General features: G+C 35.4%; 2 protein-coding genes and 2 pseudogenes across 2 annotated transcripts; 2 read left to right on the top strand and 2 right to left on the bottom strand.

The window, feature by feature from the left end:
• The first annotated feature begins 19,295 nt into the window (after nucleotides 1-19,295).
• Nucleotides 19,296-21,690, top strand: LOC116130570 (receptor-like protein 52). The gene is made up of 4 exons (XM_031416288.1): nucleotides 19,296-20,033; nucleotides 20,399-20,589; nucleotides 21,120-21,300; nucleotides 21,466-21,690. The coding sequence occupies exons 1-4, from the start codon at nucleotides 19,296-19,298 to the stop codon at nucleotides 21,688-21,690; spliced, it is 1,335 nt and encodes a 444-aa protein (XP_031272148.1).
• A 1,976-nt stretch (nucleotides 21,691-23,666) lies between these two features.
• Nucleotides 23,667-30,060, bottom strand: LOC116130569 (annotated as a pseudogene).
• A 9,251-nt stretch (nucleotides 30,061-39,311) lies between these two features.
• On the bottom strand, nucleotides 39,312-45,760 carry LOC116130568 (annotated as a pseudogene).
• A 19,720-nt stretch (nucleotides 45,761-65,480) lies between these two features.
• LOC116130613 (protein DETOXIFICATION 51) lies at nucleotides 65,481-67,328 on the top strand. Its single transcript, XM_031416336.1, has one exon. It carries the CDS (start codon nucleotides 65,613-65,615, stop codon nucleotides 67,212-67,214), a length of 1,602 nt encoding a protein of 533 aa, XP_031272196.1. The 5' UTR covers nucleotides 65,481-65,612; the 3' UTR covers nucleotides 67,215-67,328.
• The last annotated feature ends 4,761 nt before the right edge of the window (nucleotides 67,329-72,089 follow it).

The raw sequence follows: 72,089 nt of genomic DNA, 5'->3' as shown, positions 1-72,089 counted from the left end.
GTCTCCATAAGTACTCCAATTTGAAATCTTTGAACATGTGGGGATGTGAGAAAAAATGTTATGACTTTTATGAGCTATAGACCAAAAACATGTGAACACAACTTTGCAATATTTAAGCCACTTTTCTACATTATATTACTTCATCTTCTTTACCATATAAAGGCTCAAGGGAAACCCTAGTTATTATTAGGCAAGTATGTGTTTTTATTCTTACATATTCAAGACCCTTTCATCAAAATTCTTAAAATGTCTTGACCGGGATAGGCAAAGAGACAAGGCACAAATAAGCCTTTCGTACGTTCTGGTGAACGAAATAAAGACAACAACAAGACAAAATTATTAATAATAATAATAATATACACAAAATACACATTTAACTTACATCCGCGGGCAAAGATAAAGAATAATTCATTACAAAAACAGATATACAAAATTTGGTAAAATTGTCAATCCCAAAACCTAATACACCCATATCTTTCACACTCTCACACACTATATTTTTCTCTCTAACTCAATTCTTCTGTCTCTAGTGTTTGTATTGCTTGAGAAATGAGTGTGTTGATTTTGCCCTCAAAATCCACCCATATTATACTGAAAGGAACCATTTCATGTCAAAATTTACCGAACAAAATAGCTAAATTTTTGTTCCAATTTGGTAGCATTAAATGTCTCCATAAGTACTCCAATTTGAAATCTTTGAACATGTGTGAATGTGAGAAAAAATGTTCATGACTTTTATGACTATAGACCAAAAACATGTGAACACAACTTTGCAATATTTAAGCCACTTTTTACATTATATTACTTCATCTTCTTACCAATTAAAGGCTCAAGGGAAACCCTAGTTATATTAGGCAAGTCCATGTGTTTTTTACTTTCTCTACATATTCAAGACCCTTTCATCAAAATTCTTAATGTCTTGACCGGGATAGGCAAATGAGACAAGGCACAAATAAGCCTTTCGTACGTTCTGGATGAACGAAATAAAGACAACAACAAAGAAAAAATATTAATAATAATATAATATACAAAAATACACATTTATTACATCCGCGGGCAAAGATAAAAGAATAATTTCATTAACAAAACAGAATATAAAAAATTGGTAAAATTGTCACTCCCAAAACCTAATACACCCAATATCTTTCACACTCTCACACACTATATTTTTCTCTAACTCAATCTTTCTGTCTCTAGTGTTGTATGCTTGAGAAATGAGTGTGTTGATTTTGCCCTCAAAATCCACCCATATTTATACTGAAGGAAGCCATTTCATGTCAAAATTTACAGGAAACAAAGCTAAAATTGCTTCCAATTTGGTAGCATTAAATGTCTCCATAAGTACTCCAATTTGAAATCTTTGAACAGTGTGTGAATGTGAGAAAAAAGTTCATGACTTTATGAGCTATAGACCAAAAACATGTGAACACAACTTTGCCATATTTAAGCCACTTTTTCACATTATATTACTTCATCTTCTACCAATTAAAGGCTCAAGGGAAACCCTGTTAATAGGCAAGTCATGTGTTTTTACTTTCTCTACATATCATGACCCTTTCATCAAAATTCTTAAAAGTCTTGACCGGGATAGGCAAATGAGACAAGGCACAATAGCCTTTCGTACGTTCGGATGCCTTTTACGGGTCTTGTCTAAAGTGTTTTTCCAAATTTAAGATACAAATTGTCTTTCAATTTGTGGGTATTTTTTTCAAAATTGACAGACTGTCTTTCAAACTTTGTTTAATATTCTTTCCACAAACCTAATATACTCATAGCTATCTCTCATAACTTTTCGGTTAATTATTTTAAAAAGCTTCACAGACTTGTAATAGTACACATTCTAAGTAGAATTTCAATTTTTAATTTAATCTCAAATTGTGAGTACGAAGTAATATAGACTTGTAGAATGTTTAGAGTGTAAATATGCTGCTGATTTAGTAAATAAACTTGAAATCATATACAATGAAAATGCCTTTAGAAACGGAGTAGGCCAGGACAACATTCGCAACTCTCCAAAATGTCAAAATTTACGACGATTTCACAAGCAATCTACTCTCCACCCATCTGTTCCACTGCCACGGCATGCAGGCTCCAACTGTATAATGAAGAACATGCAGCGCTGATGAAAATAAAGCAGCATGGCTAAATCCAACCCATCCATCCATGGACCACACCCACACCCATCACTGCTCCTGGCCTGAAATCACCTGCACCAGGAATTCCATCACCCGACTTACCCTCTACAACACCAGCATCTCCCAGACAGTCCATCCTTCATTTGTGACTTTAAAAATCAAACCCAGCGGACCTGCATTACAACTATATTTCGGGCCTATTTCCAGAGTTCTCTACAACTGTTTTAAGCGTCAGTGTCTAGAACCTCTCTCAGAACTTCTTGTTGGTCCCATTCCTGGTGATATTGATAGCTTGTTCGGCTCTGGTACCTCAGCCTGGGCTCGAATAACTTTTCATTCGAAATTCCTGCAAGCAAGTGTTGGGAACTTAACGGAGCATAAGGTGATATGCCAAATGAGTTGAAAATGGTAAATATGCAGTAGCTTCTTCAACAATCCTGGTCTCTGCGCATGGAGCTCTCGTACACACCTCAAAATCTGCAGTTTTCAACCGTTAAAATCAAGCGAAAGTTCTGGCTACTATGATTCGCTTGAAACTAAGTGCAGTCATTGGGTCTTTTTGTTGGTCTTGGTACTGAATTCATCATGTTCAGAGCTACTGTTATAGTTTTTTTTTCTGATATGGATGGCATATATTCAAGTTACGGGCTCTGTGATGAGTGGACAGTATTAGTTTGTATTTAGTTTCTGATATGGATGGCAATTTTCACTCGACATTCCTGCAAGTCTAGGCTCCAATAATTTTACTACTAATTATTTATAGTTGTATTTAGTTTGTTGGGCTCTTACCTTGTGCTCAGTTCTGGCGTGCGTTCTCTTAAGGAGTCTCATGGCTGCTGCTGTACCGATGGTGAAATATGATGATCGTACGATTTAATTTGTGATAATATTATCTGTCATGTGTATTATATTGATCATGCGACTATTGGGCTCATTACCTTGTGCTCAGTTCTGGGCGTGCGTTCTCTTAAGAGAGTCTCATGGCTGCTGCTGTAACGATGTGAAATATGATGATCGTACGATTTAATTTTGTGATAATATTATCTGTCAGTGTGTATATATTGATCATGCGACTACATTTGATCGTGATTCAATTGAAATTTGTGGCTGTTATATGATCTTGACATATATTAGTTTTCAAAATTCTTAAGTCTGATAAGGGTAGGATATCGTTAACATTCTGAAGTTTTGATAGGGTAGGATATTCCTTAGAATTCTTAAGCCTGTCGGGTAAGCAAATGATGAGAGACAGGTTTTGCTCAACCGTAGTCGATTATTAAAAATTTAGTTTAAGTCTTTCATGCTAGGTGCTCATTTATTCTTGTATAGCGTATTATTAAAAACATGAAAAACTCAAGAGTCAAAAGCTTTATATATATATTTTGTGTGTTAAATTACTTCCAAGAACAACTTAACATGTTATCTCAAACTTTTTATACCCAATCCATATCTTCTAAATATAAGAGGGTTTCTAAAATACTCCTAAAATTAACATTTGAAAATTTTAGAAACCTAAGAAACTAACCCTTTATTTGTTTTAATATTTTGCAAGATGATAAAATAAGAAATTAGAATAAATATTGACGTTTTCTATTTTAATGAAGGTTTTCATAATATACCTGAAAATTGTGTATCAAAATTCTTACGTCTTGACAGGGTAAGAAAATGGTAGGTGGACGAATTTTGCTCAAATCTTTTTCACACTCTCAACAAAACCGTGTTTCACACTCTCAACAAACCGTGTTTCACACTCTGAAGACTGAACAACACATGAAAAAGCCTTTGCTTTCAGTTTTAGAGCGTCTTGCAAGGCGTCTAAAGACAAATTGACCTCATATTATTGCATCACCACTGTATTATCAATGCCAAAACAACATACGCCCTCAACACAAAATGTCAAGTTTACCACGATTTCACTAACAATCTACTTGAACCTTCTCTTCCTCTTCATGGCCATGCAAAATCCAACTGTATAATGAAGAACATGCAGTGCTCATGAAACTAAAGCAAAATTGGAAAAATCCACACCCATCAATCACTGGACCCCATCCAACACCAATCACTGCTCTGGCCTGAAATCACCTGCACTCGCAATTCCATCACACCGACTTTACCTCAACAACACCAGCATCTCCCAAACAGTCCCATCCTTCATTGTGACCTAAAAATCTAACCCTGCGGACCGAATTACAACGATATTTCGGGAGAATTTCCAAGAGTTCTCTACAGCTGTTCTAAGCTTGAGTATCTAGACCTCTCTAAGAACTACTTTGTTGGTCCCATACCTGATGATATTGACAGAGTCCAGCTCCGCACCTCAGTCTAGGCTCAAAACTTTCACTCGACATTCTGCAAGTGTTGGGAACTTAACGGAGCTTCGGGTGCTTCAGCTTTATCGGAATCAGTTCAATGGTTCTTCCACCTGAAATTGGCAGTCTGCACACCTTGAAATATTAGAATTGGCATATAATACAAAATTTGTGCCATCAAAGTTGCCTCAAATTTCTCGCAACTGAGAAAAATGAAGACTTTGTGGATGACGAATAAATTTGATTGGTGAAATCTGAATCTATTGGCAATATGACTGCACTTGAGTGCTCGATATATCACAAAATCGTTTGAGCGGGAAATTCCCAGCGGTGTTTTCATGCTGAAGAATTTAAGATTTTATACTTTACAGAACATGTTGTCGGGGCAGATTCCACAGGTTTTCAGTCATTGAACTTGACTACCATTGATCTCAGAGAACAATTGACTGGGACAAATCCAACTGATTTTGGGAAGCTTGAAATTGTGTCAGGCTTGATTTTGATGTTCAATCAATTATCTGGAGAAATTCCAGAAAGCATTGGGCGGATTCCAACTTGAAAGATGTCAGATTGTTTAAAAACAATTTATCAGGTGCTCTTCCTCTAGACTTTGGTCGATATTCAGCCCTTGAAGATTTCGAGGTTATCCATACAATTTCAGGAAAGCTGCCTGAACACTTATGTGCTGGGGGTAAGTTGGTCGGACTAGTAGCTTTTGATAACAATATAGGGAGAATTACTGAATCTCTTGGGAATTGTAACAGTTTGTTAATGATTAGCATTACAACAATGGTTTTACTGGGAAATTCCTGTGGGGTTATGGACGGCATCAAATTTATCGCATGTGCAGATAAGTGATATAAGTTTACAGGTGAGCTTCCTGAAAATGTCAAGGAATCTCTCCCTTCTTGAGATCAGCAACATATGTTTTCTGGTAAAATTCCGGCTGGAGTGGAGTGTCTGGACGAATCTGCAAAAAAATTAATGCCAGTCATAACCTTTTTAGCGGCACAGTTCCAAGGAATTAACGTGCTCTTCCTGCTAACTATTCTTTGGCTCGATCATAATCAACTCTCTGGCACCCTTCCTGATGTGATCTCATGGAAGAGGCTTACTACTTAAACCTTGGTGGAAATCAGCTCTCTGGAGAAATTCCAGAGGAAATCGGTTCTTTACGTCCTAATGATTGGACTTGTCAGAAAACCAATTTCTGGACAAAATCCCACGTCAACTGGTCTCTTGAGGCTCACCTCCCTCAACCTCTCTTCCAATCATCTCATTGGAGAAATCCCAAGTGAGTTTGAAAATGGGGCATATGCCAGTAGCTTCTTGAACAATCCTGGTCTCTGCGCACGGAGCTTCATTAAAACCTCAAAATCTGCAGTTTTCCACCCAAAAATCAAGAAAAATTTTATCCAAAGAATTCGCGTCATACTAAGTGCAGTCGTTGCCGTCTTTTTGTGCCTTGGTCTTGTTATCCCTCATGTTTGAGCTTACGGCAAGAGAGAAAACAGACTGAATACTAAATGGATATGAGAGACTAAATTCAGCGATTTGAATTTACAGAAAATGATATTCTGACTAAAGTGAAAGAAGAAAACGTGATTGGAGTGGTGGTTCTGGAGAAGTGTACCGTGTTCGTAAATAGTTCGGTGATGTTGTTGCCGTGAAAAGAATTGTAATAACCAAAAGTTAGATCAAAAACAGGAGAAACAATTTTTTAGCAGAAGTTGAGATACTAAGTAATATTAAGCATTCGAACATAGTAAAACTGCTTTGCTTCATTTGCAATGAGAATTTAAAATTTCTGGTGTATGAGTATCTGGAAAATCATAGCTGGATCTTGGCTACATCAAAAGTCATCAGTCTCAATCCTTCTGGCTCTGTCAGTGCATCATCCTGTCCTGGACTGGCCCAGGAGGATACAGATTGCAGTGGGGGCTGCCCAGGAACTGCTACATGCATCATACTGCTCCCCGCCCATCGTCCATCGAGATGTGAAATCAAGCAAATCCTGCTGGATTCGGAGTCAATCAAAAATAGGAGATTTGGTCTAGCAAGACCTTGATGAAGGACGGAGAACTTGCCACAATGTCATCTGTGGCTGGCTATGTGGTTACATTGCTCAGGTGCATGATATGTCTTTCAATATGGAGCTACTCGTTTGTAGATAAAGTGAAATTTCATCCCTTTACATTAAGCAAAAATTCCAGTTGTCATTATAACTATTACTTTTTGTGTTTCTAACATGTAGAGTATGCTTATACAACGAAAGTGAACGAGAAAGACAGACAATTATAGCTTCGGGGTCATCCTTTTGGAACTGACAACAGGAAGAAAATCTAATGGTGATGAGGATACGTGCCTCGCCATTGGGCGTGGCGTTACCTCAAGAAGGTAATCCATAATTGACGCTTTGGATGAGGCGATGAGGAAACATTGCTACTTGGATGAAATGAGTCGAGTATTTAAACTTGGCATCCATTGTACAAGCACGCAACCTTCTGATAGGCCCAACATGAGGACTGTTTTGCAAGTCTTACTCAACTGTCATTCTTATTCCAGAAAGAAGAATGCAGCAAGTAAACACGATACTCCAGTCCTTACAAATTCAGAACAGGAGACGATGTCAAAATGTGATGATTGCTGTGTGAATCTTTAATGTGATTAATGGCTTGATTTTCTGAATAATGAGTTGTGTCAGTTTGGTTCCATGTAGTTAAAGATGTATTCATAAGCTTAGTTACTATTTGTATAATGTCAAGGTCAAGGGTATTTACACCTATGGTGCGTTTGGTTTCGCAGTCATATAAGATTACTCCGGTAATCTCCGTTTAATTTTGGTTTGCAGTGATAAAGATTACTTTGGTAATCTTCGTTTAATTTTCAAGATTCTCTTGTTTGGTTTTCAAGTAATAAAATATTACAGTATCTTTGTTGTAAATAGTATTACTGTTGGTAATAAGGGGATAATCAGATTATCTTGTAGGGGGGGTTATTAAAAAATTATCTAAGTAATCTTTTTTTATACATATTTTGCCCCTAATTAAATATCATCTCAGACACATTGTTTTCAAATGTCTACCAATAACACTACCAAAACCCTTACATTTGAGAATTTAGTTAAAACACCCCAACTACAAAAAAGTTTAAAAGTTAACAAAATATCTCCAACACCCAAGACCACCATCGATTGGCTATTTCCAACCTTCAATCTGGCCGAAAATAGCCAGATCACGACCACATCTTTGGCGTGGGGAAACAGCCTACCAGTGCACGAAAGCAAATCCAACTGATTGTGCGCCATTCCGACGACTGTCAGCAACATCGGTGATGGTGGCTGGTTGACGACAATGGCTTGGGGTAGGTGGGGTGATTTTGCTACAAATTAAAGTTTTGATTCACTCTTTACCTCCAACTAAACATATCAATATAACATAATCATCAATTTATTCAACCTAACAAATCGTTTCTCTAACATTTCAATAATCTTCAAGATTATCTATTTTTCATTAATATAACATTCCAATAATACAACATTCACTAACAAACACACTACTAAAGCCAAGGATTTTCATTTTAGAGGCTTTCAACTTCCGAACACAGTAAGAATTGAAATGAATATTTAATGACTTCTGTAAGCATCCGAGTGATAATTTAACGTTCTTAGTTGAGATATTCATACTTCAACCCTCGCAATACCCAAACAGAAGTTAAAGAGTTTGAAACGATGGATGAAAACTACGTCAGTGATGTAATCTTTTCATGCTCAGCTCAGCTAGAATTAGGACTCAAAAGTTGTAATCACAGCGCTAGCCATAACCTTGATGAACGTACCCTAGTTTGTGAGAAAGGAATTCGGCCGATGGGGTTCCTCATAATCAGTAGGCACAAATGACCAGCAAAAAAGAGTCAGTTCAGACTGTAACATCCACAATCCTCAAATAATTTTTATTACCCTGAAAGGAGAACAAAGAGTTTTGTTGCATGCCTCGAAAGCCCTTGCCCCAAAGGAAAATAGAAAGAAAAATCGTTCTTTAGATTGCACAAAAGTCGAAACAAGCTGCAAATGCCAAAAGTATCCTGTTCAAAGAGAGAATGTTCCGCCAAAAGTAACAACTCAAAAAGAAGAGTTTACATCTCCCATTTATTCTTTAATTGGGGAGAATCATTTATACACTTGTTACCACATAGTTCCCAGCCTTTGGAGAGGAAAAAAAAAAAAAAAAAAAAAAAAAAGGGGGGGAATAAAGCAGAATGACAGGCCACAGCCTGAAGCAGAGCAACGACTGGGTACCCTGATGCACATTCGATCCATTACTCATTATACACGCCATATGACCATAAATTAGGGTGTCTAGCGTGATGGGTGTAAAAAAGCTCAAATAAAGCGCAGAGAGAAAATAAACTGCAAATGTACAAAGTTAAATGTTGAAAATGAATCATCAACACCAAGGTATTGGGAGTGAGAGGCTGCAAGGAGTGCAGCTCCGATGCCAGAAACCGTCATTTGAGTGCTCAATTGTGATGTTCTCAGAGACTTCCTCTCCCAGCATTCCTTGACCGTGCTCTCAGTGAAGCACTGAATTTCGTGTAGTGCTCATACAACCCGCCATCTAAAGCTATACTGACTCTGCTTTCCCCATCTTCACTGTGTCTCTGCCTAATTTCTTCAGGATACCAACAATGCCTGCGGCAGATAAACGGGCACCGCGAGTTGCAACAATGTCACAGAGGGCCACAATAACTTCTCATTTCAGGGAGGTATTGGGTATCTGACACATGAAGAAAACAAAAGAACAATATAGACAAACCCATATTTTCTACTAATATGATTAAGTTCTAAGGTGATCACTGTGCTCTTGGTTATCTTGTTTGAAGCAATATTTTCTTACATAAAAATAAAACAATAAAATAAGTATGGGAAGCTTTCATTGAAACCGAGAGTTTTTAAGTTCTGGCTTATTATCTGATCCAAACAAAAAGTTTTCCAGAGAAGAGAAATATAAAAATAAACCAATAGGCTAGAAAAAAATTTTCTGGGCTTTCGTCCAACATTATTGACAGGTATAATACCTCTAATATATCCTTAATTTTTTCCAACCACTCTCAAATCTGAAGATGGATCATGATGCATTGCAGACATGTCTGGAGTCCTGCATGTTCCATAATAACATGTAACAGCTACAGAAGCACACATATAATGACAAATCAATGGGTGTTACTATTTCTAACAGGAAAAAATTAATTCTACAATGCATATACCTGAATAAAAGACATGCTAAAGATCACGCATTCCTACCAACATGATTAAGCAGTAGCTGAAAATACATTCATTAACAGCACAAATTGAGTAAAATGCAACATTATAATACATTGTAACCTATTTAATTCTAAGAATATATGTTTAATCTAGAATTCTGAATGCCAAGAGGCCATAGAACAAGTTTGTTTGCAGTTAGAGGTTACATATCATGTAGGATGTCTTTCTTATATGGATTGCAGTGGACTTTCTTCATAAAAATTAACAACTTATTATGAAAATGAAAAGACAAGTTTGACTGTTAAGTAACCATTAATTCTAAAAAAATTAGCTTCTAAGAAATGACAACATTAGTTCTAAGCCTGATCAAGTATCCATACTCAGAACTGAATTAATATGGACTCATCAATGCAGATGCTAACATGCACAAACACAAGATAATCCAAATAGAGAGATATAACGACCAAAAGAAGGTATAAATTTGAATAGAAAGAGATATGATAGCAGATAACCCACAAACAAATGGCACACCTCAATATGAATGGAATTTTCAGTTTTGGTGGAACAGTATCACCAAAAAAAGCAGCTTCTTCAGCCATCTGGCACAAAACTCTGCGCACAATTTCTCCCAAATACATACCAGAGATCACTTTTTCAAAATCTGCAAGTAACAGTCACTGATGTTATGAGCCCATCACCACTATATATGCATGATAATCTCAAACCAGAAAAGGAAAGAAAATATAGTACCTGTTCTCCAGGGTTCAAGCTTCGACATCCAATGCTTGATCATATTCTGTTAGCGGAAGGTGCGATGACCGGAAGTTACCCCCACTCCATGTTGATAACCTATAGTATCAACATTCTTTTAGAAACAGAAACATAGTCACCATGAAATGATGATATTAGTTCAAAACACATGAAATGTACAACAAACATTTGAGAAGTACTAAACATTTCCCCTGATTTAGGTAGAAGACCATGCCACTTAGGAATAGAATGTGCTCGTTCTACATATGTGCATTAGTTCCAGTGCCCAAGATTACGGCAGAAACCACCATCTATTTGAGTATCTCCCCAGCTAAGTTCCAATAGTACATTGACCTGATCTCACAGTATGTAAGAAACCCACACAACCAAGGAGAAATTTGAAATAAGAAAAATCTAATGCAATATTATAAAGAACATTACTCAGAGAAGAGAAGAAGCGAAGAACCGAACCAAACTGGACTTACCAAAGCTGCAACACGCATATCAAGACCAGCTCTTTCCATTGCTTAGTTAATTCTCCAACTACATCTTGTCCAACCTACAAGAGCCAGATGGACCACAAAAAATATCTAAGTTCAAATATATATTAGACACATTGAAAAGTTGATAAATTAATTAATACAGCCTAGCAATAGAAACTATATACTATCATATAGCTGATGAAATTGACTGATGCATTTCAGACCAGCAATATCAGGAATCATTGCCACAGATATTAGGAAAAATTGCCTACACCTACGAAACCTTAGCCTATTTCAAACATTCAGGGAATATGTATTAGAAATAAAACAAACAACCATGTAGTATTATTACCCACATACCCAAAAACCTCTCTCTGAAGTTAACCATTAATTGCATGGCTACTACATACATCATGTGAGGCCACTCATCTACTACTTTCATAGGGTCCAAAACTCCCCAGCACAAATAGAAGATTCACATAAACAAAAATAGTTATAGCATTGCAGTGGTGTGAGTTGCCAATGACTGACACATCCTATACACAGGATGACACTATAAGAGCAGTTTAGTAGCACTCTATAATGACATTGTGCTAAAATCATAGAGATGTGTGCATGCGTAGGCACATCATGATATTAATAAAACAGTAAATGCTCAAAATGAATCACCCTCATGATGCAGATAACTGCTTTCACTACAAAGCTGAATAGCCCATTATCATCAGAATGAAGAAGGACCTTGGAAGGGATTGAGAGGGATAAGAAAACAACCTATGCAAAAAAACTGGTTTATATGGCACATTGAAGAATTAAAACACTCTGCACCAATTTGGAAACACAAGGAAGGTGCCAGTTTTAGCAATGGGATTTCAAGACACTCCACATTGCCCTTGGAATTTGTTTCTAGATCATAATTTTAAGTAGACTGCATATTTCTTAAAAAAAAAAAAAAAAAAGGACTACTGCACAATTTTTCTACTTAAGTAATCTTATATATGAGGATCAAGAGATGGTTGGTAACCTAGAAAAATTCAGGATATACCATATATACAGTATCAACAATTTTGAAAAAAAATTATCAGTCAACAAATTCTACAAGAATATCCTTTAGTTCTGGCATTAATTAATCTACCAATTAACAAAAGCAAAAACAATATGAATAACTATGGGTAACAATCACAAGATCATTGTGATAACAGCGAAAGATGAGTTGAGATAATTAGAATTAACCACTAACCACACAAGGAGATAATAAAGCATAAAGCTATCCAGACAGTCCAACAAAACTTCACAAAACAATAACAGTTATCACTATTTCTATATAAAAGAATTCTTTAAAATTTGAAACTTAATTAGGATAAGAAGCAAGGCAAGAGGCGAGGACATTACTTGTAATAAAGATATCATGCAGATGTCTGATATAAAGAAAACAATGTAAGAGTCAAAGGCAATGGATTACCGCATCTTCTATAGAGAAGCCTTGGTCCATTTTTAAGATTCCCTGATGAAAATTGATGTTTGTCTAACTGGAAATGAGAAAGTAAACCCCAACTCTCTTGTCTCCAGGTGAAAACATGAAGTCCTTCACCCTCTGTAGCAACGAATTTCGAAGGGCTTCAGCAATATAGTCAAACAAATCCTGAAATCACCATTATTAAAGATTTCAGAGCATGAACCAACTAAGCTAGGTCAAATTTATTAGACTGGAGTGCTTAAAAAACACTCATCTGAATTCCCAGTCATCAAATGTGGAGGAATTGAAACTTCCTCAATTCTTGTTTAACAACACCGCTTCTTGCCCACACAACAGTACGTATGACAGGAAGTTGTGCCACCAAGGTCCAACGCATAGTACAACCCCTTCTCATCCTTTAAGATTAAGGTGGAAGTGTCGTGCATGTTAGACTAAATTTCATCAGCACAAAAGATCCAGAAAGTTAAAAGTACTACCACATCATGAAAATCAAACCACAGATAAGCAAATTTTTCTCCCATTCAAGGAACACCTATGGCTTCTCTTTTTCCAAAAATTCTTTTTATTTCACCTCCTATATTAGAAGATTCATTCACACAAAACGGCTACAATGATTTATAAGGGATCCCCCTATTCCTTGAAAACTGAATTCGCGTGCAAAGAGCAGTTCATCAAACCAATTGTCAAAACAGGTTCTTTATTCTCCATGATTAATCAGCTGAATATATATTCAACACAAGCAAGAGAAAAACATTTCTCATGCAAGGCACACTCATTACCATTCAATCAGACAAATGATAGCCATCTAAGGAACATCAGGTTGGGAAATTAAATTATAATAAAACTACTAAAAGAATGATAGCTTCATATCGGTAACCTGGAAATTAGAGCCATTTCCATAAAGAGAAATGAAAACTAGTCTTTACCAGGATAAATAACAGCCAATTGATATAAAAAAGGCTAAATTACAAGAGATAACGTCAAACATGGAAGTCAGAAATGGACTCATAAACTCTGTCCGACGATGATACAAAACAAATCAAGTTGCTCATCTGTCAATGTGACGTAACATTCCACTTTAATATTCTCTCAAAATTTGTAACTTGTTAAAACATAAATAAGTATTACATAAATGGCCCAAAAAAGATGATAATTGCAAGTAAATATTTCGGCTAGAGCTATATGGAAAAATTAACATATAAATAGAAAAGATTATGAATGAAGGACCAGACATAAGCTTAAAAGTCAAAAAGTAATGAAATTTAGATTGTAGATATCTACCAAAAGATTATAAAAATTCAATCCAAAAACAATAAAGGAATTTAAAAGACGGACAAGGTGGTATAGGAGAATAATGGAATAAGGAAAGAATAACAAATAAACACTAAGGAACTACAAAAGAGAGAAAGTTAGACAGCACAAAAAGCAAATGCTAGATTTGTATAATATGTCAACACCTCAGAAGCAAAATTCGCCAAATCCAATCAAACAAAAGTAAGCTTGAAATTGACAAGGAATATGCCTGTTCCAATGAAAATTTCATTTGAACCATTTAACTCAAGCGCTGTTTACATCAAACTTTGGAAGAACCACACATGTAAAGAAGGTTTCATTTGAAACGAAATCAGATACTTTTTCATGATAGAGTTGCAAAACATATAACAACCATTATTCTCCCAAATTAGAATTTTAACTAATATAAGAGTACATGCAGCAAATTCTAAAAATTAAGTTACGAATTGATTAGAAAGAAAAACACTTATTCTATACAGGTAAATGAAATAATCAATAACAAGAAGCAAATACAGGAACAGAGGGTAACAAAACGAAATTTAGAAGACATAGAGATTAAAAAACCATGAAGCCAAACCATAAAATAACATGTTATAAGGAAGACTAATTAAAGCCATACAAAAATAAGTCATAAATGTTAATCCCTCTTTGTTTTAAAATCTCTTATAAATACCAATAAAGTAAACAATCAACTAAAATACCCAACAAAATAAAAAAATAAAAAAAAATTTATTTGAGAAATCCAAACCATTTCGGAAAATTTTGTTTTATGTTTTTTATTTGTTGGCGGTAACCGTTAAAGTGAGAAGATTAACTAAAAACGATATATTACCAATAACTAAAAAGCCGAAATAAATAATACTTGAAAAAAAAAAATACGAACTATCATTGAAAAAAAAAAAAAAAAAAAAAAAAAAAATGAGCGTGTTTGGGTGTGGTACCACCCAGTGGGAAGATGTCGAGCGTAGCTGATAAGCATCTTGAGCTTACTACCACCCTCCGAGCAAGGCAGCGTGCATCTCAACGGTCATCGCATCACCACTGTCTGAGCTTCCAATTGGTTGGCGCCCACATTTCTCCTCCATATCTTTCAATATAGCCATGGCCTTGGCCCACCTCCCCGAACACTTCATCCTATGCCGCACCACCAGCACCGCCGCCGCACACACAGCTGCCGCACATATGACCGTCGCCCCAACCGCCACTTTCCCCATGACTACTCACAGAAATACAAAAAAACTAAAGAAATTTGACTTCTTCGGCTCTTTGCTCCCACCTAGACTCAAAGTGATCGACTTTGATTAAATTTAAAGATTGTTTTTGTTACAAACTTAGAGAAAACCCTAGATCGAGCTGAAAATTGGAGCTAAAACATAGAAGAGAATTTAACAAAATACTTTTAAAAATAATAATAGTAAATAAAATTTCTGTAGTTTGGTTTTTGTCTCGTTTTATGTAAGAGAGAGAGACATTTATTAGTTGCAACTGATCAAATAAATCTTCTTGGATTTATATTAAAAAAAAAAAAAAAATGTAATGTTCAGTTGTTCACAAAAGGGTCACTATCTTAGTTAAATTACGATAATGACCTGTCACGTGTCAAATATTTTATCTTATTATTATATTATGAGTAAACAACATTTTCCCACCCAAGGTTTGGTGAACTTTCTGTGCCCACCCCTGGTTTCATAAATTACAGATTCTCACCCTTAAATTAACATATAACTGTTTAATCTAACAGGGTACGATGGTCATTTCAAAGATGAAAATTTTAAAATAACCCTTCACTTCTCTAATTCATCCCATCGACGATTTCAGGTCATTTAGACCTGTTTTCGGCATAATCGACCCCTCATGACACCACTATTACAATTCCCTCAACCCCCACATCAAAACCTCTAACCTCCTCGCCTGATTGAACCCCCCAATCGTCGGTCGTCGCTTTTAGTGTCAATCGACATTTCATCCAACTTCCGACAAGTCTCAACACCGAAAACCACTCTCAAGACCACCAATAGCATTGTCGACCTCCCCCCACCAAAACCCCCAACATTTCTGATTGCAATTGCCCACCGATGGCCATCACCTCTCCCTTAGGTTTTTGCATTTTTTAACCCCTTTCCAGCCAAATTCCGACACCTCACCGAGGTGTATTCAGGTGAAAAAGTTAGCGGTTTTAGTGAGGAGGATAAGGGGATGCTGATGGTGATAGTGATGTCGGGGAGATCCAATGGTACCGGAATTAGGTCCGATTTTTGGCTTGGTCGGGATCCTCTGGGGGTTATTTGAGAGAAATTTGAGATGTAGAGATTATTTTGAGAAAAAGTAAAGACATTAATTTAAGGGTGAGAATTATAATTTATGAAACCAGGGGTGGAAACTGAAGATTCGCCAAACCTTGGGTGAGATAATGTCGTTTACTCTTATATTATTTACCTACGGACGTGATTTTTTGTGCTTTTTTTGTTTGTTGGTCTTTATGGAAGACACTGCAAGAATTTTGTTTGTTGGCATAACACGTATGTTATTGGAACATTCAAAGGGCTTTGAAGGATGACGAAGATGCCTGAAATTTTATTTACATATTATTATTATAGATATACCTAACTCTTTAATCTTGATTAATTAATAATTTCTTTTTTTGATGCTAGTTTGGACTATTTTTGATCATATGATATGTATTTAATTGTTTTAGGTAAATTTTCCAGTGGGTTTACTTAAGTACAATTATAGCATAATACAAGGAAGGGCAAAGGCAGTTGTCCAATTAGTCAAATAGATAAATACACAGGTTTAGAAATGAAGATAATACCTTTTATTGGACTTTTGACTTTGTGTTGTAAGAGTCAATTCAATATTAGATGTAATTCGGAAATTTGGATTAGACAAAGTCTATGAAATTGAGGAGGCAAAGTTCCTCTTGAAAGCTTAAAGAGATAAGTTAGTATTAATTATTTAATCATATAAATAATGAGGGAAACATTTCTTCTGAAATTAAACTTACAACAAACCTATCCAATGCCTACTCATATCCGACTCGGCAACTACTTTTCAATTTATTTCAAAGCCAAGTTGGTCATCAGTGGGTACTACTCACCAAATTCTCTTTGTCAACGTTAATCAAATTGATTTAAATTTTAGAAACAATTACGACAATCTATGGCTCCCCCTGAATTAACTGCAGGCTTTGCATGCTTATGTGTCCCTCTTCCCTCCTCCTCACCGCATGCTTAGCGGTGCTTGTACATATTTGACCCTTTCACTAATTTTTTGGCTGGGTAAAAAACATGTTCCCACCCCAGGTTTAGTGAAATGGCAAATTCTCACCCATGTTTTCATAAATCCTAGATTATCGTCCTTAAAGTAAAACTGTTAGTGATTGTTGGATTCTGACATAGATGTAAAGGGTGTCATTTCCAAACTGCTCTCCCATCTTCTTTTTCTTCATCTCTCCTCCTTCGCTATTACCAAAGTCACTCTTCTTCTTCATTGTCGTTAACATTTTGGCTCCCTCCTAGCTAGTTTTTTTCACTAATCACGGCAAGAACTCTTCCCCAACTTTGATTGCACCTTTTCCAACCCCATCTAACCGGATTCCACTGTTTTGCCACACCCACTCCATCATTGCGCAGTTGCCAATCTCAGGCCAAATCAGCTTGATTCTGGCATCATTGGTACCCCCGACCCCACCATCTTCAAGCCTTTAATGCCCCCAACAAAACCCCCAACCTTCTCAACCTTTTGAACCCACCGTCATTGGGCGCTGCCCTTAAGTTTGGTCATGTGAACATTCCCCTTTTTCGATTAATTCCTTCATCAGAAACCTTCCCTAAGACCACCATTCTGTTCACCAGCCAACCCCTACCAAAACCTCCATCATCCTCGACCACGGTAGCTCCCGTTCGCCGACCACCACCTCCACTTAGGGTTTCACGATTTTGTCGATTTATGTGTAAAATTGGAGATTGATTTGTCGTTAATTGGTGTTGGTGTTGATTGATTTTGAAAGTGTGTTGATTGTTTGATTGATTTGCTGTGATTTTGAGTTGTAATTGGTTTTTCCGGCCACCATCACAACTCTTTTCCCCCAACCCTCCATTGTCCATCAGTTGTTTGTTAAATTGCCCAAACAAAACCCCCCTTAGTCTTCGCCCAAACGCACGGGCGCTCTCCTAACTAGGGCTGCAAACGAACCGAACAGTTCGCGAACGTTCATTGTTCGTTCGATTACTGTTCGATAATGTTCGCGAACATTTGTTCGCGAACAGTTCGATATTCGTTCGATAATATGTTCGATCGAGTTCGAACAGGGGTTGTTCGTTCGATTATGTTCGCGAACATTATACGTTCGACTAATCCATCTGTTCGCGAACAATTGTTCGATTGTTCGTTCGTTTATGTTCGAAAAATATGTTATGCATTATTATAATTAAAAAAAAAATTCATTTTTATATTATGTTTGATTTAGTTTGGATGAATTTTTTTTAATCAATAATAAAATATTATGATACTTTTGTTTTTCTTATATATATAATATGGNATGGCTGCTGCTGTACCGATGTGAAATATGATGATCGTACGATTTAATTTTGTGATAATATTATCTGTCATGTTGTATTATATTGATCATGCGACTACATTTGATCCGTGATTCAATTTGAAATTTGTGGCTGTTATATGATCTTGACTATATTAAGTTTTCAAAATTCTTAAGTCTTGATAAGGGTAGGATATCGTTAACATTCTGAAGTCTTGATAGGGGTAGGATATTCCTTAGAATTCTTAAGTCCTGTCGGGGGTAAGCAAATGATTGAGAGACAGGTTTTGCTCAACCGTAGTCGATTATTATAAAATTTAGTTTAAGTCTTTCATGCTAGGTGCTCATTTTATTCTTTGTATAGCGTATTATTAAAAACATGAAAAACTCAAGAGTCAAAAGCTATATATATATATATTTGTGTGTGTTAAATTACTTCCAAGAACAACTTAACATGTTATCTCAAACTTTTTATACCCAATCCATATCTTCTAAATATAAGAGGGTTTCTAAAATACTCCTAAAAATTAACATTTGATTAATAATTTTAGAAAACCTAAGAAACTAACCCTTTATTTGTTTTAATATTTTGCAAGATGATAAAATCAGAAAATTAGAATAAATATTGACGTTTTCTATTTTAATGAAGGTTTTCATATAATATACCTGAAATATGTGTATCAAAATTCTTACGTCTTGACAGGGTAAGAAAATGGTAGGTGGACGAATTTTGCTCAAATCTTTTTTCACACTCTCAACAAAACCGTGTTTCACACTCTCAACAAAACCGTGTTTCACACTCTGAAGACTGAACAACATGAAAAAGCCTTTGCTTTCAGTCTTTTAGAGCGTCTTGCAAGGCGTCTAAAGAACAAATTGACCTCATATTATTGCATCACCACTGTATTATCAATGCCAAAACAACATACGCCCCTCAACACAAAATGTCAAAGTTTACCACGATTTCACTAACAATCCTACTCTGCAACCTTCTCTTCCTCTTCCATGGCCATGCAAACTCCCAACTGTATAATGAAGAACATGCAGTGCTCATGAAACTAAAGCAACATTGGAAAAATCCACCACCCATCACTCACTGGACCCCATCCAACACCAATCACTGCTCCTGGCCTGAAATCACCTGCACTCGCAATTCCATCACCCGACTTTACCTCAACAACACCAGCATCTCCCAAACAGTCCCATCCTTCATTTGTGACCTTAAAAATCTAACCCTGCTGGACCTGAATTACAACGATATTTCGGGAGAATTTCCAAGAGTTCTCTACAGCTGTTCTAAGCTTGAGTATCTAGACCTCTCTAAGAACTACTTTGTTGGTCCCATACCTGATGATATTGACAGCTTGTCTCAGCTCCGTCACCTCAGTCTAGGCTCCAATAACTTTTCACTCGACATTCCTGCAAGTGTTGGGAACTTAACGGAGCTTCGGGTGCTTCAGCTTTATCGGAATCAGTTCAATGGTTCTTTCCCACCTGAAATTGGCAGTCTGCACAACCTTGAAATATTAGAATTGGCATATAATACAAAATTTGTGCCATCAAAGTTGCCTTCAAATTTCTCGCAACTGAGAAACCTGAAGACTTTGTGGATGACTGAATCAAATTTGATTGGTGAAATTCCTGAATCTATTGGCAATATGACTGCTCTTGAGTGGCTTGATATATCACAAAATCGTTTGAGCGGGAAAATTCCCAGCGGTGTTTTCATGCTGAAGAATTTAAGAATTTTATATCTTTACAGAAACATGTTGTCGGGGCAGATTCCACAGGTTGTTCAGTCATTGAACCTTGACTACCATTGATCTCCAGAGACAATTTGACTGGGACAATACCAACTGATTTGGGAAGCTTGAAATTTGTCAGGCTTGATTTTGATGTTCAATCAATTATTGGAGAAATTCCAGAAAGCATTGGGCGGATTCCAACTTTGAAAGATGTCAGATTGTTTAAAAAACAATTTATCAGGTGCTCTTCCTCTAGACTTTGGTCGATATTCAGCCCTGAAGATTTCGGGGTTCATCCAATAACATTTCAGAAAGCTGCCTGAACACTTGTGTGCTGGTTAAGTTGGTCGGACTAGTAGCTTTGATACAATCTAGTGGAAATTACCTGAATCTCTTGGGAATTGTAACAGTTTGTTAATGATTCATTTACACAATGGTTTTACTGGGAAAATTCCTGTGGGTTATGGACGGCATCAAATTTATCGCATGTGCAGATAGGTGATAATAAGTTTACAGGTGAGCTTCCTGATAAAATGTCAAGGAACTCTCCCTTCTTGAGATCAGCACATATGTTTTCTGGTAAAATTCCGGCTGGAGTGAGGTCTTGGACGATCTGCAAAATTTAATGCCAGTCAACCTTTTTAGCGGCACAGTTCCAAGAGAATTAACTGCTCTTCCTGCTATAACTATTCTTTGGCTCGATCATATCAACTCTCTGGCACCCTTCCATCAGATGTGATCTCTGGAAGAGCTTACTACTTTAAACCTTGGTGGAAATCAGCTCTCTGGAGAAATTCCAGAGGAAATCGTTCTTTACCTGCCTTAATTGTTGGACTTGTCAGAAAACCAATTTTCTGGACAAATCCCACGTCAACTTGGTCTCTTGAGGCTCACCTCCCTCAACCTCTCTCCAACACTCATTGGAGAAATCCCAATGGTTTGAAGTGTTGCTATGCCGTAGCTTCTTGAACAATCCTGGTCTCTGCGCAGGACTCATTCATAAACCTCAAAATCTGCAGTTTTTCCACCCCAAAAATCAAGAAAATTTTTATCCAAAGAATTCGCGTCGATACTAAGTGCAGTCGTTGCCGTCTTTTTGTTGGCCTTGGTCTTGTTATCCTTCATGTTTAGAGCTTACGGCAAGAGAGAAAATCGACTGAATACTACATCGGATATGAAGATGACTAAATTCCAGGATTTGAATTTCACAGAAAATGATATTCTGACTAAAGTGAAGAAGAAAACTGATTGGAAGTGGTGGTTCTGGAGAAGTGTACCGTGTTCCTGTAATAGTTCGGGTGATGTTGTTGCCGTGAAAAATTTGTAATAACCAAAAGTTAGATCAAAAACAGGAGAAACAATTTTTAGCAGAGTTGAGATACTAAGTAATATTAAGCATTCGAACATAGTAAAACTGCTTTGCTTCATTTGCAATGAGAATTTAAAATTTCTGGTGTATGGTATCTGGAAATCATAGCCTGGATCTTTGGCTACATCAAAGAATCAGTCATCAATTCCTTCTGCTCTGCCTCAGTGCATCATCCTTCCTGGACTGCCCAAGGATACAGATTGCAGTGGGGGCGCCCAGGACTTGCTACATGCATCATTACTGCTCCCCGCCCATCGTCCTCGAGATGTGAAATCAAGCAATATCCTGCTGGATTCGGAGTTCAATTCAAAAATAGAGATTTGGTCTAGCTAAGACCTTGATGAAGGACGGAGAACTTGCCACAATGTCATCTGTGGCTGGCTCATGTGGTTCATTGCTCCAGGTGCTGATATGTCTTTCAAATATTGGAGCTACTCGTTTGTAGATAAAGTGAAATTTCATCCTTTACATTAAGCAAAAATTCCAGTTGATCATTTTAACTATTACTTTTTGTGTTTCTAACATGTAGAGTATGCTATACAACGAAAGTGAACGAGAAGACAGACATTTATAGCTTCGGTCATCCTTTTGGAACTGACAACAGGAAGAAAATCTAATGGTGATGAGAACGTGCCTCCCAATTGGGCGTGGCGTTACCTTCAAGAAGGTAATCCTATAATTGACGCTTTGGATGAGGCGATGAGGAAACATTGCACTTGGATGAAATGAGTCGAGTATTTAAACTTGGCATCCATTGTACAAGCACGCAACCTTCTGATAGGCCCAACATGAGGACTGTTTGCAAGTCTTACTCAACTGTCTTCTTATTCCAGAAAGAAGAATGCAGCAAGTAAACCGATACGTTTCCAGTCCTTACACATTCAGAACAGGAGACGATGTCAAAATGTGATGATGCTGTTGTGAATCTAATGTGATTTTAATGGCTTGATTTTCTGAATAATGAGTTGTGTCAGTTTGTTTCCATTAGTTAAAGATGTATTCATAAGCTTAGTTACTATTTGTATAATGTCAAGGTCAAGGGTATTTACACCCTATGGTGGCTTTGGTTTCGCAGTCATATAAGATTACTCCGGTAATCTCCGTTTAATTTTGGTTTGCAGTGATATAGATTACTTTGGAATCTTCGTTTATTTTCAAGATTCTCTTGTTTGGTTTTCAAGTAATAAATATTACAGTAATCTTTTGTTGTAAATGTATTTACTGTTGGTAATATAGGGTAATCAGATTATCTTGCTAGGGGGTTATTAAAAATTATCTAAGTAATCTTATTTTTATCATATTTTGCCCCTAATTAATATCATCTCAGACACATTGTTTTCAATGTCTACCCAATAACCACTACCAAAACCCTTACATTTGAGAATTTAGTTAAAACACCCCCTACAAAAAGTTTAAAAGTTAACAAAATATCTCCAACCACCCAAGACCACCATCGATCTGGCTATTTCCAACCTTCATCTGGCCGAAAATAGCCAGATCACGACCACATCTTTGGCGGTGAAACAGCCTTACCAGTGCACGACCAGCTAAATCCAACTGATTGTGCCCATTCCGACGACTGTCAGCAACATCGGTGATGGTGGCTGGTTGACGACAATGGCTTGGGGTAGGTGGGGGTGATTTTGCTACAAATTAAAGTTTTGTATTCACTCATTACCTCCAACTAAACATATCATATAACATAATCATCAATTTATTCCAACCTAACCAAATACGTTTCTCTACATTCTCAATAATCTTCAAGATTATCTATTTTTCCATTAATATAACATTCCCATAATACAACATTCACTTAACCAACACACTACTAAAGCCAAGGATTTTCATTTTAGAGGCTTCTCAACCTTTCCGACACAGTAAGAATTAAGAAATGAATATTTAATGACTTCGGTAAGCATCCGAGTGATAATTTAACGTTCTTAGTTGAGTATTCATACTTCAACCCTCCGCAATACCCAAACAGAAGTTAAAGAGTTTGAAACGATGGATGAAAACTACGTCAGTGATGTAATCTTTTCATGCTCAGCTCAGCTAGAATTAGGACCTCAAAGTTGTAATCACAGCGCTAGCCATAACCTTGATGAACGTACCCTAGTTTGTGAGAAAGGAATTCGGCCAGATGGGTTCCTCATAATCAGTAGGCACAAATGACCAGCAAAAAAGAGTCAGTTCAGACTGTAACATCCACAATCCTCAAATAATTTTATTACCCTGAAAGGAGAACAAAGAGTTTTGTTGCATGCCGCGAAGCCCTTGCCCCAAAAGGAAATAGAAAGAAAAATCATTCTTTAGATTGCACAAAAGTCGAAACAAGCTGCAACTGCCAAAAGTATCCTGTTCAAAGAGAGAATTTCCGCCAAAAGTAACAACTCAAAAAGAAGAGTTTACATCTCCCATTTATCTTTAATTGGGGAGAAATCATTATACACTTGTGTACCAACATAGTTCCCAGCCTTTGGAGAGAAAAAAAAAAAAAAAAAAAAAAAAAAGGGGGGGGAATAAAGCAGAAGACAGGCCACAGCCTGAAGCTAGCAGCCACGACTGGGTACCCTGATTGCACATTCGATCCATTATTATACACGCCATATGACCATAAATTAGGGTGTCTAGCGTGATGGGTTGTAAAAAAGCTCAAATAAAGCGCAGAGAGAAAATAACTGCAAATGTACAAGTTAAATTGTTGAAAATCCTCATCACCACCAAGGTATTGGGAGTGAGAGGCTGCAAGGAGTGCAGCTCCGATGCCAGAAACCGTCATTTGAGTGCCAATGTTGATGTTCTCAGAGACTTCCTCTCCCAGCATCTCCTTGACCGTGCTCTTCATGCAAGCACTGAATTTCGTGTAGTGCTCATACAACCCGCCATCTAAAGCTATTACTGACTTCTGCTTTTCCCATCTTTCACTGTGTCTCTGCCTAATTTCTTCAGGATACCAACAATGCCTGCGGCAGATAAACGGGCACCGCGAGTTGCAACAATGTCACAGAGGGCCACAATAACTTTTCCTTTTCAGGGAGGTATTGGGTATCTGACACATGAAGAAAACAAAAAGTAACTATAAGACAACCCATATTTTTTCTACTAATATGATTAAGTTCTAATGGTGATCACTGTGCTCTTGGTTATCTTGTTTGAAGCAATATTTTCTTACATAAAATAAAACAATAAAAATAGATATGGGAAGCTTTCACTTGAAACCGAGAGTTTTTAAGTTCTTGGCTTATTATCTGATCCAAACAAAAAAGTTTTCCAGAGAAGAGAAATATAAAAAATAACCAATAGGCTAGAAAATAATTTTCCTGGGCTTTCGTCCAACATATTGACAGGTATAAACCTCAATATATCCTTTAATTTTTTCCCAACCACTCTCAAATCTGAAGATGTATCATGATGCATTGCAGACATGTCTGAGTCCTGCATGTTCCATATAAAAATGTAACAGCTACAGAAGCACACATATAAATGACAAATCAATGGTGTATACTATTTCTAACAGGAAAAAATTAATTCTACAATGCATATACCTGAATAAAAGACGCTAAAGATCACGCATTCCTACCACATGATTAAGCATGTAGCTGAAAATACATTCATTAACAGCCACAAATTGAGTATAAATGCAACATTATAATACATTGTAACCTATTTAATTCTAAGAATAATATGTTAATCTAGAATATTCTGAATGCCAAGAGCCATAGAACAAGTTTGTTGTGCAGTTAGAGGTTACATATCAATGTAGTGATGTTTTCTTATATGATTGCAGTGGACTTTTCTTCATAAATTAACAACTTATTATGAAAATGAAAGACAAGTTTTGACTGTTAAGTAACCATTAATTCTAAAAAATTAAGCTTCTAAGAAATGACAACATTAGTATCTAAGCCTGATCAAGTTATTCCATACCAGAACTGAATTAATTATTGACTCATCATGCAGATGCTAACAGCACAAACACAAGTAATCCAATAGAGGAAATACATGACCAAAAGAAGGTATATAAATTTGAATAGAAAGAGATATGATAGCAGATAACCCACAAACAAATGGCACACCTCAATATGAATGGAATTTTCAGTTTTGGTGGACAGTATCACCAAAAAAAGCAGCTTCTCAGCCATCTGGCACAAAACTACTCGCGCACAATTTCTCCCAAATACATCCAGAGATCACTTTTTCAAAAACTGCAAGTAACAGTCATGATGTTATGGCCCATTCCCCTATATATGCATGATAATCTCAAACCAGAAAAGGAAAGAAAATATAGCTACCTGTTCTCCAGGGTTCAAGCTTTCGACATCCAATGCTTGATCATATTCTGTTAGCGGAAGGTGCCGATGACCGGAAGTTACCCCACTCCATGTTGATAACCTATAGTAATCAACATTCTTTAGAAACAGAACATAGTCACCATGAAATGATGATATTAGTTCAAAACACATGAAATGTACAACAAACATTTGAGAAGTCTAACCTTTCCCCTGATTTAGGTAGAAGACCAGCCACTTAGGAATAGCATGTGCTCGTTCTACATATGCTGCATTTTCAGTGCCCAAGATTACGGCAGAAACCACATCCTGATTTGAGTATCTACCCAGCTAATGTTCCAATAGTATCATTGACCTGCTCTCACAGTATTTAAGAAACCCACACAACCAAGGAGACATTTGAAATAAGAAAAAATCTAAATGCAATATTAAAAGAACATTACTCAGAGAAGAGAAGAAGCGAAGAACCGAACCAAACTGGACTTACCAAAGCTGCAACACGCATATCAAGACCAGCTCTTTCCATTGCTTAGTTAATTCTCCAACTACCAGCTTGTCCAACCTACAAGAGCCAAGATGGACACAAAAATATCTAAGTTCAAATATATATTAGACACATTGAAAGTTGATAAATTAATTACAGCCAAGCAATAGAAACTATATCTATCATATCAGGCTGAAATTGACTGATGCATTTCAGACCAGCAATATCGGATTTCATTGCCACAGATATTATGAAAATTGCCTACCTACACGAAACCTTAGCATATTTCAAACATTCAGGGAATAGTATTAGAAATAAAACAAACAACCATGTAGTCTTATTACCCACATACCCAAAACCCTCTCTGAAGTTAACACTTAATTGCATGGCTACTACATACATTTCCATGTGAGGCCCCATCTACTACTTTCATGAGGGTCCAAAACTCCACCAGCACAAATAGAGATTCCAATAAACAAAAATAGTTATAGCAATTGCAGTGGTGTGAGTTGCCAATGACTGACACATCTATACACAGGATGACACTTATAAGCCAGTTCTAGAGCACTCATAATGACATTGTGCTAAAATCATAGAGATGTGTGCATGCGTAGGCACATCATGATAATTAATAAAACATAATGCTCCAAAATGAATCACCCTCATGATCAGATAACTGCTTCACTACAAAGCTGAATAGCCCTTATCATCAGAATGAAGAAGTTGACCTTGAGAAGGGATTGAGAGGGCATAAGAAAACATACTATGCAAAAACATGGTTTATGGCACATTGGAAGAATTAAAACACTCTGCACCATTTGGAACACAAGGAAGGTGCCAGTTATAGCAATGGGAGTTTCAAAGCACTCCAATTGCCCTTGGAATTATGTTTCTAGATCATAATTTTAAGTAGACTGCATATATTTCTTAAAAAAAAAAAAAAAAAAGGACTACTGCACAATTTTTTCTACTTAAGTAACTCTTATATATGAGGATCAAGAATGGTTGGTACCTAGAAAAATTCAGGATATACCTATAATACAGTACAACATTTTGAAAATAAAATTATCAGTCAACCAAATTCTCACAAGAATATCCTTTAGTTCTGGCATTAATTAATCTACACAATAACAAAAGCCAAAACAATATGAATAACTATGGGTAACAATCACAAGATCATTGTGAATAACAGCGAAAGATGAGTTAGAGATAATTAGAATTAACCATAACCACACAGGGAGATAATAAGACTAAAGCATACCATGTACCAACCAAAACTTCACAAAACAATACCAGTTATCAACTATTTCATTATAAAAAATTCTTAAAATTTGAAACTTAATAGGATATGCAAGGCAAGAGGCGAGGAACATTACTGTAACTAAAGAATCATGCATGATTCATGATATAAGAAATACAATGTAAGAGTCAAAGGCAAATAGGATTTACCGCATCTTCTATAGAGAAGCCCTTGGTCCATTTTATAAGATTCCCTGATGAAATTGATGTTTGTCTAACTGGAAATGAAAAGTAACACCCCAACTCTCTTGTCTCCCAGGTGAAACATGAAGTCCTTCACCCTCTGTAGCAACGAATTTCGCAAGGGCTTCAGCAATATAGTCAAACAAACCCTGAAATCACCATTATTAAAGATTTCAGACATGAACCAACTAAGCTAGGTCAAATTTTATTAGACTGGAGTGCTAAAAACCACTCACATCTGAATTCCCAGTCATCAATGTGGAGGAATTGAAACTTCCTCAAATTCTTTTTTAACAACGGGCCTTCTTGCCCACCCAACATTACACGTATGACACGGAAGTTGTGCCACCAAGGTCCAACGCATAGTACAACCCCTTCCTCCTTTAAGATTAAGGTGTAAGTGTCGTGCATGTTACTAAATTCATCAGCACAAAAGATCAGAAAAGTTAAAGTACTACCACATCATGAAAATCAACCACAGATAAGCAAATTTTTTCTCCCATCAAGGAACCCCTATGGCTTCTCTTTTTCAAAAATTCCATTTTTATTTCACCTCTTCTATACTAGAAATACTTCATCCACAAAACGCACAATGATTTATAAGGGATCCCCCTATTCCTTGACAACTGAATTCCGCTGCAAAGAGCAGTTATCAACCAATTGCTCAAAACAGGTTTCTTTATTCTCCATGATTAATCAGCTGAATTATTCAACACAAGCAGAGAAAAACATTTCTCATGCAGGCACTCCATTCATCCATTCATCAGACAAATGATAGCCATCTAAGGAAATCAGGTTGAAATTAAATTATAATAAAAATACTAAAAGAATGATAGCTTCAATATCGGTAACCTGGAATTAGAGCCATTCCATAAAGAAATGACAAACTAGTCTTTACCAGGATAAATAACAGCCAATTGATATAAAAAGGCTAAATTACAAGAGAAACGTCAAACATGGAAGTCAGAATTGGACTTCATAAACTCTGTCCGACTGATATACAAACAAATCAAGTTTGCTCATCTGTCAATGTGAAGTAACATTCCACTTTAATATTCTCTCAAAATTTGTAACTTTGTTAAAACATAATAAGTATTACTAAATGGCCAAAAAAAGATGAATAATTGCAAGTAAATATTTCGTGCTAGAGCTATATGGAAAAATTAACAATATAATGAAAGATTATGAATGAAGGACCAGACATAGCTTAAAATGTCAAAAAGTAATGAAAATTTAGATTGTAGATATCTACCAAAGATGTTAAAAATTTCAATCCAAAAACAATAAGGAATTTAAAAGAAGGACAGGTGGTTGAGAGTATGGATAAAGGAAATAATACAAATAACACTAAGAACTACAAAAGAGAGAAAGTTAGACAGCACAAAAAGCAAAATGCTAGATTTAGTAAATATGTCAACACATCAGAAGCAAAATTCGCCAAATTCCAATCAAACAAAAAGTAAAGCTTGAAATTGACAAGGAATAGCCTGTCCAATGAAAATTTCATTTGAACCATTTACTCAAGCTGTTTCATCAAACTTTGGAAGAACCACCATGTAAAGAAGGTTTCATTTGAACGAAATCAGATACTTTTCATGATAGAGTTGCAAAACAAATAACAACCATTATTTCTCCCAAATTAGAATCTTTAACTAATATAAGATACATGCACAATTCTAAAAATTTAAGTTACATTGATTAGACAAGAAATCACTTATTCTATACGTAAATGAAATAATCATACAGAAGCAAATACAGGCAACAGAGGGTACAAAACGAAATTTAGAAGACTAGAGATTAAAAAACCATGAAGCCAACCATAAAAATAACATGATTATAGGAAGACTAATTAACACAAAAATAAGTCCATAAATGTTTAATTACCCTTCTTAGTCTTTAAAAAAATTCTCTATAAATACCAATAAAGTAAACAATCCTAAAATACCCAAAAAAATAAAAAAAAAAAAAATTTATTTGAGAAATCCAACCATTTCGGAAAATTTTGTTTTATGTTTTTTATTTGTTGGCGGTAACCGTAAAGTGAGAAGATTATAACTAAATAAACGATAAATTACCAATAATAAAATGCCGAAATAATAATACTTGAAAAAAAAAAATACGAACTATCATTGAAAAAAAAAAAAAAAAAAAAAAAAAATTGAGCGGTGGGGTGTGGTACCCACCCAGTGGGAAGATTGTCGACGTAGCTGATAGCATCTTGAGCTTACTACCACCCTCCGATGCAAGGCCAGCGGCATCTCAACGGTCATCGCTCAGCCACCTGTCTGAGCTTCCCAATTGGGTCCCACATTTCTCCTCCATATCTTTCAATATAGCCATGCCTTGGCCCACCTCCCGAACACTTCATCCTATGCCGCACCACCAGCACCGCCGCCGCACACCATCTGCCGCCCATATGACCGTCGCCCCAACCGCCACTTTCCCCATGACTACTCACAGAATACAAAAAACTAAAGAAATTTGACTTCTTCGGCTCTTTGCTCCCACCTAGACTCAAAGTGATCGACTTTGATTAAATTTAAAGATTGTTTTTGTTACAAACTTAGAGAAAACCCTAGATCGAGCTGAAAATGGAGCTAAAACTAGAAGAGAGTTTAACAAAATACTTTTAAAAATAATAATAGTAAATAAAATTTCTGTAGTTTGGTTTTTGTCTCGTTTTATGTAAGAGAGAGAGACATTATTAGTTGCAATGATCAAATAAATCTTCTTGGATTTTATTAAAAAAAAAAAAATGTAATGTTCAGTTGTTCACAAAAGGTCACTATCTTAGTTAATTACGATAATGACCTGTCACGGTCAAATATTTAATCTTATTATTATATGAGTAAACAACATTTTCCCCACCCAGGTTTGGTGAACTTTCTGTGCCCACCCCTGGTTTCATAAATTACAGATTCTCACCCTTAAATTAACATATAACTGTTTAATCTAACAGGTACGATGGTCATTTCAAAGATGAATTTAAAATAACCCTTCACTTCTCTAATTCATCCCATCGACGATTTCAGGTCATTTAGCCCTGTTTCGGCATAATCCCCTCATGACACCACTATACATTCCCTCAACCCCCACATCAAAACCTCTAACCTCCTCGCTGATTGAACCCCACTCGTCGTCGTCGCTTTTAGTGTCAATCGACATTTCATCCAACTTCCGACAAGTCTCAACACCGAAAACCACTCTCAAGACCACCAATAGCATTGTCGACCTCCCCCACCAAAACCCCAACATTTCTGATTGCAATTGCCCACCGATGGCCATCACCTCTCCCTTAGGTTTTTGCATTTTTAAACCCCTTTCCAGCCAATTCCGACACCTCACCGAGGTGTATTCAGGTGAAAAAGTTAGCGGTTTTAGTGAGGAGGATAAGGGATGCTGATGGTGATAGTGATGTCGGGGAATCCAATGTACCGAATTAGGTCCGATTTTTGGCTTGGTCGGGATCCTCTGGTTATTTGAGAGAAATTGAGATGTAGAGATTTTTTGAGAAAAAGTAAAGACATTATTTAAGGGTGAGATTATAATTTATGAAACCAGGGTGGAAACTGAAGATTCGCCAAACCTTGGGTGAGATAATGCGTTTACTCTTATATTATTTACCTACACGACGTGATTTTTTGTGCTTTTTTTGTTTGTTGGTCTTTATGGAAGACACTGCAAGAATTTTGTTTGTTGGCATAACACGTGTGTTATTGGAACATTCAATGGGCTTTGAAGGATGGCGAAGATGCCTGAAATTTTATTTAAATTTTATTATACCTAACTCTTTAATCTTGATTAATTAATAATTTCTGTTTTTGATTCTAGTTTGGACTATTTTGATCATATGATATGTATTTAATTGTTTTAGGTAAATTTCCAGTGGGTTAACTTATAATTATTATTATAGCATAATACAAGGAAGGGCAAAGGCAGTTGTCCAAATATTCAAATAGATAAATACACAGGTTTAGATATGAAGAAAATACCTTTTATTTGACTTTGATTTTGTGTTGTAAAGTCAATTCAATATTAGATTAATTCGGAAATTTGGATAGACAAGTCTAGTGAAATTGAGGAGCAAAGTTCCTCTTGAAAGCTTAAAGAATAGTTAGTATTAATTATTTAATCATATAATAATGAGGAAACATTCTTCTGGAATTAAACTTACAACAAAACTATCCAATGCCTACTCATATCCGACTCGGCAACTACTTATCTTTATTTCAAAGCCAATTTGGTCATGAGTGGGTACTACTCACCAAATTCCTGCACGTTAATCAAATTGATTTAAATTTTAGAAACAATTACGACAATCTATGGCTCCCCCTGATTAACTGCAGGCTTTGCATGCTTATGTGTCCTCTTTCCCTCCTCCTCACCGCATGCTTAGCGGTGCTTGTACATATTTGACCCTTTCACTAATTTTTTGGCTGGGTAAAAAACATGTTCCCACCCCAGGTTTAGTGAAATGGCAAATTCTCACCCATGTTTTCATAAATCCTAGATTATCGTCCTTAAAGTAAAACTGTTAGTGATTGTTGGATTCTGACATAGATGTAAAGGTGTCATTTCCAAACTGCTCTCCCATCTTCTTTTTCTTCATCTCTCCCTTCGCTATTACCAAATGTCACTCTCTTCTTCATTGTCGTTAACATTTTGGCTCCCTCCTAGCTAGTTTTTTCACTATCACGGCAAGAACTCTTCCCCAACTTTGATTGCACCTTTTCCAACCCCATCTAACCGGATTCCACTGTTTTGCCACACCCACTCCATCATGGCGCAGTTGCCAATCTCAGGCCAAATCAGCTTGATTCTGCATCATTGGTACCCCCGACCCCACCATCTTCAAGCCTTTAATGCCCCAACAAACCCCCCCAACCTTCTCAACCTTTTGAACCCACCTTCATTGGGCGCTGCCCTTAAGTTTGGTCATGTGAACATTCCCCTTTTTCGATTAATTCCTTCATCAGAAACCTTCCCTAAGACCACCATTCTGTTCACCAGCCAACCCCTACCAAACCTCCATCATCCTCGACCACGGTAGCTCCCGTTCGCCGACCACCACCTCCACTTAGGGTTTCACGATTTTGTCGATTTATGTGTAAAATTGGAGATTGATTTGTCGTTAATTGGTGTTGGTGTTGATTGTTTTGAAGTGTGTTGATTGTTTGATTGATTTGCTGGTGATTTTGAGTTGTAATTGGTTTTTTCCGGCCACCATCACAACTCTTTTCCCCCAACCCTCCATTGTCCATCAGTTGTTTGTTAAATTGCCAAACAAAACCCCCCTTAGTCTTCGCCCAAACGCACGCGCTCTCCTACTAGGGCTGCAACCGAACCGAACAGTTCGCGAACGTTCATTGTTCGTTCGATTACTGTTCGATAATGTTCGCGAACAGTTCAATATTCGTTCGATAATATGTTCGATCGAGTTCGAACAGGGTTGTTCGTTCGATTATGTTCGCGAACATTATCCGTTCGACTAATCCATCTGTTCGCGAACATTGTTCGATTGTTCGTTTCGTTATTGTTCGAAAAATATGTTATGCATTATTATAATAAAAAAAAATTCATTTTTATATTATGTTTGATTTAGTTTGGATGAATTTTTTTTAATCAATAATAAAATATTATATACTTTTGTTTTTTTATATATAATATGGTTGGATTTTTTTCAAAATGTCATCAATAATTAATATATAAGTATATACATTTTAATTAAAGTAATAATTTGTTTTTCTTATTTTATATGTTTTGGATTTTTTTTTTTTTTCCAAATGTCATCAATAATTAAATATATAAGTATATAGCATTTTAATTAAAAGTATAATTATTATGATACATGCAGGACAAATTTAATAACATAATAGATTGTATATCAAGTGATACATAATATAGTATCCAATAACATAATAGCTTCATATTTTCTAAATGTAATCAATAATTAAATATTATAAGATAGCATTTCAATTAATAATATAAATATAGTATGGTAATTGATAAACATAACATATTGTTAATTAGTGATGTATAGCATAACAAATTTAAATATTAGCTTAATTAAACCTAAATTAATCACATATTTGTATTGATCATATATTACAATCTCATACCACTATGAATTTATAGGCGTTGATACAAATATATATATAGACGTATGATAATATAACAAATAACACACATTTGATTGATCATATATTACAATAGACTTTTTTTCACTATAATTTATGGTTGTTGATACAAAATATATGTAAACATTTAAAACATTTAGATAATTTATGTAATGATAATAATATATGATAACCTATAATTTCAATATTTCATAACATATTAATATATTTAACCTATGATTATATATTATGATAATAATTTTGTATATACACAATTAACCTTATATATAACAAATTAATCACACATATGATTGATCATATATTATAATGACCCTCATTTCACTATGATTTATGGTGTTGATACAAAATTATATTTAAACTTTTAAAACATTTACGATATTTATTTAATGATAATAATATATGATAACCTATGATTTTGGTAATTTTATAGCATACAAACATATTTATTTTATGATTAATATAGTATGATAAATTTTGTGCATACAAAAATTATACATTATATATATTATATATATATATATTATATATATATAATATATATTAATATATTATATATATATATATGCTTAGAGGTTTGATTCCTATTTGGCAAGTCCTATACGAAGATAATTTAACTCTTTTGTATTTTTAACCATTTCTTTAGATAATAATTGAGTTATTTGAGTAGAATTGTTTATCTTAAGAGTTTTTTCTTCTGTTTTAATAATGTATTTGATTTGTTTAAAGGGTTAACTCTATGAGACTTGATAATTTCCTTCTTTGTAAACAGATACAAAATTTTGAGAATGTTCCATTTATCAAAATGTTTTTGTAAATCTTGAGGTCTTATGACTTGTTTATCTTTTTGTGTACAGCATGACTTGTTTCAATTATGTTGTCATTTTGATTTATACAAATCTCTTCTTGATGAACAATCTGTTCATCTCTAGTATTAGAACTGGAAGTAGACATTGATCTAGAAAAGTTTTCCATTTTGTGAATCACTTATTTCTTTCCCTACAGTGGTTGATCTAAGGACTTACAACGGTTAGATCCTACAGCCCTACCAAACCTAAAAAGACTCGGTACTCAAATAATAATAACAAATTTAACAATCCTAAATCCTTGCCTCCTTCCTGGCTCTGATACCAGAGGGAACAATCCTACATATATATATAATATTTTTTTTTTTTTTGAAAATCCAAGTCCAAAGTCGAAACCCACTTTTTTTCCGGCCCAAATTTTAAAAATCCAAGGTCTAAACCCACAATTTCCTAGCCCAAATTTTTAAAAATCCAAAGTCCAAATCCACATTTTTCCTTACCCGGCCCAAAGTCCAAAATCCAAATCCCCAATTGACCTTTTTCCTTTCCCTAATTGTGATTTGCGACAGCCTCAAGAGTCAAGCCCTCACTTAGACACTCACAATCCCACATCACAGATTCGCAGTTCACACTTCAGTCTTCACAGCTCAAATTTTTTCTGCTGTTTTCTGCTTGCTCAACGACAAACCCAATGCCTCAACAGTCAACACTCAGCAGTTAGGCTCTTGAGAAAAGTCCATACTCAAAGAAGCTGCAGTTTTAATTTTTTCGTAAGTTATTTTTTTGTTTTTTGTTTTCATTAATCGTTGTTTGGCTCTTGAGGAAAGTCCATATTCGTTTAATTTTGCTCATTTTACTCTGGGACAAATAGATCCATATATTTTTCAAATAACATATTTGTCTGAAAATTTTCATACAGCTTTTTGCTAATATTTGTCTGAAAAGCTTTATTGGGCTAATAAAAGAAGCAAAAAACCATGTAAATATGCTAGATTGCAAGTTTCTAGTGCTACGACCTCTCCTCTAAGCCTAGGCAAAACCTGCTCGTATTTTTCAATGTTGTATATGTCAAAGAAGATGGACCACTCTTGTCTTTATATAAAATGTTAAAAACCAATAACAAATCCTTGAAAATTTTGCCAATCATCCATATTCTCGATAAGAGGTTTATATACAAAATTTCGTGGATTGAAAAGCAAATTTTTTCCCTCATTTGATAATTATCTACCAGTGGTAAATATTATGTACCATCTATGGAAACTGTATGCAGTTGACACTAACCAGCCATAACATGAGTGTTTCCAAATATATCTATTGTTTTCTTTCAATATGAGTTACAGACGACTCAAGTATAATAGCTGTATAATCAATTACAGATTTTCCTTATTTTCATCGTTGATATTAATTTTGTTTCCATGAGTTGTAGACTAATTAAAGTTAAAAGAAAACCCCTTTTATAGTTTCTGTTGCAATACCAACAAACCTACTACAAATAATTTATGTTGCTAACCTGTAACATAGGGAGTTCCTTTTACAGATGCTAGATATACCTGCATGTTCAAACATAAAATAATCACATCAAAATTCCAACACAGGATTGTTAAACAAAAAGGAGATTCAGAGGCAAAAGAAATAAACGCAGCACTGTGACATCTAGATCAAGCCGAGAAGGCCGAGAGGAGGTGTTTTGCTTGTGCATTTTCAACATCCATTGCTTCTGGAAGGTATTAAATTTTATTTCGAAATCATTTTCCAATTCTTGTGTTATCATCAGCTTTAGTGTTGTAAATCATTTCAATTTATGAATTCTTTCTCTCATGATATAAATATCAGTGAAATAATGGAAGGCTTCAAAGCCCCAACCACAAGGGAATCAAATACAATTAGTTCTACCTCGGTTACTCAAGCAACAAGTCAACAACAAGAGGAGACCCAAGGGGGTGATGTTAACGCATTTGGAAGGAAGAAGAGGGCAAAGATATCGGCGGTGTGGAATGATTTCAAAGAGGTGTTACAACTGCCCAACGGAAAGGTAAAGACACAATGCATTCATTATAAGATAATCTATGTGCTACCGAAAACGAGGCCCACTACTCAACTTAAACGACATTCAGAGGAACGTCTCAGGAAAAGGCTTAACGAAAGGCAAGATAGTGGTGGACAACAATTTTTCCAGCCAAGTTCAAGTTGTGGTGACTCACAACCCCCTGTTCTTTGGGATGGCAAATTTGATGGGGCGAGGATGAGGGAAAGAGCTGCGCAATGGGTCATGATGCATGAGCATCCTTTTACCATTGTAGAGGAAGAAGGTTTCAATCTAATGCGAAAAACCGGGATGCCTAAATGGGAAAAAAATATTGCGCACAGCAAATAAAAAAGATTATGTGTCTATGTTTGAGATTGAGAAGAAGAAGTTAATGAATGTTTTGAAGAATGTCAACAAGATAAGCTTGACGACGGATTTGTGGAAGTCAAGTAACCAGAATATAGAATATATGGTTATAACTGGACATTTTATTGATGGTAACTGGAGGTTGCAGAAAAGGGTATTGAGCTTTGTACATATTGATCCTCCTCACACGGGTGTTCAAATTGCTGATTCGGTGTATAATGTCTAAAGGAATGGGGTATTGAAAACAAGGTGTTCACTATCTCTGTCGATAACGCTTCTAGTAATGATGTAGCAATCAAAACATTGAGAGAGAATTTTTCAGTAACCAGGCGGTTGGTTTGTGGAGGGAAGCTATTCCATGTGTGGTGTTGTGCACATATCTTGAATCTTTTGGTTCAAGATGGCCTTTCTAAGATTAAGGATATTGTTAAAAAAATCCATAACAGTTTGTGGTACATCAACCAATCGGAGAGCAGGGTTCAAATTTTCTCACAGATTGTGCAANTTTTAACTATTACTTTTTGTGTTTCTAACATGTAGAGTATGCTTATACAACGAAAGTGAACGAGAAGACAGACATTTATAGCTTCGGGGTCATCCTTTTGGAACTGACAACAGGAAGAAAATCTAATGGTGATGAGGATACGTGCCTCGCCAATTGGGCGTGGCGTTACCTTCAAGAAGGTAATCCTATAATTGACGCTTTGGATGAGGTGATGAGGAAACATTGCTACTTGGATGAAATGAGTCGAGTATTTAAACTTGGCATCCATTGTACAAGCACGCAACCTTCTGATAGGCCCAACATGAGGACTGTTTTGCAAGTCTTACTCAACTGTCATTCTTATTCCAGAAAGAAGAATGCAGCAAGTAAACACGATACGTTTCCAGTCCTTACAAATTCAGAACAGGAGACGATGTCAAAATGTGATGATGCTGTTGTGAATCTTTAATGTGATTTTAATGGCTTGATTTTCTGAATAATGAGTTGTGTCAGTTTGGTTCCATGTAGTTAAAGATGTATTCATAAGCTTAGTTACTATTTGTATAATGTCAAGGTCAAGGGTATTTACACCCTATGGTGCGTTTGGTTTCGCAGTCATATAAGATTACTCCGGTAATCTCCGTTTAATTTTGGTTTGCAGTGATATAAGATTACTTTGGTAATCTTCGTTTAATTTTCAAGATTCTCTTGTTTGGTTTTCAAGTAATAAAATATTACAGTAATCTTTTGTTGTAAATAGTATTTACTGTTGGTAATATAGGGGATAATCAGATTATCTTGCTAGGGGGGGTTATTAAAAAATTATCTAAGTAATCTTATTTTTATACATATTTTGCCCCTAATTAAATATCATCTCAGACACAATTGTTTTCAAATGTCTACCCAATAACCACTACCAAAACCCCTTACATTTGAGAATTTAGTTAAAACACCCCAACTACAAAAAAGTTTAAAAGTTAACAAAATATCTCCAACCACCCAAGACCACCATCGATCTGGCTATTTCCAACCTTCAATCTGGCCGAAAATAGCCAGATCACGACCACATCTTTGGCGGTGAAACAGCCTTACCAGTGCACGACCAGCTAAATCCAACTGATTGTGCGCCATTCCGACGACTGTCAGCAACATCGGTGATGGTGGCTGGTTGACGACAATGGCTTGGGGTAGGTGGGGGTGATTTTGCTACAAATTAAAGTTTTGTATTCACTCATTTACCTCCCAACTAAACATATCAATATAACATAATCATCAATTTATTCCAACCTAACCAAATACGTTTCTCTAACATTCTCAATAATCTTCAAGATTATCTATTTTTCCATTAATATAACATTCCCAATAATACAACATTCACTTAACCAAACACACTACTAAAGCCAAGGATTTTCATTTTAGAGGCTTCTCAACCTTTCCGAACACAGTAAGAATTAAGAAATGAATATTTAATGACTTCTGTAAGCATCCGAGTGATAATTTAACGTTCTTAGTTGAGATATTCATACTTCAACCCTCCGCAATACCCAAACAGAAGTTAAAGAGTTTGAAACGATGGATGAAAACTACGTCAGTGATGTAATCTTTTCATGCTCAGCTCAGCTAGAATTAGGACCTCAAAAGTTGTAATCACAGCGCTAGCCATAACCTTGATGAACGTACCCTAGTTTGTGAGAAAGGAATTCGGCCAGATGGGGTTCCTCATAATCAGTAGGCACAAATGACCAGCAAAAAAGAGTCAGTTCAGACTGTAACATCCACAATCCTCAAATAATTTTTATTACCCTGAAAGGAGAACAAAGAGTTTTTGTTGCATGCCTCGAAGCCCTTGCCCCAAAAGGAAAATAGAAAGAAAAATCAGTTCTTTAGATTGCACAAAAGTCGAAACAAGCTGCAACTGCCAAAAGTATCCTGTTCAAAGAGAGAATGTTCCGCCAAAAGTAACAACTCAAAAAGAAGAGTTTACATCTCCCATTTTATTCTTTAATTGGGGAGAAATCATCTTATACACTTGTGTACCAACATAGTTCCCAGCCTTTGGAGAGAAAAAAAAAAAAAAAAAAAAAAGGGGGGGAATAAAGCAGAATGACAGGCCACAGCCTGAAGCTAGCAGCCACGACTGGGTACCCTGATTGCACATTCGATCCATTATCTATACACGCCATATGACCATAAATTAGGGTGTCTAGCGTGATGGGTGTAAAAAAGCTCAAATAAAGCGCAGAGAGAAAATAACTGCAAATGTACAAGTTAAATTGTTGAAAATGCTCATCACCACCAAGGTATTGGGAGTGAGAGGCTGCAAGGAGTGCAGCTCCGATGCCAGAAACCGTCATTTGAGTGCCAATTGTGATGTTCTCAGAGACTTCCTCTCCCCAGCATCTCCTTGACCGTGCTCTTCATGCAAGCACTGAATTTCGTGTAGTGCTCATACAACCCGCCATCTAAAGCTATTACTGACTTCTGCTTTTCCCATCTTTCACTGTGTCTCTGCCTAATTTCTTCAGGATACCAACAATGCCTGCGGCAGATAAACGGGCACCGCGAGTTGCAACAATGTCACAGAGGGCCACAATAACTTTTCATTTTCAGGGAGGTATTGGGTATCTGACACATGAAGAAAACAAAAAGTAACTATAAGACAACCCATATTTTTTCTACTAATATGATTAAGTTCTAAATGGTGATCACTGTGCTCTTGGTTATCTTGTTTGAAAGCAATATTTTCTTACATAAAAATAAAACAATAAAATAGATATGGGAAGCTTTCACTTGAAACCGAGAGTTTTTAAGTTCTTGGCTTATTATCTGATCCAAACAAAAAAGTTTTCCAGAGAAGAGAAATATAAAAAATAACCAATAGGCTAGAAAATAATTTTCCTGGGCTTTCGTCCAACATATTGACAAGGTATAATACCTCATATATCCTTTAATTTTTTCCCAACCACTCTCAAATCTGAAGATGTATCATGATGCATTGCAGACATGTCTGATCCTGCATGTTCCATATAAAAATGTAACAGCTACAGAAGCACACATATAAATGACAAATCAATGGGTGTATACTATTTCTAACAGGAAAAAATTAATTCTACAATGCATATACCTGAATAAAAGACGCTAAAGATCACGCATTCCTACCACATGATTAAGCATGTAGCTGAAAATACATTCATTAACAGCCACAAATTGAGTATAAATGCAACATTATAATACATTGTAACCTATTTAATTCTAAGAATAATATGTTAATCTAGAATATTCTGAATGCCAAGAGCCATAGAACAAGTTTGTTGTGCAGTTAGAGGTTACATATCAATGTAGTGATGTCTTTCTTATATGATTGCAGTGGACTTTCTTCATAAAATTAACAACTTATTATGAAAATGAAAGACAAGTTTTGACTGTTAAGTAACCATTAATTCTAAAAAATTAAGCTTCTAAGAAATGACAACATTAGTATCTAAGCCTGATCAAGTTATTCCATACTCAGAACTGAATTAATATTGACTCATCATGCAGATGCTAACAGCACAAACACAAGTAAATCCAAATAGAGGAAATACATGACCAAAAGAAGGTATATAAATTGAATAGAAAGAGATATGATAGCAGATAACCCACAAACAAATGGCACACCTCAATATGAATGGAATTTTCAGTTTTGGTGGAACAGTATCACCAAAAAAAGCAGCTTCTTCAGCCATCTGGCACAAAACTACTTGCGCACAATTTCTCCCAAAACATACCAGAGATCACTTTTTCAAAAATCTGCAAGTAACAGTCCTGATGTTATGGCCCATTACCCACATATATGCATGATAATCTCAAACCAGAAAAGGAAAGAAAATATAGCTACCTGTTCTCCAGGGTTCAAGCTTTCGACATCCAATGCTTGATCATATTCTGTTAGCGGAAGGTGCGATGACCGGAAGTTACCCCACTCCATGTTGATAACCTATAGTAATCAACATTCTTTTAGAAACAGAACATAGTTCACCATGAAATGATGATATTAGTTCAAAACACATGAAATGACAACAAACATTTGAGAAGTACTAACCTTTCCCTGATTGTAGGTAGAAGACCATGCCACTTAGGAATAGCATGTGCTCGTTCTACATATGCTGCATTTTCAGTGCCCAAGATTACGGCAGAAACCACATCCTGATTGAGTATCTACCCCAGCTAATGTTCCAATAGTATCATTGACCTGCTCTCACAGTATTTAAGAAACCCACACAACCAAGGAGACATTTGAAATAAGAAAAAATCTAAATGCAATATTATAAAGAACATTACTCAGAGAAGAGAAGAAGCGAAGAACGAACCAAACTGGACTTACCAAAGCTGCAACACGCATATCAAGACCAGCTCTTTCCATTGCTTTAGTTAATTCTCCAACTCCACTTGTCCAACCTACAAGAGCCAAGATGGACCACAAAAAATATCTAAGTTCAAATATATATTAGACACATTGAAAAGTTGATAAATTAATTACAGCCATAGCAATAGAAACTATATCTATCATATCAGCTGAAATTTGACTGATGCATTTCAGACCAGCAATATCGGATTATCATTGCACAGATATTATGAAGAAATTGCCTACCTACGAAACCTTAGCATATTTCAAACATTCAGGGAATAGTATTAGAAATAAAACAAACCAACCATGTAGTCTTATTACCCACATACCCAAAACCCTCTCTGAAGTTAACACATTAATTGCATGGCTACTACATACATTTCCATGTGAGGCCCACATCTACTACTTTCATGAGGGTCCAAAACTCCACCAGCACAAATAGAAGATTCCAATAAACAAAAATAGTTATAGCAATTGCAGTGGTGTGAGTTGCCAATGACTGACACATCTATACACAGGATGACACTTATAAGGCAGTTCTAGTAGCACTCTATAATGACATTGTGCTAAAATCATAGAGATGTGTGCATGCGTAGGCACATCATGATAATTAATAAAACAGTAATGCTCCAAAATGAATCACCCTCATGATCAGATAACTGCTTTCACTACAAAGCTGAATAGCCCATTATCAATCAGAATGAAGAAGTTGACCTTGAGAAGGGATTGAGAGGGCATAAGAAAACACTACTATGCAAAAACATGGTTTATGGCACATTAGAAGAATTAAAACACTCTGCACCATTTGGAACACAAGGAAGGTGCCAGTTATAGCAATGGGAGTTTCAAAGCACTCCAATTGCCCTTGGAATTATGTTTCTAGATCATAATTTTAAGTAGACTGCATATATTTCTTAAAAAAAAAAAAAAAAAAGGACTACTGCACAATTTTTTCTACTTAAGTAACTCTTATATATGAGGATCAAGAGATGGTTGGTAACCTAGAAAAAATTCAAGGATATACCTTATACAGTATGCAACATTTTGAAAATAAAATTATCAGTCAACCAAATTCTACAAGAATATCCTTTAGTTCTGGCATTAATTAATCTACACAATAACAAAAGCCAAAACAATATGAATAACTATGGGTAACAATCACAAGATCATTGTGAATAACAGCGAAAGATGAGTTGAGATAATTAGAATTAACCACATAACCACACAGGGAGATAATAAGACTAAAGCATACCATAGTACCAACAAAACTTCACAAAACAATAACAGTTATCACTATTTCATTATAAAAGAATTCTTTAAAATTTGAAACTTAATTAGGATATGAAGCAAGGCAAGAGGCGAGGAACATTACTGTAACTAAAGATATCATGCATGATCATGATATAAAGAAATACAATGTAAGAGTCAAAGGCAAATAGGATTTACCGCATCTTCTATAGAGAAGCCCTTGGTCCATTTTATAAGATTCCCTGATGAAATTGATGTTTGTCTAACTGGAAATGAGAAAGTAAACCCCAACTCTCTTGTCTCCCAGGTGAAAACATGAAGTCCTTCACCCTCTGTAGCAACGAATTTCGCAAGGGCTTCAGCAATATAGTCAAACAAACCTGAAATCACCATTATTAAAGATTTCAGACATGAACCAACTAAGCTAGGTCAAATTTTATTAGACTGGAGTGCTAAAAACACTCACATCTGAATTCCCAGTCATCAAATGTGGAGGAATTGAAACTTCCTCAAATTCTTTTTAACAACCGGCCTTCTTGCCCACCCAACAGTACACGTATGACACGGAAGTTTGTGCCACCAAGGTCCAACGCATAGTACAACCCCTTCCTCCTTTAAGATTAAGGTAGTAAGTGTCGTGCATGTTAGACTAAATTCATCAGCACAAAAGATCAGAAAAGTTAAAGTACTACCACATCATGAAAATCAACCACAGATAAGCAAATTTTTTCTCCCATTCAAGGAACCCTATGGCTTCTCTTTTTCAAAAATTCCATTTTTATTTCACCTCTTCTATTACTAGAAATACTTCATCCACAAAACGGTCACATGATTTATAAGGGATCCCCTATTCCCTGACAACTGAATTCCGCTGCAAAGAGCAGTTCATCAACCAATTGCTCAAAACAGGTTCTTTATTCTCCATGATTAATCAGCTGAATTATTCAACACAAGCAGAGAAAAACATTTCTCATGAGGCACTCCATTCATCCATTCAATCAGACAAATGATAGCCATCTAAGGAAATCAGGTTGGGAAATTAAATTATAATAGAAATACTAAAAGAATGATAGCTTCAATATCGGTAACCTGGAAATTAGAGCCATTCCATAAAGAAATGACAAACTAGTCTTTACCAGGATAAATAACAGCCAATTGATTATAAAAAGGCTAAATTACAAGAGAAACGTCAAACATGGAAGTCAGAAAGGACTTCATAAACTCTGTCCGACTGATATACAAAACAAATCAAGTTTGCTCATCTGTCAATGTGAAGTAACTTCCACTTTAATATTCTCTCAAAATTTGTAACTTTGTAAAACATAATAAGTATTACTAAATGGCCAAAAAAAGATGAATAATTGCAAGTAAATATTTCGTGCTAGAGCTATATGGAAAAATTAACATATAATGAAAGATTATGAATGAAGGACCAGACATAGCTTAAAATCAAAAAGTAATGAAAATTTAGATTGTAGATATCTACCAAAGATTTAAAAAATTTCAATCCAAAAACAATAAAGGAATTTAAAAGAAGGACAGGTGGTATGAGAGTATGGATAAAGGAAATAATACAAATAACACTAAGGAACTACAAAAGAGAGAAAGTTAGACAGCACAAAAAGCAAATGCTAGATTTAGTATAATATGTCAACACATCAGAAGCAAAATTCGCCAAATTCCAATCAAACAAAAAGTAAAGCTTGAAATTGACAAGGAATAGCCTGTTCCAATGAAAATTTCATTTGAACCATTTACTCAAGCTGTTTACATCAAACTTTGGAAGAACCACCATGTAAAGAAGGTTCATTTGAACGAAATCAGATACTTTTCATGATAGAGTTGCAAAACAAATAACAACCATTATTTCTCCCAAATTAGAATCTTTAACTAATATAAGAGTTACATGCAGCAATTCTAAAAATTTAAGTTACGAATTGATTAGACAAGAAATCACTTATTCTATACGTAAATGAAATAATCAATAACAGAAGCAAATACAGGCAACAGAGGGTACAAAACGAAATTTAGAAGACTAGAGATTAAAAAACCATGAAGCCAACCATAAAAATAACATGATTATAGGAAGACTAATTAAGCATCAAAAATAAGTCCATAAATGTTTAATTACCCTTCTTAGTCTTTAAAAAAATCTCTATAAATACCAATAAAGTAAACAATCCTAAAATACCCAAAAAAATAAAAAAAAAAAAAATTTATTTGAGAAATCCAACCATTTCGGAAAATTTTGTTTTATGTTTTTTATTTGTTGGCGGTAACCGTAAAGTGGAAGATTATAACTAAATAAACGATAAATTACCAATAATAAAATGCCGAAATAATAATACTTGAAAAAAAAAAATACGAACTATCATTGAAAAAAAAAAAAAAAAAAAAAAAAAATTGAGCGGTGGGGTGTGGTACCCACCCAGTGGGAAGATTGTCGACGTAGCTGATAGCATCTTGAGCTTACTACCACCCTCCGATGCAAGGCCAGCGTGCATCTCAACGGTCATCGCATCAGCCACCTGTCTGAGCTTCCCAATTGGGTCCCACATTTCTCCTCCATATCTTTCAATATAGCCATGGCCTTGGCCCACCTCCCGAACACTTCATCCTATGCCGCACCACCAGCACCGCCGCCGCACACCATCTGCCGCCACATATGACCGTCGCCCCAACCGCCACTTTCCCCATGACTACTCACAGAATACAAAAAAACTAAAGAAATTTGACTTCTTCGGCTCTTTGCTCCCACCTAGACTCAAAGTGATCGACTTTGATTAAATTTAAAGATTGTTTTTGTTACAAACTTAGAGAAAACCCTAGATCGACTGAAAATTGGAGCTAAAACTAGAAGAGAGTTTAACAAAATCTTTTAAAAATAATAATAGTAAATAAAATTTCTGTAGTTTGGTTTTTGTCTCGTTTTATGTAAGAGAGAGAGACATTATTAGTTGCAATGATCAAATAAATCTTCTTGGATTTTATTAAAAAAAAAAATGTAATGTCAGTTGTTCACAAAAGGGTCACTATCTTAGTTAATTACGATAATGACCTGTCACGTGTCAAATATTTATATCTTATTATTATATGAGTAAACAACATTTCCCACCCAGGTTTGGTGAACTTTCTGTGCCCACCCCTGGTTTCATAAATTACAGATTCTCACCCTTAAATTAACATATAACTGTTTAATCTAACAGGTACGATGGTCATTTCAAAGATGAAAATTTAAAATAACCCTTCACTTCTCTAATTCATCCCATCGACGATTTCAGGTCATTTAGCTGTTTCGGCATAATCCCCTCATGACACCACTATACAATTCCCTCAACCCCCACATCAAAACCTCTAACCTCCTCGCTGATTGAACCCCCACTCGTCGGTCGTCGCTTTTAGTGTCAATCGACATTTCATCCAACTTCCGACAAGTCTCAACACCGAAAACCACTCTCAAGACCACCAATAGCATTGTCGACCTCCCCCACCAAAACCCCAACATTTCTGATTGCAATTGCCCACCGATGGCCATCACCTCTCCCTTAGGTTTTTGCATTTTTAACCCCTTTCCAGCCAATTCCGACACCTCACCGAGGTGTATTCAGGTGAAAAAGTTAGCGGTTTTAGTGAGGAGGATAAGGGATGCTGATGGTGATAGTGATGTCGGGGAATCCAATGACCGAATTAGGTCCGATTTTTGGCTTGGTCGGGATCCTCTGGTTATTGAGAGAAATTGAGATGTAGAGATTATTTTGAGAAAAAGTAAAGACATTATTTAAGGGTGAGATTATAATTTATGAAACCAGGGTGGAAACTGAAGATTCGCCAAACCTTGGGTGAGATAATGCGTTTACTCTTATATTATTTACCTACACGACTGATTTTTTGTGCTTTTTTGTTTGTTGGTCTTTATGGAAGACACTGCAAGAATTTTGTTTGTTGGCATAACACGTGTGTTATTGGAACATTCAATGGGCTTTGAAGGATGGCGAAGATGCCTGAAATTTTATTTAAATATTTATTATCCTAACTCTTTAATCTTGATTAATTAATAATTTCTGTTTTTGATTCTAGTTTGGACTATTTTGATCATATGATATGTATTTAATTGTTTAGGTAAATTTCCAGTGGGTTACTTATAATTATTATTATAGCATAATACAAGGAAGGGCAAAGGCAGTTGTCCAAATAGTCAAATAATAAATACACAGGTTTAGATATGAAGAAAATACCTTTTATTTGACTTTGATTTTGTGTTGAAAGTCAATTCAATATTAGATTAATTCGGAAATTTGGATAGACAAGTCTATGAAATTGAGGAGCAAAGTTCCTCTTGAAAGCTTAAGAAAGTTAGTTTAATTATTTAATCATATAATAATGAGGAAACATTCTTCTGGAATTAAACTTACAACAAAACTATCCAATGCCTACTCATATCCGACTCGGCAACTACTTATCTTATTTCAAAGCCAATTTGGTCATGAGTGGGTACTACCACCAAATTCTCTGGCACGTTAATCAAATTGATTTAAATTTTAGAAACAATTACGACAATCTATGGCTCCCCCTGATTAACTGCAGGCTTTGCATGCTTATGTGTCCTCTTTCCCTCCTCCTCACCGCATGCTTAGCGGTGCTTGTACATATTTGACCCTTTCACTAATTTTTTGGCTGGGTAAAAAACATGTTCCCACCCCAGGTTTAGTGAAATGGCAAATTCTCACCCATGTTTTCATAAATCCTAGATTATCGTCCTTAAAGTAAAACTGTTAGTGATTGTTGGATTCTCATAGATGTAAAGGTGTCATTCCAAACTGCTCTCCCATCTTCTTTTTCTTCATCTCTCCCTTCGCTATTACCAAATCACTCTCTTCTTCATTGTCGTTAACATTTTGGCTCCCTCCTAGCTATTTTTCACTATCACGGCAAGAACTCTTCCCCAACTTTGATTGCACCTTTTCCAACCCCATCTAACCGGATTCCACTGTTTTGCCACACCCACTCCATCATGGCGCAGTTGCCAATCCAGGCCAAATCAGCTTGATTCTGCATCATTGGTACCCCCGACCCCACCATCTTCAAGCCTTTAATGCCCCAACAAACCCCCACCTTCTCAACCTTTTGAACCCACCTTCATTGGGCCTGCCCTTAAGTTTGGTCATGTGAACATTCCCCTTTTTCGATTAATTCCTTCATCAGAAACCTTCCCTAAGACCACCATTCTGTTCACCAGCCAACCCCTACCAAACCTCCATCATCCTCGACCACGGTAGCTCCCGTTCGCCGACCACCACCTCCACTTAGGGTTTCACGATTTTGTCGATTTATGTGTAAAATTGGAGATTGATTTGTCGTTAATTGGTGTTGGTGTTGATTGTTTTGAAAGTGTGTTGATTGTTTGATTGATTTGCTGGATTTTGAGTTGTAATTGGTTTTTCCGGCCACCATCACAACTCTTTTCCCCCAACCCTCCATTGTCCATCAGTTGTTTGTTAATTGCCAAACAAAACCCCCCTTAGTCTTCGCCCAAACGCACGCGCTCTCCTACTAGGGCTGCAACCGAACCGAACAGTTCGCGAACGTTCATTGTTCGTTCGATTACTGTTCGATAATGTTCGCGAACAGTTCAATATTCGTTCGATAATATGTTCGATCGAGTTCGAACAGGGGTTGTTCGTTCGATTATGTTCGCGAACATTATCGTTCGACAATCCATCTGTCGCGAACAATTGTTCGATTGTTCGTTTCGTTATGTTCGAAAAATATGTTATGCATTATTATAATTAAAAAAAAATTCATTTTTATATTATGTTTGATTTAGTTGGATGAATTTTTTTTAATCAATAATAAAATATTATATACTTTTGTTTTTTTATATATAATATGGTTGGATTTTTTTCAAAATGTCATCAATAATTAATATATAAGTATATACATTTTAATTAAAGTAAATAATTTGTTTTTCTTATTTTATATGTTTTGGATTTTTTTTTTTTTTCCAAATGTCATCAATAATTAAATATATAAGTATATAGCATTTTAATTAAAGTATAATTATTATGATACATGCAGGACAAATTTAATAACATAATAGATTGTATATCAAGTGATACATAATATAGTATCCAATAACATAATAGCTTCATATTTTCTAAATGTAATCAATAATTAAATATTATAAGATAGCATTTCAATTAATAATATAAATATAGTATGGTAATTGATAAACATAACATATTGTTAATTAGTGATGTATAGCATAACAAATTTAAATATTAGCTTAATTAAACCTAAATTAATCACATATTTGTATTGATCATATATTACAATCTCATACCACTATGAATTTAAGGCGTTGATACAAATATATATATAGACGTAATGATAATATAACAAATAACACACATATTGATTGATCATATATTACAATAGACTTTTTTTCACTAATAATTTATGGTTGTTGATACAAAATATATGTAAACATTTAAAACATTTAGATAATTTATGTAATGATAATAATATATGATAACCTATAATTTCATATTTCATAACATATTAATATATTTAACCTATGATTATATATGTATGATAATAATTTTGTATATACACAATTAACCTTATATATAACAAATTAATCACACATATGATTGATCATATATTATAATGACCCTCATTTCACTATGATTTATGGTGTTGATACAAAATTATATTTAAACTTTTAAAACATTTACGATATTTATTTAATGATAATAATATATGATAACCTATGATTTTGGTATTTTATAGCATACAAACATATTTATTTTATGATTAATATAGTATGATAATATTTTGTGCATACAAAAATTATACATTATATATATATATATATATATATATTATATATATATAATATATATTAATATATTAATATATATATATGCTTAGAGGTTTGATTCCTATTTGGCCAAGTCCTATACGAAGATAATTTAACTCTTTTGTATTTTTAACCATTTCTTTAGATAATAATTGAGTTATTTGAGTAGAATTGTTTATCTTAAGAGTTTTTCTTCTGTTTTAATAATGTATTTGATTTGTTTAAAGGGTTAACTCTATGAGACTTGATAATTTCCTTCTTTGTAAATCAGATACAAAATTTTGAGAATGTTCCATTTATCAAAATGTTTTTGTAAATCTTGAGGTCTTATGACTTGTTTATCTTTTGTGTACAAGCATGACTTGTTTCAATTATGTTGTCATTTTGATTTATACAAATCTCTTCTTGATGAACAATCTGTTCATCTCAGTATTAGAACTGGAAGTAGACATTGATCTAGAAAAGTTTTCCATTTTGTGAATCACTTATTTCTTTCCCTACAGTGGTTGATCTAAGGACTTCAACGGTTAGATCCTACAGCCCTACCAAACCTAAAAAGACTCGGTACTCAAATAATAATAACAATTTAACAATCCTAAATCCTGCCTCCTTCCTGGCTCTGATACCAGAGGGAACAATCCTACATATATATATAATATTTTTTTTTTTTTTGAAAATCCAGTCCAAAGTCGAACCCACTTTTTTCCGGCCCAAATTTTAAAAATCCAAGGTCTAAACCCACAATTTCCTAGCCCCAATTTTTAAAAATCCAAAGTCCAAATCCACATTTTTCCTTACCCGCCCAAAGTCCAAAATCCAAATCCCCAATTGACCTTTTTCCTTTCCCTAATTGTGATTTGCGACAGCCTCGAGTCAACCCCCACTTAGACACTCACATCCACATCACAGATTCGCAGTTCACACTTCAGTCTTCACAGCTCAAATTTTTTCTGCTGTTTTCTGCTTGCTCAACGACAAACCCAATGCCTCAACAGTCAACACCAGCGTTAGGCTCTTGAGAAAAGTCCATATCCAAAAAGCTGCAGTTTTAATTTTTCGTAAGTTATTTTTTTGTTTTTTGTTTTCATTAATCGTTGTTTGGCTCTTGAGGAAAGTCCATATTCGTTTAATTTTGCTCATTTACTCTGGGACAAATAGATCCATATATTTTTCAAATAACATATTTGTCTGAAAATTTTCATACAGCTTTTTGCTAATATTTGTCTGAAAAGCTTTATTGGGCTAATAAAGAAGCAAAAAAACCATGTAAATATGCTAGATTGCAAGTTTCTAGTGCTACGACCCTCCTCTAAGCCTAGGCAAAAACCTGCTCGTATTTTTCAATGTTGTATATGTCAAGAAGATGGACCATCTTGTCTTTATATAAAATGTTAAAAACCAATAACAAATCCTTGAAAATTTTGCCAATCATCCATATTCTCGATAAGAGGTTTATATCAAAATTCGTGGATTGAAAGCAAATTTTTTCCCTCATTTGATAATTATCTACCAGTGGTAAATATTATGTACCATCTATGGAAACTGTATGCAGTTGACACTAACCAGCCATAACATGAGTGTTTCCAAATATATCTATTGTTTTCTTTCAATATGAGTTACAGACCTCAAGTATAATAGCTGTATAATCATTACAGATTTTCCTATTTTCATCGTTGATTTAATTTTGTTTCCATGAGTTGTAGACTAATTAAAGTTAAAAAGAAACCCCTTTTATAGTTTCTGTTGCAATACCACAAACCTACTACAATAATTTATGTTGCTAACCTGTAACATAGGGAGTTCCTTTTACAGATGCTAGTATACCTGCATGTTCAAACATAAATAATCACTCAAAATTCCAACACAGGATGTTTAAACAAAAAGGAGATTCAGAGGCAAAGAAATAAACGCAGCACTGTGACCATCTAGATCAAGCCGAGAAGGCCGAGAGGAGGTGTTTTGCTTGTGCATTTTCAACATCCATTGCTTCTGAAGGTATTAAATTTATTTCGAAATCATTTTCCAATTCTTGTGTTTCATCAGCTTTAGTGTTGTAAATCATTTCAATTATGAATTCTTTCTCTCATGATATAAATATCAGTGAAATAATGAAGCTTCAAAGCCCCAACCACAAGGGAATCAAATACAATTAGTTCTACCTCGGTTACTCAAGCAACAATTCAACAACAAGAGGAGACCCAAGGGGGTGATGTTAACGCATTTGGAAGGAAGAAGAGGGCAAAGATATCGGCGGTGTGGAATGATTTCAAAGAGGTGTTACACTGCCCAACGGAAAGGTAAAGACACAATGCATTCATTATAAGATATCTATGTGCTACCGAAAACGAGGCCCACTACTCAACTTAAACGACATTCAGAGGAACGTCTCAGGAAAAGGCTAAACGAAAGGCAAGATAGTGGTGGACAACAATTTTTCCAGCCAAGTTCAAGTTGTGGTGACTCACAACCCCCTGTTCTTTGGGATGGCAAATTTGATGGGGCGGATGAGGAAAGAGCTGCGCAATGGGTCATGATGCTGAGCATCCTTTTACCATTGTAGAGGAAGAAGGTTTCAATCTAATGCGAAAAACCGGGATGCCTAAATGGAAAAAAAATTGCCACAGCAAATAAAAGATTATGTGTGCTATGTTTGAGATTGAAAGAAGAAGTTAATGAATGTTTTGAAAATGTCAACAAGATAAGCTTGACGACGGATTTGTGAAGTCAAGTACCAGAATATAGAATATATGGTTTAACTGGACATTTTATTGATGTTAACTGGAGGTTGCAAAAAAGGGTATTGAGCTTTGTACATATGATCCTCCTCACACGGGTGTTCAAATTGCTGATTCGGTGTATAATGTCTAAAGGATGGGGTATTGAAAACAAGGTGTTCACTATCTCTGTCGATAACGCTTCTAGTAATGATGTAGCAATCAAAACATTGAAGAGAATTTTTCAGTACCAGGCGGTTGGTTTGTGGAGGGAAGCTATTCCATGTGGTGTTGTGCACATACTTGAATCTTTTGGTTCAAGATGGCCTTTCTAAGATTAGATATTGTTAAAAAAATCCATAACAGTTTGTGGTACATCAACCAATCGGAGAGCAGGGTTCAAATTTTCTCACAGATTGTGCAACAACTACAGTTGCCTAGTCGAAAGTTGATTTTAGATTGTAAAACAAGATGAATTCGACTATGAGATGATGGTAACTGCACTACAATTTAAAAATGTGTTTCCGAGATTCAAAGACAGAACTCTGGGTTTATTTATTTTCCTAGTGATGAGATTGGGAGAAAGTTCAGAAGGTATGGGATATTTGGGAGTTTTTAGTATGGTGACCAATTTAATCTCTGGGAGTGATTACCCTACTTCTAATATATTTTGAATGAGGTTTTTTCGGATCAAAAAATGCTTGATAAAAAGGCAACAGATGAAAATGAATTTATTCGAGTTATGGTAAAAAGATGAAAGAGAAGTTGATAAATATTGGGGTGAAGGTAATTGTTGTTGTCGATTGCCGTTGTCTTGATCCAAGATATAAATGAAGGTGATTGAAGTTTCTTTCCCTAGACTGTATCCCGAGTCTGAAGCACGACAAATATCGGATGCATTGTATGAGTTGTGCAAGAATATGTAGAGGAATTCCCCTCTTCCAACAATGAAAAATGTTGGAATGAACATGTCTACTTAGATGAATGTAGGAACCGAAGCTCCTACTTACGGGGAATTTGATTTAGGCATTATCTTATTGAGGATGAAGATTTCATTCAAAAGTCAGAGTTGGATTGTTATTTAGAGGGTCACGTTATGTTTGTCAACTAGGTCCAAACACATTTGATGCACTAGTGTGGTGGAGCGCAACATGAAGCATAATTTTATCTAGGATGGCGTGATATACTACCATTCCTATAACCACGTGTCTTCGGAGGCACTTTTAGTGCTGTGGCAGAGTTATTGAACCCTTATCGATCATCATTGCCTCCGACAACTGTAGAAGTGCTACTTTGTGGTGGAGATTGGTGTCGCAATCTCCATGGAGTAAGAAAAAGGCAAAGTAAGATTTAGGGTTTTAAGTTATATAAGTATTTAATTATTTAATGGTTTGATATTTACTAACTTAATTTTTTTTTCTTTTTGTATTTTAGACAGAGGAGAAATTGGAGATTGATCTTTCCATCAATTGAATCAAGTATATTGATATATATTATGTTTTTAAGTGTAGCCATATTTAAAATCAATCTATTTTACTAATGATTTTCAATTTTTTCTTTGTAGGTTCACACTATATACTATATCGTGACATGTTCACTCCTTGAATCCTTTTGTTGTTGCTGTAATGTCTATGCAAAATGCAAATTCCTTTTGTTTGTGCAATGTTTGATACACTAAGAAATTTGTTTTGAATGGTTTATTGTTCTGTTTAATTTATTTTGAAGTTTTATTATTTATGATGGTTAGTTATTTTAATTTACTGAATTTTTATTGATTTATTTAAAATATAAATATAGATAGAGAGTTGGTTTATTTTCAAATGTTGAATTAAATGGGTATGAATTATAAATTGTTGCATATTTGTTTTTTAGAGCATGAATTGGAAAGTTGGTGTATATTTTTTATTCGAACAGGTATTTACAAGTCATCAAACGAGTTATTCGAATAGGTATTTACAAATTATCGAACGAGTTATTCGAACAGGTATTTACGAGTTAGTCGAACGAACACGAACGAGTTACGAACGAACACGAACGAGCTTTTGTTAATCGAACGAACACGAACACACATTCTATGTTTGTTCGAACACGAACAATCGAACGTGCTTATCGAATGATTTTTGAACGGGCATGTTCGTTCATGTTCAGTTCGATTGCAGGCCTACTCCTAACAGCATGTGCGGCCTTCCTTGCTTGGGAGTTGGTTGCGGCGCGAACATACGGGAATGACGAGGAGGATGGCCTGGAGGTGAGCAGGAGCAAAGGAGCTACGATTTGACGCCAAAGATAGCACCAAGGATTGGCGGTGGTGCCAGCTGAAGACCCAAAGTTGAGAGAGATGTTTTGCATAAATTGAAAATATAGTAAATGATCATTTTAGCCTTTAACTATTAAAAGAAACGAAATGGTGTTAATTTAAGGATGAAAACCTAGAATTTATAAAATCAGAGTGAAAACTTGCTATTTCGCTAAACTTTGGGTGGGAACATGTTGTTTACTCTTTTTGGGAGGGCATATTAACTTTCTTCTTAAAAAAAACAAAACAAAAACAAAAAACTTAAAAATTTATTTTTTGATAACGATTTTATCTATGGGACTATACGGGAAGGAACCCCTTAATAACCAGTAGATAGGAATGACAAGATTTATAATTTTTGTTATCCAATGATCAATAATCATCAAAGGATAAACACTTTATCGATTCAGCCCTCTACAGCTCTGCTCATACACGTTATGTCGTTATCTACAAACATATTCTTTTAAGACTTAAAGTAATGTTTTATATTATAAATTTATTAAAACAGGTTACTGTTTTTTTTTTTTTTTCATTTTATTTAATACATGTGACCTTTTTACTTTATTCTTTTATTATTTTTATGTCACATATCTTGGTGGAAATAGAAGCCTGTTGTGGAGTATTATTATTCGTATTCTAAATTGACGTTAAACAGTAAAAAGATACAGGTTCTAATTAAGAAGGAAGCATAAATCAAAGTTTGGGTCTACAATGGAAAGATCAGCTGTTCAGAGTGTCTGCGTGGAGTAAGTTGGCAAAATGGTCCACCTCTAATACCTACTTGTCGTTGCTTGGACGGTTCGGTTTCTGTTCCATAAATGAAGGAATCAAAAATATCAAAGCCAAATAAAGTACACGTTCTTCTCAAGCCAAACCAAGATCAAACTGTTTTGACATGAACAAGTTTGTCTTTCTTCTTAATCATCACATATGTTTTAAGTGAGTGTTATATCAATCCTCTGGTTCACCAGGCCCACTGTGCTTCTTTGTTCTCCTTTGTGATTAACACACATCTTTTATTGTCGTATCTTCTCAACAAGTATTGAATTATTGCATTTATAGAAATTCACCTCATCTCCATGTTTATGCGTCTTTTGTTTTGGAATCGTATCAACTTTCCACTCACTTTCATTCCAAAGCTCACTCTGCATTTATGCTATACAAAAAGTATAATGCATTCACCTCATCTCTCGACCTGTTGGAGTCCCACACCGACTAGACACGCTCAAGCCTACTGGTTTATAAGAGGAGTAATCCTCCTATTTAATAAGACTTTATTGGGTGAGGAGTCAAGCTCACCTCAAATTCTATCATGGTATCAGAGCTCATATTCAATTGATTTAAGTACTTGACCAACGGGTGAGGAGTTAGAATCGACAACTACTTTCATCAACAGATATGACCCAACATATGAGCTTGATCGTGAGGGGGAGTGTTGGAGTCCCACACCTACTAGGCACGCTCAAGCCTACTGATTTATAAAAGAGGGTAATTTTTCCATTCAACAGGACCTTATTGGGTGAGGAGTCAAACCTACCTCAAATTCTGGCACGACCCATTTCAGATGGAGCCGAATCTTGAGCTTGCTAGATCTTTGATAATTTCATTTGCTATCTGCGTTATCAAAATATAAACCTAGTCACAAGCTTAAGCAGCCATGGATTATAAGACTATATCTAGATGCATTTAGTAATCAGTCTGAGAAGGTAGAAGCATATGACTGACACAAGGACAGATAGTTCATACCAATTGTTCCTTCTACTTCTTCCAGTCAACTACAAGAGTCGATAGTACAGACAGTTACAACAAAAATGACACTATGTGACTTGTGGTTGCACTGAGCTGAATATTCAATATGATTTTGGAGTCCTTGTCAAACAATTATAACAAATATGACAGTCTCAAAATGCATAATTGCTTTAATGAAACACTTTGAAGCATAAACTGTAGGAAATAGTCAATCTTCTACTACTATGTCTAGATATTGAAGAGCATTGTCTACTTACAAACTATTAGGTAAAAACAAATCATCCAGCCAGTTCTTTGCGAGTTGGAATTACAGGCACAAGAAAATTCCCAAATGGTGAATCAAATATTCTAAAGTTTGCAGTACAACCCTCTTGTTGTGCTTGTGCAACTGCAAAATTTTTTGCTTGTTGAATCCTGAAATTAATTTCACTGGTTTGAGCCTCTGGAACCTACATATCATTCACATCATCAGTCTTAATGCTTAAGAAATTATATATGAACTGCAAGAAAGCCCATTAGGAAATACTTACTGTCAAATGACTCATTGATGTAGCATCTCCGGGTTTTTCTGCAGTAGGTGAAGAAACAGGCCTGCAGTAAGAAGAAAGCAGTGTCAAGAGTTTGCATTGTCTGCATAATGTAAAAGTTAAAAAACTTAATTTTCAGGAACAATTTACAGGTACTGAGTACACAGAAACTTTAGGATGATATTCAATTTGGAAAGAAGGTCTTGGTGCACTTAGCACATAGCCCAGAATGAGGAATATCACATAGCCATAACTGTGCCAATGTAATCCTTCTAATGCTGTTTACAAAATTAAAAGCAATTCCAAAGAAAGCCAGAGCAGTTTTTTTTTTTTTTTTTTCCTCTGTAAAATTAGCATAACCTATGGTCTTCTAAACCTTTGGAAATTTTGAATCCACAGCAGCAAAAAAATTTAGGGATCAAGATGAACATGACCACTTTTGAGGGATTGATGAAAAACGACCCCTTTTGAAATGATGATCACTTACCCCCTGTAATGACCTAAATATTGGCTTGAATTATCACAAGGGTCTTTCTTTATTCGTCACCCGGAAAAAAGGTGGTCATTATTGTCTAAATCCCAGACTTTAACCAATTCCAAACCATTACTAATGCGATAAACTAACAAGAAAAAGAAGAGTTATCCAGCATAGCTGAATTTCTAAGTGATCGTAACTCTAGTAATAATAATTATTTAAAAAATCCCACCATCATAAGCTTAACCCTTGATTCTCAACAATCAGTTCACTCAAACTCAAGCTTTAAGCAATTAAGAGAAGCCAAAATTTCACAGTAACGAGATCCTGAATTTCGAGCGCTGAAGTCTTCTTAGACACATTCACATGACCACCTCACTCACTTCTCTAAACCCAACCCCTTATCCTAAACCGTTGAGCTACTCTAGGCATAACCGAATCCAATTAATATAAGCTTTTCTCATTAAAACAAGTTGTAAGAGAAATCCAAAGGCATAGGAGATTACCTGCGAGACGGTGGCTGCTTTATCCTTTTCCTCTTTGGTTCAGGCGCCATTTCTCCGCTCCCGTCCAGCAGAAGCCCAGGGCTTGTTTGTTTGTTAACATGCGTGCGAATCAATCAGACCGTGGGTCTGTTTATTGTAGGAAGGTCCAGTTAAGAGGCATAGCCCATAACGTGTGAGAAAAAAGGCCCGGTGTTGTTTCGTGAGATGGGAGATAATACCGGATTTGGATGTAAGATCATATAATTGGATTTTAGTACATAAAGGTTGTAAAGGCCCATCACCAATAATTTATTTATTATTATTATTATTTTTTTAATAATTTATATCAGGTCAGTTTATGTACACCTCAACTAATCTCTCATAATCTTAAAACTATCGAGCAAATACAAACTCTAATGACCACCTTTATTAGCAATCGTAGGGTCTCAAACTCGGGAGATCATCTTAGATCATTCTCTTACTTTTTTATCATTAAAAGAACTCAACTTTAAGAGATCATGTTAGATCCTCCTTTGCTCTTTTATTATCAGGTCATCACCTTTGGCGTGGACTTATCCAATTGGGTATCATAATTTTAGAGACATGTTACATAGATATAGTTGGGTAATTAATTTGATAAACAAATGAGTGCCCGGCAGAGATTGAGAAAGTGAAAGAAATGATTAGTAGTTGAAGTTGCCCTTGACTTAGAAACACAGAGCTATAATTGTGTTTTCTCTACATTAGACTTAGAGTTAATCTTTTATTATATCAATAAATATAATGCAAATCAAGAGTTAATATTCAACAAATTAAACATATATGGTTTTGTCTAGGATTTAACATCATGAGATTCTCCATAATCAATACTTGAAATCTTTCATTCCAAATTAAACCCCACCAACCATTTCTTTTCTTTAAAAAAAATTCAAAGTAAATCATTCATTGAGATATTCTAAACTAATCTAACTTTTGAGGATCTTTGTAATTATTTTCAACACACACCCACCTTCAATAGATTATACTATTATATACTTTATTCTTCATTTTGTTTTTTATGTTTTGATTTGATTCGACACAAGTCAGATGATCATAGGAATAACCAAGATTCTACACAGATAGCGAAGATAAAGGACACAGTCCCACACCCTCCACACACTCTAATTTTCATATTACACTTCAATTTACCTGCCTATTGAGCTCCCAAAATTCATCAATCTTATTATAAGCTTTATTATTATTATTATATACTATTAAATTGCCAACCCTAGCCACATTTTATAAATGTAATGACAAATGCAATAAGGTAGGAATATATATGCAGGAATCAATGAGAAAGTGAAGCAGCGTGTCTTTGAGTTGACATATTTGATTGATGTTTTAATTTGGTGGAGTGAAGGTGGCATCTTCAGATTCAACCAGAATGATCGATGTGATAGATAATGGACCCTTTAGATTTGTGAATGCAAAGATATGATCTACTCTTTTATTTCTTTCATATATTAAGCTATGATCTTTTTTCCATTAACCCAGCAATAATAATTTGTTTCCATCCTCGTTGGTGCAATACGACTTGACCCCTCAAATCCTATCATATCTAATACTCATCATTCCAGGATTGATGGTAAGAAAGAAACCTTTCAAATATTCTTCCATATATACTCCGTGATTTCTTCTATCAATTAGTACAAATGTCAACGCAATTAACTCTTTGTTCCTTCGTTCAACGGTGGCATCAACATTGATAATTGTTGACTTCTTTGGTACGGCAAGTTTAACTTTAATCCTACATTAATTAGTATATGGATAATCTAAACTTTGAATGATGGAAATTATATTATGTTTTACTCCTTATTACTGGACCACTTCTCCACAACAATTTTGATCAACCATTTGGGGCTGCAAATCTTTTGTGGGGTAAGAGTAAGACCATGCACTTTGTATTATGTTATGTCATTGCTCACCATTAAATTAGAATGATATTGGGTGAGTCAAACATAATGGCTGGACTGGATTGGACAGGGCTAAGTTAAATAAAGCTTGTTTATTAATAACAATAAGGCGAAGGTTGATGAGGCGATGAGAATGCATGGGCGGGCGGGTCAAATTGGATTCGATTCACTTTTGAATAAGGAAGCAAATTAATTAAAAGAGTTGCGATCTACTCATCTATGCCCTGGATTTGGACAAGAATATCTCACACAAAACCATGTGCAGAAATGCGCCCCACGTGGGATATGGCATGCGTGTGGGTCTCTTATTCCAACTCGCTTCTGTATTTTCCCCTTTATTTTCACTGATTTAGGAAAGTACAGCTCCGTTCTTCTATCGCAAACCCTCTGATATTGTCACCATTACCATATATATGGAAGAGTCCCATACACAAACCTCATTATTCAAATAAAAAGATATTGCTTATTTTAATTCTGTAATATAATAAATCAATATCATAACTCAACTTCATAAAGTTACAAGGTATCTCTTGCTTTATGGAGAATATGCGTCTATGTTTCCATTTCAAATTTTATATTTCAAGTGCTGTGATAATATAATTTAATTGGGATTGTATATATTATTACATATATCATTTGTGTAATAAATATTTAAACATATATCATATAATATTACAAGGTTTTTTTCATTGCTTAATTCGTAGCCATGAATTTGAAGGTGGAGATGAGCTGTGCGTGTGAGGCAAGTAGCTGGCTTTGTAAAGAGTAAAAGAGTCACTAAAGATCGACTCTCCCTGCAGCATCCTTCTCATGTATTATATTACGTGCCACTATTTTTTCTTTACTTTTTTATGCTATTCTTTGATAGTGTCTCCTACTTGTTTCTGATAATTAATCTCAATTCCCTAGATACAGCAAGCAAAGATTGATTCAAACTTAAAATTTTGAATTTTTTTTTTCCCAGTTTGGCCAAGTTTTCAAGTTTTGATTAGTTAATTAATCAGTAATATATACATAAAAAGCTTTCAGAACACAGAAAGTCACTTACTTAGATGAACATAAAGCTGAAACTAACATATATATTTGAAAAACAAAGGAACTACACTAATTAATCGACAAACTGACGAAGCTCGCACAATCAGACTCAATTAAGCCGCCCACAGTTGGGGGAAGTGCCTTTTATATTCTACTGAGGATCTTATAAAAGGCAACAAGATCTGGACATGATACAGAAAAAAAAGATGAAATTAATAAAACAAGATGAAGTTTGTATTGGTGAGTTTTGTGCTTTATGCTTATACCTTTTTCGCTTTACAAGGGAAGGCTTTTTTTTTTTTTTTGGCAAAAGGAAGGGGGACCTCCTTTCTACATACATTTGGGGATTTGCCACGTGTCCCCATGGTTATATCGATGTTTTTATATAAGAAAAACAAATATTTCTAGCCCATGCATGAATTTTAATGGTTGTCACTCGATCGAACCCATTCGAATAGAAAGTCAAGTTGAAGTATTTCCAAGAAATTTTTTAAGTTATCTACTAAAATCATGTTACAAATAATGCATAATGGACCCCAGGCACAACACAACACAACAATTGGGAGAATAAATTTTAATATTTTGTTTATGTACTAGCTGCTTCAATTATTTTTCACAATTCAAACCATTCATGTTTTCAATAATATATAGAAGAAAACAAGACTTTAATTAAATCGGTCAACAATGCACTGAACTGCGGCAACTTGCTATGGTTTTTAAGTGGTTCAATTGTGCTTCGATTCAGATGTTTTGAGCTGATTAGAATGTCAGACTGTAAGTGGCAATTATTAATTGCTTTAAGATAATTTATTAATCACAAAATTACTCTGTTAAGTAATGCTAGCTCTAACACTTTCCTTTAAAAAAAAAAGTAGAGGATTCAATGTGGTGTGCAATGAGGTAAGATGTTCGTCACTAACTATATAGTTAGGATTAAAAAATGACATACAGTATTAATTAATGGAAGTACATGAAACATAGTATTAAGTTAAGAACATGGGGTGGTATTAAGAGTTTATGATTTTTTCCCACCTAAATAATGGTTTAATGACACTTTTCCATTCACAGACTTTTAAAATACCATCTTATTACTCAAATTTATATTCTGGCGACGAACAAAAAGCAAACTAGGTCTAGGCTATTGGAATTTTTGAAGTAGAGAGACTGATGAGTCTTTTGGTGATGGAAGGTTAGATTTTGGTGGTTAGAATTGATCAGAATTTAACTTGGAAGGGACGATTATACAAACCCTAATCGATCAATTGTCGGCGATTGACGAAGTCGATAAAAGTAGGGTTTTAAGAGTTTTGATGAATAATGATCGAAGAGGAGAATAGTGATAGTATAGGGTCCTAACAAAATAAAAATATATATTTAGATAATAAAATATTAATCGTGTTAACAAAGTCGTTATATCAAGTAGCAGTGATAAATGAGAACCATGCATAAAAATATTCAATTAAAATATGAATAGAGAAAAGTGAGACAGCGCAGGATGGACATAGCCAATAAGAATGAAAGATATATAAACATAAGGGAGGGTGAAGGGACTGAGACTGAGAGTGACCAACGCATGCAAGCGGGATATTGGAAACTGATCATGTGCCTCAATAGCTAGCTAGCTAGCTTTGTGCTAAGTGACTAAGTCTATACCTAGTTGCCCATCATCCATCCCCCCCGACTATGTTTTTATCACCTACGGACCCCACTGACGATCCAATCAATTAACATTATTCCCACATTTTACTCCACTGTTCCCTGTCCTGTAACGTACAGGTAACAGCCCCGGTCAAGTCAAATATTACCATTAATTTCTTTGAAACGAATGAGTTAGGTAAAATTTGCTTCTGACAACAGTTTTGTTCATTTCATTCTCTTTAAATTGACCTTTTGATGGAGATGTCTTGATTTACACGTGTTTAAATGAATAAGAACTAACCACAGCCATCCATCCAGATTAAGAAAGAACTTGCTTCACGCAAACACATGAATGATATGCAAATTAATAGATGGTTTGATTTAATTTAATTATACAATCAGGGATAAAGGAAAAAAAAAAACGACAAAATTATATCACAAGTGTAGTGAAACGGAATGGAAGACGCTCCCGTAATAGAAACAGAAGAAGGAGGGAATTGGGAAAAGTGCATGTGTGGGTCACATTCACAGCAAGGTGGCTGCCTCTGTCTCACTCTCTTCTCTATGTCTGTTGTCCGAACCAAACCAAAGCAAGCTCTCAAACAAATTATATCTATAAGAAACGACAATACCAGTCAATTCAAACCCACTCAACTTGCTGCCACACTACATGAATAGGATGCGTAGATTGAGGAGTAAATTTTGTGTTTAAACACCCCATGTCTCCTTGCTTCCATCTGTTGGTGAAATTTCCAGCTATCTTCACCCCACACTTTTTACTTTTATTCCTCCTCTGATTACGATCACGTACTCTTTTTTTTTTTTTTTTCTTTTTTTTCTATTGACAACTGTACTTGTGATTTTTTTATCACAGTCTAAACCAACCATATGATTTTTCAAGGGATGACCGAACAATGTGACGTGCCTAATAAAGACTTTTGGATACCAAATTCCAAATGGGCAGTAAATTAAATTTGAAGTTATATATATTTTTGATGGTGGGGTCTAAGCTGCAGACGACATTTGCCCAAACCTCTCCTTCCTTCGTCTTCTTATTCATTTACCCTGCCATTCTTGTTGCACTTTACTAAACTATCTCAAAATTAAAATTAAGCTCCAACTCTACGTGTCACCCTTCTCCACTCTGCTTTTGTTAATTTCTTAATTTTAGGTTTAATTCTACGCGGAATCCCTCCTCTTGTTTGCACTAATTTGGAGATATTTGATTGCTGAACATACTTCTACTTTCAAATTATATTTTATTTAATCTAAAAATACAAAAGTATGTATATATAATTATATCAAAAGTAACCTTTTGTAAAGAATTAGTTTTAAACGTCTGTATTTTTACTTCAATTAGTAAATATTCAAAGAGTTTTCCCTTCTTCTTTTTTATTTTATTTTATTTTATTATATGGTAGTAATGCGTCTTGAGCCTAATTTAATTATTTGACACGCAAAATAAAAAATAGTCCACACACGTCAAGTAATTTATGAAAATAAATCACAAAACAATGGGCCAAAAATCTAATGACAAAGTCAAATCAAATAGAGAAAGTTAGGACCTCTCTGTACTTCATTGCTTTAAAATCCATCATACATTTAGGAATTCCTGCTCCATAAATAGTTTATGGTTTACTAGCTAATTGAAGGCTGTCATATGACTTCTGTTTTTGGTTATTACCTTGCCTCCTTTTTGCCTTTATCATAACACAACCATAAATATTGCATTATTTTAAACAAAAAAAAGAAAAAAAAAAAGAAGTAAATGTCAACTTTCTATTTAATTGGGTTTTTTTCACTTGCAATATAATATTTTGATTTTTGTTAGTGTAATTACTTTCTCTTGAATCTCTTCTGTTTCAAGTCATTAATCCTAAAAGGCGCAGTTAAATATATATGTAGTTTCTATATTAATGAAACCTTTTTTTTTTTTTTTATTGCATTAATAGATATGTGGTTTGAAGATTTAATTTAAACGTAAAGACTTAGGTAATAAATAAAGATGAAAATTTTGTTAGGTCCTCAAAAGGGACAGTCTTACTTATATTTTGATTAAAAGTCACCACTCTTCTTCAAACCTTCTATTCCATATTTCACGTCAAAATTATTTTGACCAGTGGGGACTATGTGTATGAGTATGACTATGAGTATCCAAAACTGCCCTTTTTTTGTTTTTTAACACTGGCCATTACCATTAGACCTAAAATTGAATTAGGGCCAGCAGAGTCTTTTAATGGCGTGATTAATAGTTTAACAGAGACTGCTCCAATCGAAACATCTATCTCCGTTCATTTCTCAGATACACTGGTGATAGTATTGAGAAATTATTTACGTATACTAAGTGTTGCAGAAGTGTGGAGCAGAGCAGAGCTCGGCTGCCGGAGTACAAGAATTCACCAAAGCAAATAAAAATAAAATATATACAATTTTAACTCATCGGAAATTGAAACCCTCGCTCAGAATCTGACAACCCTGACGTCTCTTTCTTTAAACCACATAAAGTAACAAAATCATTATACACACGAAAAAAAACACAAACACTATTTAATATCAACCCATGTTAATGTAAAAATAACTGTAAATTAATAAATAAAATAATTGGATTCAAGAGAAACCCCACCTCAACTTCTCTATTTATACCCTCCTCCTCATCTACGGTGAGAAGCAATCCATCCATCTATCTATCCTTGAAGAGAAAACTTAGCATCCATACATACAGTAAGAGGGAGAGAGAGGCAGGGAGAAATAGTTCTTCACATATCTCCATATTGTAAAGAGAGAGTGAGGTTGATTATCATCAATCATCATCATCGATCATGTGTAATCCAAATACTACCACTACTCTTCCCACCTTAGCAGTTTCCGATAAACCAACACAAACGCAGCAAAGCAACCTTTATTTTCATCTTTTGTCGTCGTTACCCAATGGCATAAAAGACCCAGAAAAGCCTAAAACACAAGAAGAATCGTCACCCTCCATCTCTGAGATCATCACAGAGACGAAATCACTCTTCAACCTAGCTTTTCCTATTGCCCTAACGGCCCTTATCCTCTACTCTCGCTCTATCCTCTCCATGCTCTTTCTTGGTCATCTTGGTGACCTTGAGCTTGCTGCTGGCTCTCTGGCTATTGCCTTCGCTAATATCACTGGATATTCAGTCCTTTCAGGGCTGGCTCTAGGCATGGAGCCTCTGTGTTCACAAGCCTTCGGTGCTCAACGTCCAAAGCTTCTATCTTTAACCCTTCACCGCTCAGTAATTTTCCTTCTTGTCTCTTCAATACCTATCTCTCTTCTCTGGCTCAACATGTCCAAGATCCTCTTATATCTTCATCAAGATCCTAATATCACACGTATAGCTCACTCTTATCTCATCTTCTCTCTCCCTGACCTTTTAACCAATTCCTTCATTCACCCAATCCGCATTTACCTTCGCGCTCAAGGCATCACCCATCCACTAACTTTAGCATCCTTAGCCGGCACTATTCTTCACTTACCTATTAACCTTTTTCTCGTCAGTCATCTACGTCTCGGCGTTGCTGGAGTCGCAGCCGCAGCTGCCATCTCCAACTTCTTTGTGTTTTTATCCTTAGTTTTTTACATTTGGATTTCTCGTTTGCACGAGCCGACGTGGACTAAACCCACTCTCGACTGCTTAACCGGCTGGAAGCCGCTGCTTAAGCTGGCTGCTCCAAGCTGCGTATCGGTTTGTTTAGAGTGGTGGTGGTACGAGATCATGATCGTTTTGTGTGGAATTTTAGTTGACCCCAAAGCAACGGTGGCCTCTATGGGCATTCTGATCCAAACGACGTCGTTACTTTATGTGTTCCCGTCCTCCCTCAGCTTTGCGGTTTCCACACGTGTGGGTAACGAACTTGGTGCTAATCGTCCTAAAACAGCGAAATTATCTGCTGTAGTGGCGGTGTTTTTAGCTGCAATGATGGGCCTATCAGCTACCGTTTTTGCATCCGGGATGAGAGATAGGTGGGGTCGGATGTTCACCAACGACGTGGAGATCCTGCGGTTGACATCAGCTGCCCTGCCAATCCTAGGGTTGTGTGAACTCGGTAACTGTCCACAAACAGTAGGGTGTGGGGTCCTGAGAGGCAGTGCACGCCCGTCCACGGCAGCTAATGTGAACCTGGGTGCATTCTACCTTGTGGGTATGCCAGTGGCCGTTGGACTTGGATTTTATCTTGGGGTTGGGTTTTGTGGGCTCTGGCTTGGGCTATTATCGGCCCAGGTTTGTTGTGCTGGCCTCATGTTGTACGTGGTGGGGACAACCGACTGGGATTTTCAAGCCGATAGATCTCAGATGCTGACATGCGCAGGGTGTGTGGATAATGGGTTAGTCTGTGACTGTGATCATATTGGCGATGAACAGCAGCCATTGATTTCTATTACGGTGTCTTCGCCTTAATATATATATATATATTTTTTTTTTCTTGGCTGTGAATTGTTTATTTTTTGGTTAGAAGAGATGGGGTGTTGCATAAAGAGGATAAAGAAGAATATTTTTTGTTCTTATGGATTATATATATTCTTTTGCATAAAAAATAAAATTGGCAACGGCAACCTTCTTTTGGAGGTGATGCGGCACCGCATGAAACAAAAGCGTTAACATAACGGCAACTCTTCCGTTACGTAGACACAGACTAATATAACATCACCATTCAACAATCAAAGCAATAACTGTTGAGACAGTGTCTCAGATATTCAGACATGTTTGATCTTTTTGAAGAATTGAAGTAACCGCAAATCATCACCTGACACGTAGCAATTTGTTCTCTAAACAATATTCAATTGGTTTGAAGCAAAAGTTAGTGGGGAATATATAATGTGGCTAAACTTTCCTCTCTGAGTGGAGGTCGTTGTTAATTTCTATCTTATCTCTTTAAAACTTTTTTAGTTTGGTCCCAACCTAAACGATCTACCATCAATGCATGGTCTTTGTCCATTGATGGGTATCGTCTTTAGACTTTAATCAGTGGCTCTCTTGCCAATTCTAATTATATTTCATCATCTCAAATATATATTCAATGAACAAGAACAAATACCTAATTAATTTTCTTGGCAAATTAATGACAGTTGATCTTTAATTTGGAATGCAAGTCGTAAAGTTGGGAAATGAAAAAGCACACAAAATTCAGGTGGCTGATTAAATGGCGTCCTCATGATATGGGTAAAAGAAACAAGGCAACAACAAAAAAACAAGTGATATAATGGGAAAAAACGGCCCTATACAAAAGAGAACACACAGTTACACACTACTGTCAATCACCATGGCTATTTGGCAGCTCTTTCTCCTCTGAAAGGAAAACAAAAGAGGGTTTTGTCTGTTAATAAGAGGCACATTTCTCTTTATGCAGAGAGCGCACGAGGGGGGTATCACTTTTTTTTTTTTTNTATTTTTTTTTCTTGGCTGTGAATTGTTTATTTTTTGGTTAGAAGAGATGGGGTGTTGCATAAAGAGGATAAAGAAGAATATTTTTTGTTCTTATGGATTATATATATTCTTTTGCTTTTTCTTTTTCTTTTTTTTAATAAAAAAAAAAAAAATTGGCAACGGCAACCTTCTTTTGGAGGTGATGCGGCACCGCATGAAACAAGAGCGTTAACATAACGGCAACTCTTCCGTTACGTAGACACAGACTAATATAACATCACCATTCAACAATCAAAGCAATAACTGTTGAGACAGTGTCTCAGATATTCAGACATGTTTGATCTTTTTGAAGAATTGAAGTAACCGCAAATCATCACCTGACACGTAGCAATTTGTTCTCTAAACAATATTCAATTGGTTTGAAGCAAAAGTTAGTGGGGAATATATAATGTGGCTAAACTTTCCTCTCTGAGTGGAGGTCGTTGTTAATTTCTATCTTATCTCTTTAAAACTTTTTTAGTTTGGTCCCAACCTAAACGATCTACCATCAATGCATGGTCTTTGTCCATTGATGGGTATCGTCTTTAGACTTTAATCAGTGGCTCTCTTGCCAATTCTAATTATATTTCATCATCTCAAATATATATTCAATGAACAAGAACAAATACCTAATTAATTTTCTTGGCAAATTAATGACAGTTGATCTTTAATTTGGAATGCAAGTCGTAAAGTTGGGAAATGAAAAAGCACACAAAATTCAGGTGGCTGATTAAATGGCGTCCTCATGATATGGGTAAAAGAAACAAGGCAACAACAAAAAAACAAGTGATATAATGGGAAAAAACGGCCCTATACAAAAGAGAACACACAGTTACACACTACTGTCAATCACCATGGCTATTTGGCAGCTCTTTCTCCTCTGAAAGGAAAACAAAAGAGGGTTTTGTCTGTTAATAAGAGGCACATTTCTCTTTATGCAGAGAGCGCACGAGGGGGGTATCACTTTTTTTTTTTTTTTTTTTGTTGTTGTTGTTGTTTTATCATGTGGAACACAAAATTCATCTCCCCTTCTCTCCATGTAAGTTTTCTCTTTTTTAAAAAATTGCCCTCTTGTCCCACTACTGTTATTGGGGGCTCCATATCCTATCAAATCCATCAAGTTTTCATCCAACTGCTACGTATTTGGATTATTATTGCAGTAAAAGGTGAAAACATCCACTCTGAAATATCGGCTTCTTTTGAAAAGATTTTCTGAGAACGTGGTTTCAACTACTACTCAAACAGTTATTGTTCCTTCCTCGTCAATGGTTATCTGATCTCATCAATTTATCCTAATTATTATTGTTCCTTAAAATGCACGCTGTCGTGTGGCATGGCTTCACTGACTAATAATATGTAAAAAAGAAAATATCTCTACGAGGCCATTAGTTCTATCACCCTTCAACTTTTTTATTATATGCAACTGATCAGGGATTTTGATCGGTAAAAGCTTGAGCGAGAAAAAAGTTGTGGACTGTGTTGCCTTCAAGTTCTCTATATTTCTTTCTTTAATTTGAATCTTCTGTTTCAAATGGTATATGATAGAATTGGGTAAGTTTTAGTTGATTAATTCCATCACAGAATTTGCACACTGTAATTTATGTTGAAGCCCCGCAATAATCTGCTAATAATTTTTGAAATTTTTCATAAGTGTGCAAATCAAGCTGAATAATCTAAACCCTCTTCTCTTCATAATTCATAGAGATCACTCTTTATTAATTTCACGTGAAACTAACTATATTATCTTTTCTAGGAATCTTCGATGTCAAATAGTTTAGAAACTGGGTAAGTTTCGTTTATTTGAGTTCCAAAAGCACAAAACACAAAGCTACAATAAGTTGCTAAGTTTTTAAAATCTCTTTAAAGTGCAAGCATTAAAAAAAAAAAGAGTGAAATAAGAGGGTCATCGTGATTCATGTATATAAACATACCGTAAGTTATGGTTTCCATCTTAGAGCAAAAGCTCTATAATATAGCCCTCTTCTCTTCATGATTCATAGAGGACAGTTTGAGTACCATTTGTTCCAAAATGGGAGGAAAATTTAAGTATCTCTTCTTTTCATGACCTTACTCTCAAGACAGGCACCAAAGTGTACTTCAAAATTTTCTGTTCTCTCATAATTATCATAGTTAATAGCAAAATATTAACAATATAGCTCCTAGCTAGGGTACAAAATTTAACAGTCATATAAAAGCTACGAAGGGAATTGAAAGATGCAAAAGAGTTGATAAGAATTTTAAGAAGTATAACTGTTTTCAACTCAAACTTCCTCGAGCCAATCATTATTTACAAGTTCCAAATATATTCGACTATATATATATACGTATAGCTTATCCCTATCCCATGTTATTAACAATTCTTATACCCATAGATATTTTGGAGTATGTTGTCAGTATTATAATCAGCAAACTCAAACTAAGCGAGAGCCAAGATTGGATCCAGCCATTAAGTCCCCACAGATGCCTCAACGAAAAGCCGAGGGGTCATGGCTGCCATTCCTTTCTAGTAAAATATAAGACCAAACAGAAGATATATATAGAAAGGAAGACAACATCATTCTAGAGCATCATGCTTCTCACATGGCAACCACCCCCCATTCCTTCTATTCATCTCTCTCTCTTGTCTCCTTATCTAAATCTCCACTTTTCAAAGCTTCGATCTTGCCATCCCTTCTAAGTCCTCCCCCAGCAACAACATCATCATCCAAACCACTCCATCATGCCTTTGCCTGCTGCCCCTCAGTACTATATGGAAGAAAACCTATACCAAACCCCTCTAATGTCATGAAAAAAGAAAAAAAAAACACCCTTGTAGGCAATGTTTTAGGGCATAAGGGGTTAGCTAGCTGGCCTTTTGTGTCTGCCTTATATGCAACAACTGGCACACAAAATGCATAGCGTTTTGAATATATATATATATATATATAGTTCCAAGAGTAGGGTTATTTGTTTTAGTTTCCATGATATGATAAACTTAAAAGTGTTTCTTTATTTCTCAACTTGACATGGTATGTCTCCATTGTGAGGAGCTGCCGATTTCCTTCACACATGACTCTGCGTGTAGCATGTTCATTTCTAGACCACAGTAGCATACTACTGTTCATTAGTTCACCCATAATTCTCTACCCCCTCTCACCTTGACACTTGGCCCCACAACTATAACGTGAAATATAAAACATCCTCCTGCCTTTATAATCTCTGTGTTTTTATTGAGCCGGGTCTGGGACTGGGAGAGAAGCCCTACAGGAGCTAGCGGAGACGGAAACATACATGGGATCGACTTTGAAAATATCCCAATAATAGTGATAATATGTGTGTGTAGTTGACACACTCAACTTCAAGATAAGCCTAATCGTATTATTCAAGTGGTGTAGCCACTTGTCATGCCTTGGTTGGATATTAGACCTACATCAGAAAAAATGTCTATATTTTACCATAATTTAAAAATGTCTATTGATTTATTATATTACTATGGATTCTTTTTTTTTTTTCACATTATTGAATCGTTAAGAAATAAAAGAAAAATAAGAAGATAAAACCTCCGCTATTTCTGGCCAGAAGATTTTGTCCAAAAAGAGGGGCCAGACTGTATATCATCACTGCTTCCCCATCTTTGACAATCTCACTAGTATTGTAAATCAAAATATGTCTACTAGTTTTACAGCTTAGTCGTTGTAATTTTCAATTTAGCTCATGGTAATTTGCATCTAAAGGCTGAGCTTTTGTTGAAGCAGATTATAATTTTAACTAAATTTACATTTTACAGTCAATTAGGCTAATTAGCTGGTAATTTAATACATACTAAGATACTACTGAGGATGCATTACTGGGCCGTGATGGTTGCAATGGGCCAGTTAAATCATAGGGAAC

This window comes from Pistacia vera, unplaced genomic scaffold, assembly GCF_008641045.1.
Source record: "Pistacia vera cultivar Batoury unplaced genomic scaffold, PisVer_v2 Contig223, whole genome shotgun sequence".
NCBI lineage: Eukaryota > Viridiplantae > Streptophyta > Magnoliopsida > Sapindales > Anacardiaceae > Pistacia > Pistacia vera.
Note: the sequence above shows the minus strand (reverse complement) of the source record. Positions and strands in the feature narration are given on the sequence as shown.

Excerpts from the sequence above, each read along its gene's own strand:
- LOC116130613 (XM_031416336.1), top strand. The coding sequence starts at position 65,613 with ATGTGTAATCCAAATACTACCACTACTCTTCCCACCTTAGCAGTTTCC.
- LOC116130570 (XM_031416288.1), top strand. The coding sequence starts at position 19,296 with ATGAAACTAAAGCAACATTGGAAAAATCCACCACCCATCACTCACTGG. Across the intron at positions 20,034-20,398 it reads TGTCGGGGCAGATTCCACAG|TTTGTTAATGATTCATTTAC; the intron begins GTTGTTCAGTCA and ends GAATTGTAACAG. Across the intron at positions 20,590-21,119 it reads AAAATTCCGGCTGGAGTGAG|AGCTTACGGCAAGAGAGAAA; the intron begins GTCTTGGACGAT and ends CTTCATGTTTAG.